Source organism: Lathyrus oleraceus, chromosome 5, assembly GCF_024323335.1.
Source record: "Lathyrus oleraceus cultivar Zhongwan6 chromosome 5, CAAS_Psat_ZW6_1.0, whole genome shotgun sequence".
Taxonomy (NCBI): Eukaryota; Viridiplantae; Streptophyta; class Magnoliopsida; order Fabales; family Fabaceae; genus Lathyrus; species Lathyrus oleraceus.
In genome coordinates this window covers 184,084,569-184,156,657 of record NC_066583.1, presented here as the reverse complement: position 1 = coordinate 184,156,657, position 72,089 = coordinate 184,084,569, and the positions used below count along the sequence as shown (strand labels likewise).

Below are 72,089 nucleotides of genomic sequence, written 5' to 3'. Positions count from 1 at the left end.
CAGAAACCCAGGGAAGACACACTACCAGGGAGCTGTACTCGAGCCTAGTGTTGTCATGCATCATTGCCCTATGTTGAGGTTTCTACCTACTTGCACAACTGCAAGCTAATCCTATCCAGGAAGAAAGCAAGCATACAAGCATACAAGCAAACAGAGCAAACAAATATTCACAAAGCACACACTATAACCAGTCAAGTGAGGCTCAAACAATGGGTTTGACTGCCGAAGCAAGTCATCTGTACATGGGTAGTATTCGCTCTTAACCTTGCCATTGCGGGGCTAAGGTGAAGCAGATGAGAGGTGAGTGAAGATTAGACTTCACAGCTCTTATCCCTGACCAGGGAGAGCTTCAGACAAAGGAGCGTGGGTCCAGAATGGAGGGACCCTTCTACGCTCAAAGACTCTGACTCGATTGTGCAACAGCACAAGATCTTGGGTTTGTGTCCCAATGCATCTACATAGTGGTGTGAGCAGAGGGACGACTCACAGAATAGCGGGGGATAGATTGCATATCCCTAGGATTCCGCCAATTGCCTCATAGAGGTCTTCACCTGCTTGGCACAAATGTAAACAACCACAAACATCGCCTCTTAAGGAGGACTTCAGACAGTTGCCTGGCCAAATAACAGGCCAGGTCTTCCAGACTACATGGAGAATAGAAGTCCTACCTCAAGCGGTTTAAAAACCAAGCAGCAGCAAGCAAGTTCTTAAAGAACTGTAAGCGACTAAATGTACCTGAAATCAATCAAGTATCATCAGTACTCAGACAGACAAACAGTAAACGGCAAATGTTAATCTATACAGACAACACAAGTTAATGCACACAAGTGCAAGCTATAAGCTCAAGCTCAAGCTTCACAACCTACAAAACAAAGTCAAATTAGTTCTCAACATCAAACAATCTCAATTTAATTGACTTGAAGCCATCTCCTTAAGCATTGTGCATTTCATCCTGAAAAGTCAAACCAAATGTGAGAAACAAGACCACTAGGCCAAGCCTAGGGTCCAAAAGTGAGAAAAAATTTAAACAGCAAGGGTACTTCAACCAAAATCGCATCAAGGCAAATCAAAAGCAAATGCAATTGGTCCCATGCTCATATCATTTACCAATATCATTTCATGCACAATTTGGTACAAACTAGGTCAAATACAACACCAAAAGTCCAAACAGAATGACTTCAATAAAAAGCATACCAAAACAACTCCAAAAATCCTCAAATAATTCACACCTAAACAGGATACATTCAAGGTATAGCATGTCAATTTTCAGCTCAATTGGACAAAAGGAACTAGGTCAATGAAAATCAAAAAGTCTAGACACAATTATGTAAGCCAATTCAAGACATCCAAGCAAGCATCCATTTCAATAATTCATAAAACAGTGACAACAATTAAGAAATGAATGGGACCAAAAGCATGATGTCCTACAATGTGTCTACAATCAACATATCAAATTTCATCTTCATCCAGTACCATATGAGAATTTCACAAACAAAATGCCAACATGTGTCACACAAGGTTACCAAATGAGCACACAGAGAAGAAAATTATCAATCAATTTGAAAATGCAACCAAAATTTCCAGCAAAATTCACATGTTATCTTGACATATCAATGATCATTCATGCAAAAAATTGGAGCAATCAAACATTTCTAGGCTAGGAAAATAAAATCAGAAAGTTGACCTAGCTTGGTGTGACACAAATTGTCACACCTTACTTCAAAAAATCACATCTAATCAACCAAGTATCCAAAAATCACAAACTTTACATGGAAATCACCATCAACATGTCCAGAATAAGCACAAAAATTTTCATTCATTTCTTCACAAGTATAAGCATTTCATGTTAAAAATGGAAAAACATACAAAATATGTACACAAGTCAAAGATCAATAGGCAAGGTCAAAATTTCTCCAAGCACAACTTGTGGTACTATGCCTATAAAATTCTAGACAAAATTTGGGATCCAACAAAAAAACTCTCACCATTTTTGGATTAATAATTAATTTTTTATGATTTTTTAAAGTTTTGTTAGTTTTTGAAATAATTATTGAAAGTGTTTTAATTAATTAAATGGATTCAGTGGCACATTCGTAATATTCTCAGTCCAGTCCAAAACGACCGCGTTTCACATTAATGCGTTGTCCTGCGCTGATTGGCTAGGAGCGGAGGGAAACAGAAATTCAAATTGGCACGCGAGAATGAAAGATCAAACACGGCTTGTTCATCACTTTTTTTTCAGAAAATTTCCAGCAATCTCAAGAACACATGAACAATGAATCTCAACAAAAATTAACATGCGTATAGTCATTAGAAAGGTCTAAGCAAGAGGATCATGAATGTGTAACTAATTTTGCCTAACTCTCACTGTACAATCCGGATCGATCCAATTAGGTTTTGTCATCAAATCTTAAAATCGAGATATCTCATTCCACAGTTCATCATAATCCAAACCAAGAGCATCATGCTATTCTATGCTGAACGCACTACACAAGCCCTAGCATAGTTAAGGAAATGGAGAGATTCGAATTTCATGTACCTGGTAACGGCAGTGATGATTCTTGAAGCCTTGGCGCGTATTGATCCAAAACAGATGCAAGAGAAGCTTCAGGATGTTGACTGGAGATGTTAGGTTAGCTCGAGGATGCTTCTATTGAAAGAAATTGCAAATTGCCATTGTTGAGCATAATTGGAACAGTCACGAATTTGATGTTTTTAGCCAATGAATTGATGAAACAGTTGAAGATCCTAGTTCATGGAAGAGGAAGCAAGAAGAATCACTCGAATTGATGAAGAATTGGAGGAGTTTGGATGAATTTTGTTCTTGAATGTTCTTGGTGAATTTGAAGAATTGGAGGGAAAAGTTGTTAGAGTTTCTTGTGATTTGTGTTCTGTAATCAACATTCAGTTATGATTAAGCTCTTATACTTCCACTTAATCATATTCTTAATCATCCATTAACCACAAATGAAAGTGATTAGCTTAATGCAATTTTCTTAAGGCAAGGGCAAAATTGGTATTTCACATAGGGCTCTGTGACAGCTGTATGACAGCTCACACACTCTCCAAATACCAGTTGTGATGTGTTGGCACTTGTCTCATGGCAATTGGCTTTGTAATTTTCATTTTCAACATGCTATGCCAAAATATGCAATTTCAAGTGCAATTCCAAAATGACTTAGTCAAATATTGGACTTTGAAAGTTTATGACAGTTCAAACCATCTCTAATTGGCAAATGTGAGGTGTTGCAAAAACTCCCATGCCAAAATTCCAATTATTTCTCAACTTGGACCATTTTGCCCTTAGATCTTTAACTGTACACTTGAAAATTGACTTTTTGCATTGACCATTTTTGATGAATTCCAATTATGCACCATGAAAGTACATGTTAAATGGAGTTTGCTCATAAAAAGATCACTCAATTTGGACACTCCATGTGGAAGTTATGCCACTCTGATTATGGGTCATTTTTGAAATTGAATGGACCATAACTTTCCAACCACACATGGGATTTTCAAGTTCTTGGACTTTTTGGAAAGGTGAGACCAAGATCTACAACTTTCATGTTGAACAAATTTTCATTTGAAGCTTCCTTGGACATGTAATTTTGAGGTCAAAAACTTTCCATTTTTGGAAACTTCCATTACAAGTCACTTTCTATTTTTGGCAATTTTTGTTCTGACTTTATTTTCTTCATTCTTGAGCTTTGAAATGTCAAACAACACTTGTTCCAACATGAATGAAGTGTATCCAACTCACTTCCACCTCCAAATCCATTAAATCATGCACAGTTGACCACAGTTGACTTTTTCAGCTGATAGATGAATTTGGCAATGCACTGATCAATCTGAGCCCCAATTCTCTGATGAAATGGCTCAAGGATGAAACCCTAGCCTCAATAAGCTCAATACAAACATGAAATGATCCCCATATCCATCATAGACCCCATCTCCTTCATATGCCCTGATTGGCCCAATGCAGATGATTAGGGTTGACTAGTGGTCAAAACCCTAATCTCAAGGAATATGCTCCAACACTTGATGATGACAAACCATGATGATGATGATGTATCACTTCAATCAAGATGAAGACCAATCTCCTTGAGAATCAAAACCCTAACTTGTAGCCCAATCCTCAGATGGCTAATGATCAGTCAATAAAACCCTGGGCTTGCATCTCCACCTCTTATCTTCTGACCAAGACTTGGGGGAATGGCTTGCACAATGTAACCACATGATATGCAATATGCAATGCCTAATGACCTAAAAATGATATGCTAGTCCCAAGAGAGGAGGGCAAATTTTGAGGTGTTACAATATGGATGTAAGACCAGCGATTGGCTGTCCGTATCCTGATTGTGTTTGTTTGGTTCGGAAGCCGATGTAAGTCCAGCGATTGGCGTTCGGGTTCCAGGTTTGCCTGTGTTTGTGTGTGTTTTGTTTGGCGTGCGTGAGCCGAACTATGGCAACTCTGATTCTCGTTCCAGACGAGATACGTAGGCATAGGATGCGATATCCTAGCGAGCCCTCTTCCTCCACCTGTGTTGTCTTTAGTGTGTGTGTGTGATGTTTGTGAGCAGTTTTAGCAACCTTAACCTATTTTTAGAGCGTGGATCTCGTCGAGTACGACGGACGTGAGGGGTGCTAATACCTTCCCCTTGCGTAACCGACTCCCGATCCCATTCTCTTTGGTCGCGAGACCATGCTTTTCCCAGGTTTACTTCGAGCGTTTCCTTTCCCTCTTTTGGGATAAATAACGCACGGTGGCGGCTCTGTGTTGTTTTGTTTTAGCCCGCCGGTTGTTTTTCGCGGATGCAACCGCTGGCGACTCTGCTGGGGACTGTAGATGTTGACCTGTGCTGGTCCATTTTCCCTAAGCGAGTCTCTCCTAGCGTTTTAGGATAGTTTAGGTTGCTTGTGCCGCTTTATTTATTGCATTTATTATTCTGACTGTGTATATATTTGCATAAATATTTGCATGCATCATACTATCATGTTGTCGTCCTCTGTGCAGGTGGTTCCTCTGTTTTGGGGTGGGTGTTCTGAGTGGGGCTAAAACCCAGGCCCGAGTATACACCTAGGATTAGTGTGGTCTCACGTTCCTCATTTGCTTTATCAGCATATTGTTGCAACGTGACATACCACAAGCCGGACGAGGTTCATTTGATAGTGCCCTTCCTTTGTGGAGTATCCACTTTGGTTGTGTCACTTCATCTGAGCTATTGACTTCGGTGACCGATCTTTCCCGGATATTTGGTTTAGACGATCTTAAGAGAGCTACAACGACACAACCGAAAAGGGCAAACCCGTTGAGTATCTTTGCCCGATTGTCGAGACTATTATCCGCCTTAGGATAACCTGATTAGAATTTACCTGTGAGAGGAGGGTTGATTCTTACAGATGCATGTTCAGATGATGACTTTGATGGTGACTGTTGGTTCCGTTGATCAGAGTCCTATTTATAAGTCGGATTTATGGCCATTTATTTCTGAGACGCCGGAGTGTTGTCCGAGTTATTTATCAGTGGGGATCCGTTTATTTCAGGATTCCCCGGGCCGATTCAGAGATGGTTATGGGTATCTGCTCAGAGATTGTCTGGTGATGATGGTGATGTATCTTTCAGTTCCGTTTATTTCGGAATCCTAAGTCAGATTTATGGTTACATATACCTCAGATGGTTGTGATTGGTTCAGAGATCAGGCTTCAGTGCAACAAGATGATCAGATGATTGGGAGGATGGCACAATGCATTGCATTCATACATCTGCATCATTCTCATTTTGCATTCATCTGCATCAAACCTATGCCTAGCCATATGGGGAGTATTACTGATTAAGAATCTGGTTGAGAGGCATCCGGATGTCAGAATGTTATTGATGAAATATTATCCGTCTCGATGAAACCAGGATCAAAAGACAGAAACTTCCTCGTATGGATAGACGTTGCCTGCATGCATAATAACTTATTTTCTGTTTTGCAGGTGGCAGTTTCTAACCTGTTTGATTGACACAAGAATGATGAATTCGCCCAACGTCGACATCCTCGAACTGAAAGAGATGATGGGGGAGTTGTTCAAAGTCGTGCAGGGGCTCGCCTTGGGGCAGAAGGTAATTGCTAAAAGGGTGGAGAAGATTGAGAAATGGCTGCTAGCGGAGAGAGTTCAGGGAAAGGCTCCGTCGTCCGTAATAAAGAAGCCCTCTGGCAATGGTCAGCTTAAGAAGGAAGTTGAAGCAGGTGATGTGCAGGCCAAAAGAGAACGCGGTAAGAATCGTTACCACCCATATGCTGATACGGCAACGATCCCTACTAGTAATCAATCTGCACAACAGCAGCAACCACCACCTCAATTGAGAACACAAAGAGCTGGGGGCCAAGTGAGAAGAAGGACGACAGACCGTCATTTCGATAGGCCGCCCGTGACTTATGCCTCTCTGTTTAAAAGGTTGAAGGATCTTGGGTTGGTGCAGCCAAGGACATTGGTTCCAGGGAAACCGGATCAGAGGGTTGCCAGTTACGATGAGAATGTCAGGTGTGAGTTCCATGCTGGGGCACTTGGACATCACATTGAGGATTGCAAAGCTTTTAAGCATGTGGTCCAAGACTTGGTGGATTCTAAGGCAATTAACTTTGCACCGACAACAGATGATAGTGCTAACCCCGTGACAAGGCATGGTCCTGTAAAAGTGAAAATGATGTCGAAGGACAAGAAAGGGATAGAGGTGACTGAGAAGGATCAGTTAAAAATGCCAATGTCTGTGGTCCCAAAACGTCCGACGAAAAATGGAGCTTCCCCTTGTGTTGATGATTGTTGTGCGGCTGTCGCCACAAAGGGGTGTGTAGTGATGGGGGAATCGGTCCAGAGAATGATGAAAGTAGAAATGGACGATATAAGATGTAAAGCACCCAGTCTGGCAGTTGAAACCGTCAAGGTGGAAAATGCCATTGGGGTTGAGAAAGAGAAAAAGCCGTCCATTTCTTCTTACAAACAGGCCGTGGAAGTGGTGAGAAATGGAGGGATCCCAGGCTGGGGAAATATCATAGGCATTGTGGTAAAGGCGGACATGTTTGGGGTTGGCTATCAGCCAGATCAAGAGTTGTCTAGACAAAACAGAGGACGTCGTCCACCGTTCACATTTGTCAGTGCTAGAGTGCTGGATCCAGGTCACGCCTATACAGTGAGTGAAGAGAGTGACAGCGATCGCGAGCTGGAGTCGTGGATAAAATCGTGCGTACCAGGGAACTGGAAGGCCTAAAAAGATCATCACTGTCACTCATCCGGAAGAGTAATAATTTCTGTTTTTGGTTTTATTTGCATGAAAGCCATACGTGTTGCCCGACACGTAATGGTCCATTGTAAGGGCCACCTCATGTTTCATTTTGCAGCACTTTGCATCATAAATAAACGGATGTTTTTCAAATTAAAAGCGGTGTTCCCTGTTTTTCATTTATTTTTGCAGTTTAAAAATAAAAACAAATAAAAATGGCAATGTTTCTTTTCATTTTTTTTCCTTTTGATTTGTCTCGTTCCGACTTCAAAAAAAATAATTCTCCAGATCTCGTTGATAACGATTTGGTTACACCTCATATGACTTCGACAATCCGATCTATCAAGCCGAAGAAGAATGCGAAGAAGATTGTGATCTGCTGGAAGATTAGCCAGGTTGTTGAAACAAGAGGAGAAGGTGATTCAGCCGCATGAGGAGCGGATTAAGATTGTTATTCCAAGCACCACCGAGGTCAGAAAGAAGTGAAAATTGGGGCCGCTTCAGAGGCAAGTCGAAAGCAGAGTGGTAGCCTTGTTGAAAGAGCATGTGGATACCTTCGCCTGGGTGTGTCAGGATACACCGGGGTCGGATGCCGATGTCGTTGTGCACAAGCTACCATTAAGAGAAGACCGTCCTCTAGAGAAGCAGAACGCCGGTGCTACTTATTTGAGAGCCATGGTGACTTTGTTTCATGATATGATTCATCATGGAATCAAATGCTATGTTGATGACATGATAGCAAAGTCCCCAAACAGAAGAGGGGCATCTGGCAAATCTGGCCAAGCTGGGTGAACTAGTTGAAACGATTCAAACTGAGGTTGAACCAGAGTAAGTGCACTTTCAGAGTGCGGGCCGGTAAGCTGTTGGGGTTCATTGTAAGAGAGGAATCGAGGTTGATCCTGTAAAAAAAAAAAAAAAAAAAAAACAAAACAAGAAGTGCCTGAACCGAGAGCAGAAAAAGAGGTTCGTGGTCTGTTAGGTAGATTGAACTACATGTCATGGTTCACATCTCACCTAACAGCCAGCTGTAGCACCTCAAATTTGCACCTATCATTGTACATACATTCTCATATTAGGTCATAGCATAACATGGTCCACTGCATAGCATTGCATTGTCCCTTTGCCTCAAGTGCAAGCCAGTCAGAAGAATTAGGTCAAACTGGTCAGGAGATCAGTCAGTCAAGCAAGCAAGTACAATTTCCAAGGAGCCAAGGCCCTAGGGTTGGTCCAACATGTTCACATGACTTGGGGATCCATTTGAAGTGTTTTGGTCAAGGATTGGATGCTCAGAAGCCATCAGTCAATGCACAATCAGTCAGGAACCCTAAAAAGTAAAACTTGGTCAACTGGGCTTGATTTTATGGTTTTGATGGATGGATTTGGTTTGAGAGAGCTTATTCATGTCCAAATAGGCCTCATATATCATGGCAAACATCATCATTGAAGAATTTGAAGCCAAATCAGAAATTTCCAAAAATAGAAACTGGACCTGTAATTTTTAACTGCCAAAAATGGAAACTTCTTGATCCCAAACTTACATCATGATACAAGCTTCAAATGAATTTTTTCCCAACATGAAAGTTGAAGATCTTGTTCTCCCATTTCCAAAAAGTCCAAGAACTCTCAATTCCCATGTATGGTTGGCAAGATATGATCAATTCATTTTAAAATTTTCTTGAACTTCAAAAGGCCATATCTCTCAAACCATTTGGCCAAATTTGGTGAGGTTTTTTTCAACAAGTCATATTTAACCTCCTCTTTCCAAAAATGTAACTTTCATGTACCAAAACTCTATGGATCAAAATGGCATTCTTTCACTTACTTGAATTATTTTAAGTGAGGTATAAAAATGAACTTTTGATTTATCCATTTCCAAACACTTTTGCCATTCAAAATAGTTCAGAAATGTCATTTGTGACTTGTGCAAGGCCCAAAATTCGTGCTCCTACCACTACACCCCACCATATGGACAAATTTGGCAACTTAGCAAATTGATTCATTTAAGCTAAGCATGATTAGCATACATGGATTAAACATTAAACAGACATATAAGAGTTCTTTTTCTGCCTTGCCAAAGCCCTAGCAGCCACAAGAAAGCACAGAATTCATTCACTCTCTCAAGATCTCATTTTCTTACCATTTCAAAATCTGCAAAAAACTCCCAAAGAACTCGACCTTGCCTTTGTTGTTTCATCATCCAAACAGCATCTTGAGCTCATTGCAAGTGGAAAAACCCAACTGGAAAACCTATTTCGTGGCTGTTTTTCTTCAAGCATCTTCAATGGCAGAAGTTATTTAGAGCCAAATCAAGTTGTTTCAAGCCAAGCTTTCTTCATCATCCATCATTTGGAGGTCCATAAAGCATCTGTTTCAGGCTTGCATCACCAAACTCCAGCTGTTTCACGAGTTTCTCCAAAATCAAGTAAGCAATCGAATCTCTAGTTTCTTAAAATGATGATATGCCTTGTGTAAATCTCTTCTTGCTGGTCATTCTGAAACTCGAATCACTTGATTTGGTTGATTATTTCTTGAGTTGTGTTGTTTTTAAGTTTGAAGAGGAAATGTATTTCTGTTCGATTCATGAGTTGTATGATGTTTTAGTGAAAATTGATGATGGATTCGTGTTATTCATGCTTTGCTGATCATTTCTATGTATCCAATTTCATTTTCTGGAAAAATTCTTGTTGAGCTCGATTTGGGGATGATGAAACTCATGTTGTTCATGTTAGCATACCCTAGAACATTGCCTTGCCCAGAAAAATGGATTATCACGTTGCATGCTACTGTTTCGCCATGCTGACCAATAGCATCATTTCATTTTCGTGCCCAAAACGGCAGCGTTTGATTAAGTGACCCAGCTATTTACCAAAATGCCATCCGGTCCATTTAAATCCAATTTAATTCATTTATTTTCTCATTTTTATTTCATTTGATATGCTTAACTTGTAAAAATCATAACTCATTCATATTAAATCCAAAATTCATGGGACTTGTTGCATTGTGTTCATATGGATCCCTAGTTTTTTTTTGGATGAGTAGATTTTAAATGGCATTAGGGTTTTGTTCATGTGCCCAATTTTTGTACATCCTGCCAAATCCTTTGTGAAATTGTGATGCATTATCCAATGGCCCTGAAATTTTTTGTGCATAAACTAGACTCATCCATGGTGATTTTGATGTAGAGTTTATGAATTTATCTTATTTGGATTGTGAGTTGTGAATTTTTGAATTAGGGTTTGACAATTTGTGTCACACCATTGATATGCAACTTCATGATTTTTGATACCATGCTTCCTGACCTCCAATTGATGTGAATTTTTGCATGAACCTACTCTTGTATGTCTAGTTCACATGTGAATTTTCTTGGAATTATTTATGGCATTTTCCAATTGTTTGAGATTTTTGTCCCCTGCTTGATCATATGTTGACTTTGTGTGACACTTGTGCCCATTTGTTTTGTGAAATGCTCATACTTTATTAGATGGACATGAAATTTTACATGAGATTACTAGACATCTTAAGCTTTTCCATGGTTTTAGTCCCATTCATTTATCATATGCCATCTCTGATTTATGAATTTTTCAAGTTGATGCATGATTGGTTGACTTCTTTGAGCATGTTCAAAATTGCTTTGACTTTCTGATTTTCATTGACTGCCTTCCACTTGTCCAAATGGGATGAAATTTGATATGCATGTCATGTTATGGATTGTGACTGATCATGAATTATTTGATGATTTTTGGAATTGATTATGATTGGTTTTGAGTTAAGTCTTGCTGTTGACTCCTATGAGCTCTCATTTGCCATGCTTTGACTTCTTTTGCTTATGAAATGATGATGATGCATGATATGAACATGAAACCAATTGGGTTTGCTTCCTAAATGTTTGAATTTGATCTTGATTGGACATTGCTTGCTGTTTTGACTTTCTCATTCATTTTTGACCCTAGGCTTGTCCTAGTGGTCCTGTGGCTTATGTTTGAGTTCATGTTTTCAGGTTAAGCTACAAATGCTTCAAAGAGATCACTACAATTTGATTGGGTTCATTTGATTTATCATGAGCTAACCCCTTTGTCTTGTAGGTTGCTTGGCTCATATGCCTTGGGCTTTGTGCTTTGCTCATTTGTCTGTTTGTTTTGACTGTTGATTCCTACTTCCTGTTGCTTTAACTTTTGAATTGTGTACTGATCTGTTTGACTATTTCAGGTACCATTAGTTGCTTAGTTCTTTGAACTTGCTTTACTTTGCTTTAATAGCAACTTGCTTTGAGGTATAATTCCTTTTTCTCCATGTAGTCTGGAAGACCTGGCCTGTTACTTGGCCAGGCAACTGTCTGAAGTCCTCCTTAAGAGGCAATGTTTGTGTATGTTTAAATCTTGTCCTTGTACATAGTCAAAGACCTCCTAAGTGAAGAGGCAATTGGCAGAACCCAAGGGATATGCAACCTATCCCCTGCTATTCTGTGTGTCATCTGCTTTGCTCACACCACTGTGTTGATGCATTGCAGATACAAACCCAAGATCTTGTACAATTGTACAGTTGAGTCAGTTTCAAATGTGTAGAAGGGTTCCCACTTTCTGAACCCACACATTCTTGTCTTAAGCTCTCCCAGGCCAGGGATAAGAGCTGTGAAGTCTCATCTTCACTCACCTTTCATCTGCTTCACCTTAGCCCCTCAATGGCAAGGTTAAGAGCAACTTTTACCCAGTTCCAGAGGTTTGTTTGTTGAGGTTGATATGACCCCTCGACTAAAACCTAACCTTGATGTTTGAGCCCCTTGTTGGTGTGTTTATTTTATGCTGTATGTGCTTGTGTGTGCTTGTGTGGTGTGATTGTATCCCCTAGGTTTGTTAGACTCCGTGTAGTCTCGTTTGCATGTCAATTAAGGTAGCACGGTTCCTTCGTATAGGACTTCCTTTCTTGCTTGCGCTTTCTTAAAACACAAACAAACATTATCCCCTCTTAAGGATACGTTAACTCCTTCTACTACAGATGAGTAAGTCTCCAAAGGTCGAGCATCAGGTAGATTGCGCAGTGACGTTGTCCACTTAAAAAACACAAACCAACGGGAATAGTTAGCCGAACTACGGCAACTCTGATTCTCATGTCCAGATGAGATACGTAGGCACGAGATGCGATGTCTTGTCGAGTTTGACTAACAACTAACACTAATTCTTTTCTCTCGCCCTCATTGCGATTGAGACCTCCCCTTTCTCTTGCCCTAGTTGCAATCGAGACCCTTGCTTCCTGTGCAAGTTAGGTTAGGTGTGGCTTGCTTCCTGTGCAAGTCATGTTTAGGATAGGCTTGCTTCCTGTGCAAGTTAGCTAGAAACCTTAACTTAGGGACGACTTTGCATGACAACATCTAGGCTCGAGTCGTAGTCTCCCTAGTGTTGTGTCTCCCTCTGTTATCTGGTTAGGCTAGTCCTCTTTCCCTGCGTAGGGGAACTACATCGCCCTGATCTTCATACCAGATGAAGTATGTAGGCAGGAGATTGAGCTGATCTCTCCGGGTGCCCTTTTTCTTTTTCCACCTTTGTGTCTTCAACCCCTCTGTGTGTGTTGTTGTGTGCTTGGAAGCTGATGTAAGTCCCTCGAGTGGCATTCGGGTTCCAGTGTAGGTGTTTTCTGGTTGGAGTCCGACATAAGTCCAGCGATTGGCAGTTGGTTTCCTGTGTGTGTTTTCTGGTTCGGATGCTGATGTAAGTCCAGTGATTGGCATTCGGGCTCCACGTTTGCCTTTGTCTGTGTTTGTTTTGTGTGCGTGTCAGCCGAGCTACGAATGCTCTGATTCTCCTTCGTCCAAGGAGATACGTATGCATAGGATGCGATATCCTAGCGAGCATGTGTCGTTTCCCCAGTCCGAACTACTTCGACTCTGATGTCTATGCCTGATAGACTAAGTAGGCCCAGGATGCGATATCCTGCCGAGTCAGTTTCAGTCTTGTCTGTTTTCTTGTGTCTTTTTCAGCCAGTGTGTGTGTGTTTGAGCAGTGTTTTAGCAACCATTTTCCTTCCTTTTGTGCGTGGATCCCGTCGAGTACGACGGATGCGTAGGGGTGCTAATACCTTCCCTTCGCATAACCGACTCCCGATCCCATTCTCTTTGGTCGCGAGACCATGCTTTCTTCCAGGTTTACTCTGAGCGTTTCCTTTCCCTCTTTTGGGATAAATAACGCACGGTGGCGGCTCTGTTGTTCTTGTTTTCCCGCCGGTTTTTCGCGTAATGCGACAGCTGGCGACTCTGCTGGGGAACATACAGAAGTTGACCTGTGCTGGTCCATCTTCCCTGAGCGAGTCTCTCCTAGCGCTCTCTAGGTTAGGGCTTTGGTTGCTTTTTGCTGTTATTTATTGCATTCATTGTATATATGTGCATTTATTATTTGCATTTATTGTTTGCATCAATGTTTGCATTCATTCATTATCATCTGCTGTGCTGTCTGTATTTCTCTGTTTGGGGGTGGGAGTCACTTGAGGTAAAAGGTCCAATACCCAGACCATGAGTGAAATCTAGGATGCTTAGGAATAGAGTGATTCGTGGGAAGCGGGTGGTATTGCGCCACTCAGCGGAACATTGATATCACGAACAGTTCAGACCCTGGGGGGATATTGTCGTTGCATACTTCAGGTGTGTATATGATGATATTCTGCGAAAGGTTATTTATGTTGTGTTTCTCTCGACCTTACCCTGGCCTAGACTACACCTGTGAGTGGGGAAGGGTTGATCATTATTACAGGTACAGTTGGTGACTCCTGGTACTGATGGTGACTACGAGTTATGGACATTTATTTCTGGGACGCCGGAGTTCTGTCCGTGGTTTATCAGCGGGTTCCGTTTATTTCGGATCCCCGGGTTGAATTTGAGAGTACCTGTTCAGAGGAGCTGGCTGTCATCTGTTCAGTGGATGTTCCTGTGATGATAGTGATGTAATCTCCAGTTTCGTTTATTTCGGAACTCCCCAAGTCGGATTTATGGTGACTTGGTGCCTCAGATTGGTTTCAGATGCCAGTTGATCAGATTGACTTTGGGTTTCAGATGTTTGTGATCAGAGTTCAAGCCGAAGCTTTGACCCTGTGCCTTGAGACGCACAGCCTGACCAGTCATGTTCACATCATTTGCATCATAGCATGTTTATTTTCCAAAAAAATAAATAATAATAGTGCATGAAAAAGAAAAAAGTTAACTCGCACACGCATATCCTTTTCAGGATCATTCATGATAAAATAGCATCCGCATCATGCATATCATGCACATAACATCCTTGCATTGCAGACATGTTTGGGAGAGACTTCTCACTTTGGTTCCCGACTGAGACAGGATAGCTGATCGAAGACCGCATTGGTACTCAACCAGACTCAATCATCAGAGGATTATGGACCAGGTTCAGACAGAGTTGGCTGAGATGGGGGCAAACATGGCCCAGTTTATGACGATGATGCAAGGACTTGTTCAGGGGCAAGAGGAGCTGCGTGCCTTAGCCCAGAGACTGGAAGCCGTGATTCCACCAGTCCGTCGTGCTTCACCAGTGGATGTACCCGTTCATGAGAATGCTGCTGTCACTATTCTCGTCAATGATTATGCCGTGGGTGATGAATTGAAGGGGATCAGAATCAGTGAACAACCTCTTGCTGCAGAGACTGTTAATGTCAGAGCAACCCGCGCTCCGGTTCGCCATCCTGGCTCTTCAAGTTCTTCCGGTTCTAAGAAGACATACTCTGGGGCACCCAAAAGGGGAGAGATTGAAACAAATGTTGTGCACCGTCGGAGGAGTGCAAACAGAGGACCATATCGTCAGGTCGCTGCTGTGGCTATTCCAGCAACTCAACCTCCACAGCAACAGAGAAGACCAACTCAGCAGTATCAGACTCCACAACATCGTCCTCAGCAGCAGGCTTACCAGCCTCCCATTGATAATCAAGCTGGTACGAGTAATGAGAGGAAGAGGGTCATTTTTGATCCGATCCCTATGTCTTACGCAGAGCTGTATCCCTCGTTGATAGAGCGGAACTTGATTACTCCCAGAGACCCGCCGGCTATACCCGACAACCCTCGGTGGTGGTATAGGCCTGAACAGTATTGTGTGTATCACTCGGGTGCTCCTGGTCACGATGTGGAAAGCTGCTTTCAGTTTAAGAGTAAGGTGCAGGACCTTGTCAGATCAGGTATTCTGAGCTTTGAGGACTTGGGTCCCCATGTTAATCAAGCTTGAAGATAACAAGTCCTGGGCTGGCGCCGACTTTTCTTCAGAAGGGTTGTTCAGAAAACAGAAGCTGCTGATGCAAGAGATACTGACAGTTGTCATCCCCGGTGGGATCTATCACAATTGGGTCACTGTGGGCTTTCCTACAGTTGTTCATAAGTCAGAGTAATAATCACTTTGTTTAAAAACCCTTCTCCCATGCCAAAAGGAGAAGTGATGACATTGTTGGCAACATTTTATGCAATGATATTTTCATTCAAATAAATTCATGTTTGAACATTTGTTTTTCCATTTGTTTTCCCTTTTCACTTTTTGCATGAAATTGGTGATCACAAAAAACCCTAAAAACAAGAATAAAAGCAATCTTTTCATCTGCATAACGATTGTCTTGTTTGATTTTCAAAGTGCTTTTATACTCAAAATCTTTATGCAGGTTGTTTCTCAAACCCATTGAACATAATGATCGGACGTCATCTCCCAATTTTGAATTCCCTGTATTCGAAGCGGAAGAAGATGATGTTGAAGGGATTCCTGACACGATTTCCCGACTTCTTGAGCAAGAAAAGAAGATCACTCAGCTGCATCTCGAGAATCAGCAGAACAGCCAACTGGGGCATTAATCAAAAAAAAAAAAAAAAAAAAAAAGAGAGAAAAAAAATCAATCAAAAAAAAAAAGAGAGGAGGGTGCAAAATCAAAAGAAATCCAAATCAAAAGAAAGAAAAAGAAAGAAAGAAACAAAAGAAAAATGGCACCCTCAAAGTCCCAAGTTGGTTGATGCTGAATTCGATCGAAAGGAAGAGATCAACTGCCATGTGTCATGGTCAGTCATATCAGCAGAGAGTGAAAAAGCATTCGACAAGAAGGTCAAGTCTTGAGTTCTGAGAAAATGACCTTGTGCTCAAGAAGGTCTTGTCTTTCGTGCCCGATTCCAGGGGCAAGTGAACCCCCAAGCTATGAATGTCCATATGTTGTCAAGAGAGCCTTTTCAGGCGGTGCCCTGACACTTACAACAATGGATAGAAGTTCACTCGTCCTGTGAATTCCCGATGCAGTCAAGAAATACTTCGCCTAAAAGAAAAAAAAAGCAAACAACTCGCTAAGTTGAACACCCCAAAGGGCGACTTAGGCAAAAAGGAGCGTCTCGATGGATTGAAAACCCGAAAGGGCGATCCAGGCAAAAGTTAGAGACATTGAAAAAAGAATTTGCATCCCGCTAGATTGAGCACCTCACACTGGGGCAATCTAGGCAAAAATTAGGGATTTGGCAAGTAACTGCATCCTGACAAGACTGTGCTCTATATCTGTCATCTGTCAGGGATTCTCGATTCGTCGTCGACTGAAGCTCCGAATACATCGAAAATTTGGAATGGTAGAGGAAAGGTCATTATGTTCAATGTAGCCCTCTCCAATATATATCACCGGTTTCAAACTTGTACAGATCTATGGAGTCTTGCCCTTTGCAGACTACCATTCCATCACATCAATTTGAGCTTTTATCCAATTATTTGCATTCTTATTTGTTTCAACTCAACAAATGTTTTGCATGTTTTTAATTGATAAAGTATCATTGTTTTCAAAATAAACAAATTTTTCAAAAATTGTTCTTAAACAAAGTGAACATTCACAATGATGGAAGGATACTTAGGAGACCCACAATGCTCTCCCAAGGGTGGTATGATTACCAACAGGTAAGACATTTGTTCGTATCTCGAGCATAACTGTATCTTTTTCCTGTCGAACCTCTTTTGGTTTCTCCTCAGCAAGGTTGCTCAGTGCAGTGTTGGTTGAAGTTGTTTATCTTCATGTTCCCGGCAGTACAACATTCTTCCTCCAAGTCCCTGTTAGCCCTATTGTGGGGCATCTCCAGTAAAGGATTGTTTGAGCCCTACCGAGGGGCATTCCCAGCAAGGTTGCTGTTGAAATACTTTTGTGGGGCAGCTCCCCTAGCAGAGTGTTTACTGAAGACTTCAACTTTCGCCTCTCCAACAGAGCAGTCTTCCTCTCCCCCCGGCGTGGGTGCTTGTCTTTGGAAGATTCAGTATTCGGTGGATTGACATCCCAGTCCTCCATCATGTCCTCAGATAGATCCCCAGCGGAGTTGTTAGCATGAGGAGCTTTATCAATGCCTATCTATCTTCATCATAAATCTGGTTGCTTCTGAGTATCTCTGATTTCCAGCATGAGTTGTTGTGGCGCGTCCACCAGTATGTTGAACTCTGTTCTCCGGTTGTGACCGACGATCCCTCCAGAAGCCTTTTGTGGCTCCTCCTCCCCAGCAGGATGGTGTTGCTCCCTGATATCCCAGTCTCCAGTGGATTTTCTTGGCTCTCTGGTGGCTTTGGTTTTCCCTCCAGGAGATTGATGCCGGGTGGTTGATTCCTGGACCTGCGTGTTGAGCATGTCTGTTTGTCAGCATTCATCATATATTTTAGGTAGAATGCATACATGCATAATCATAGCATTTGGATACTCATGTTGCAGCTGTTGCCGTGTATCTGTTGATTGTTGTCTCTTGCTGTTTGGTGATAAGAATCTCTCCAGTAGATTTTCCTCTAGCAGAGTTGGGTGTGTCTGATCTCTCCACGTAGAGCCAACCCCTTAAGCAGAAAGTGTCTATCCTTTCCTGCCATTTCCCCACTGAGATACATCCTCGTGGATGACGGTTGTATCCGTTCCCTCCCAACACACATTGGGATGGGTTTTCCCTATTGAGTTCTTTCCTCATTAGGATGAGTCCTGATTCAGTCTGCCTTTTTGGATCGATCCTAAATTGGCTTCCTGTTGGCTGTTTCTTGTGCTTCCCTGGGGCATAAACGAATAGTCGCTCACTAACCGGCACTCATTCATCTTATCCTCAGCGGAATTTGTTTGGCCTCTACCTACGAACCGGTAGCTGTCAGTCCTTTCTTTACGGTTTTCTACCCTCTACCCGGTAGTTGTAAACCCTTTTTTTTCTCACTCTGTCTCTCAGCAGATCGTTTAGTGGCTTCTACCTACAAACCGGTAGTTGTAAGTCCTATCTTTGTGGTTTTCTACCTACTAGCTGGTAGTTGTAAAATCCCACTTTCATCCCCTTGGTGGAGTTAACCCTGTGTGCTCATCCTATCGATGACTGATTACTTTTCCGTGGTTTTCTACCTACAAACCGGTAGATGTAATCCCCTCCTTGCAGTTATCAGTATCCGGTTTGCGGTGTTGATATTCTTTCCCCTCTGGATACTGGCCTTGATCAAGCAGTATTGTCCCCATTGGGTCTTCCCCTTCTTTTTGGATACTTGCTCCGAGTAAGCAACTTTATCCTCTTTTGATTGGTCATCTTTTGCATACCTAGTCCTGGTACTCTGATGCCTTTCTTTTCGGTCGTTTATCCATCTAACAACCTGCAACCCGGTTATGGATAATCCTCCATGCGAGTGTATTATCTACGTTTTGACGGCTATAGATAATATATCTCATGCACTCTTTGGTCAATCTTTCGACTGTTATCTCCAACAGAGTTCATCCTACCAGTGGGGTGGACAGGTTTCAGTATCAGATCAGGGTGTGCATCCCCAGCTGAGTTGATCCTACCTGTGGATTGCGTGGGTCGTCCCCGGCGGAGTAACAGATATTTCCCAAAGTAGAGCTTATCATATCTAAGGTCTGTATGAGACTTATCCCCAGAGAGTTGCCTGGTTTATCTTCCCCAGCGAAGCAGTTATCTCCCCAGCGAGTTGCCTTGTCGTCCCCTAGCGGAGTTGTATCGATGGTTCCCCGGCAGTTGCCTTGTTTTCCCCCAGCAGAATTGTATTGAAGATTTCTCAGCACAGTCGTCCTGTGTATTCCCAGCGGAGTTTTCATCTTTTTGCATTTTGCATGTAGTAATCATTGCATCCTCAAAACTGCGTAGCATTTCCATTCTATATGGAGCATTACGCCATAGAAAAATTCAAACATATGCATTCATGTGTTCGACCCCCCATCAGGCAGTATCCCCGGCAGAGGCGGATCATCTTTATTCAACATCAGCACAGCACGTCTGCTACAGTTGCTTTGACAGCATTCAGAATTGATATTCCCACAGAGGTTTATTTCCTCACCCGTTGGTGACAGAAAGTTTGTTTCTCCTCAGCGAGACCCCCAGCAAGTGATCAGCCTTGCCTTGACATATCTAAGATGTCGTTCTTGTGATGCCAGTAAGTGTCATGTCAGCACCCGCGTGTGTTCTATCATTTTTTGGTGTCGGTAAACATCGAGTCTCACCCCAGTCATCGGTAAATGTCTGGTCATTTTTGGTGTCGGTAAACACCATTGTTTCGGTGTCGGTAAACATCGAGTCTTTCCCTCAGTCATCGGTAAATGTCTGATAAATCCCCAGCTAGAGATCCCCAGTAGAGTCATCGGTAAATGTCCTATCTGGTTTCCGTTTGCGAATTTTTGTTTGTCTCTCCCCAGTGAAATTTTTCCCCAGTCATCGGTAAATGTCTGGTCGTTTCTGGATGTCGGTCAACATCATCTTTCGATGTCGGTAAACATCGAGTCTCATCCCAGTCATCGGTAAATGTCTGGTCATCCTTTGTTCCCTTGTTGATAAAATCAAGATCCCCAGAAGTCGTCGGTAAACGTCTTGGCTGGTTCTACCACAAAGATTTTTGTTCCTCTCCAAGCAGAGATGCCATCGGTAAATGGCCCAGTTTTCTTCGATATCGATAAATATCGAATTCCCAGTTGCAGCAGCCATCGGTAAATGGTCTTGCTTCCTTTCTACATCAAATTATTTCCCAGCAACCATCGGTAAATGGTCTTGCTGAAGTTGATATCGGTAAATATCAAGTTTTTAACCATCGGTAAATGGTTCTGTTTTTCTCAAGTTGTTTTCCCAGCAGCCATCGGTAAATGGTTTGGCTGAAGTTGATATCGGTAAATATCAAGTTTTAACCATCGGTAAATGGTTTTCGCTTTTCAGAAGTTGTTTTCCTAGCAGCCATCGGTAAATGGTCTTGCTGAAGTTGATATCGGTAAATATCAAGTTTTAACCATCGGTAAATGGTTTTGTTTTTCAGAATTTGTTTTCCCAGCAGCCATCGGTAAATGGTCTTGCTGAAGTTGATATCGGTAAATATCAAGTCTCTAGTTTTCCAACCATCGGTAAATGGTTTTGCTTTTCTGAATTTGTCGTGCAGTTGTCATCGGTAAATGATGTGGTTCTTCTTGTATTATATCCAGTCGGTGCAAATTTCTCCGGTTCTTTGGTATTCAATCCCTGTTTACCCTGAAAGTCTGACAGCCGTTGCTATCATCCGTTCGGGTTCCCAGCTGATTGAATAGGGGCAGCTGTAGCACCTCAAATTTGCACCTATCATTGTACATACATTCTCATATTAGGTCATAGCATAACATGGTCCACTGCATAGCATTGCATTGTCCCTTTGCCTCAAGTGCAAGCCAGTCAGAAGAATTAGGTCAAACTGGTCAGGAGATCAGTCAGTCAAGCAAGCAAGTACAATTTCCAAGGAGCCAAGGCCCTAGGGTTGGTCCAACATGTTCACATGACTTGGGGATCCATTTGAAGTGTTTTGGTCAAGGATTGGATGCTCAGAAGCCATCAGTCAATGCACAATCAGTCAGAAACCCTAAAAAGTCAAACTTGGTCAACTGGGCTTGATTTTATGGTTTTGATGGATGGATTTGGTTTGAGAGAGCTTATTCATGTCCAAATAGGCCTCATATATCATGGCAAACATCATCATTGAAGAATTTGAAGCCAAATCAGAAATTTCCAAAAATAGAAACTGGACCTGTAATTTTTAACTGCCAAAAATGGAAACTTCTTGATCCCAAACTTACATCATGATACAAGCTTCAAATGAATTTTTTCCCAACATGAAAGTTGAAGATCTTGTTCTCCCATTTCCAAAAAGTCCAAGAACTCTCAATTCCCATGTATGGTTGGCAAGATATGATCAATTCATTTTCAAATTTTCTTGAACTTCAAAAGGCCATATCTCTCAAACCATTTGGCCAAATTTGGTGAGGTTTTTTTCAACAAGTCATATTTAACCTCCTCTTTCCAAAAATGTAACTTTCATGTACCAAAACTCTATGGATCAAAATGGCATTCTTTCACTTGAATTATTTTAAGTGAGGTATAAAAATGAACTTTTGATTTATCCATTTCCAAACACTTTTGCCATTCAAAATAGTTCAGAAATGTCATTTGTGACTTGTGCAAGGCCCAAAATTCGTGCTCCTACCACTACACCCCACCATATGGACAAATTTGGCAACTTAGCAAATTGATTCATTTAAGCTAAGCATGATTAGCATACATGGATTAAACATTAAACAGACATATAAGAGTTCTTTTTCTGCCTTGCCAAAGCCCTAGCAGCCACAAGAAAGCACAGAATTCATTCACTCTCTCAAGATCTCATTTTCTTACCATTTCAAAATCTGCAAAAAACTCCCAAAGAACTCGACCTTGCCTTTGTTGTTTCATCATCCAAACAGCATCTTGAGCTCATTGCAAGTGGAAAAACCCAACTGGAAAACCTATTTCGTGGCTATTTTTCTTCAAGCATCTTCAATGGCAGAAGTTATTTAGAGCCAAATCAAGTTGTTTCAAGCCAAGCTTTCTTCATCATCCATCATTTGGAGGTCCATAAAGCATCTGTTTCAGGCTTGCATCACCAAACTCCAGCTGTTTCACGAGTTTCTCCAAAATCAAGTAAGCAATCGAATCTCTAGTTTCTTAAAATGATGATATGCCTTGTGTAAATCTCTTCTTGCTGGTCATTCTGAAACTCGAATCACTTGATTTGGTTGATTATTTCTTGAGTTGTGTTGTTTTTAAGTTTGAAGAGGAAATGTATTTCTGTTCGATTCATGAGTTGTATGATGTTTTAGTGAAAATTGATGATGGATTCGTGTTATTCATGCTTTGCTGATCATTTCTATGTATCCAATTTCATTTTCTGGAAAAATTCTTGTTGAGCTCGATTTGGGGATGATGAAACTCATGCTGTTCATGTTAGCAAACCCTAGAACATTGCCTTGCCCAGAAAAATGGATTATCACGTTGCATGCTACTGTTTCGCCATGCTGACCAATAGCATCATTTCATTTTCGTGCCCAAAACGGCAGCGTTTGATTAAGTGACCCAACTATTTACCAAAATGCCATCCGGTCCATTTAAATCCAATTTAATTCATTTATTTTCTCATTTTTATTTCATTTGATATGCTTAACTTGTAAAAATCATAACTCATTCATATTAAATCCAAAATTCATGGGACTTGTTGCATTGTGTTCATATGGATCCCTAGTTTTTTATCATGATTTTTGTTGATTTTTTGGATGAGTAGATTTTAAATGGCATTAGGGTTTTGTTCATGTGCCCAATTTTTGTACATCCTGCCAAATCCTTTGTGAAATTGTGATGCATTATCCAATGGCCCTGAAATTTTTTGTGCATAAACTAGACTCATCCATGGTGATTTTGATGTAGAGTTTATGAATTTATCTTATCTGGATTGTGAGTTGTGAATTTTTGAATTAGGGTGTGACAATTTGTGTCACACCATTGATATGCAACTTCATGATTTTTGATACCCTGCTTCCTGACCTCCAATTGATGTGAATTTTTGCATGAACCTACTCTTGTATGTCTAGTTCACATGTGAATTTTCTTGGAATTATTTATGGCATTTTCCAATTGTTTGAGATTTTTGTCCCCTGCTTGATCATATGTTGACTTTGTGTGACACTTGTGCCCATTTGTTTTGTGAAATGCTCATACTTTATTAGATGGACATGAAATTTTACATGAGATTACTAGACATCTTAAGCTTTTCCATGGTTTTAGTCCCATTCATTTATCATATGCCATCTCTGATTTATGAATTTTTCAAGTTGATGCATGATTGGTTGACTTCTTTGAGCATGTTCAAAATTGCTTTGACTTTCTGATTTTCATTGACTGCCTTCCACTTGTCCAAATGGGATGAAATTTGATATGCATGTCATGTTATGGATTGTGACTGATCATGAATTATTTGATGATTTTTGGAATTGATTATGATTGGTTTTGAGTTAAGTCTTGCTGTTGACTCCTATGAGCTCTCATTTGCCATGCTTTGACTTCTTTTGCTTATGAAATGATGATGATGCATGATATGAACATGAAACCAATTGGGTTTGCTTCCTAAATGTTTGAATTTGATCTTGATTGGACATTGCTTGCTGTTTTGACTTTCTCATTCATTTTTGACCCTAGGCTTGTCCTAGTGGTCCTGTGGCTTATGTTTGAGTTCATGTTTTCAGGTTAAGCTACAAATGCTTCAAAGAGATCACTACAATTTGATTGAGTTCATTTGATTTATCATGAGCTAACCCCTTTGTCTTGTAGGTTGCTTGGCTCATATGCCTTGGGCTTTGTGCTTTGCTCATTTGTCTGTTTGTTTTGACTGTTGATTCCTACTTCCTGTTGCTTTAACTTTTGAATTGTGTACTGATCTGTTTGACTATTTCAGGTACCATTAGTTGCTTAGTTCTTTGAACTTGCTTTGCTTTGCTTTAATAGCAACTTGCTTTGAGGTATAATTCCTTTTTCTCCATGTAGTCTGGAAGACCTGGCCTGTTACTTGGCCAGGCAACTGTCTGAAGTCCTCCTTAAGAGGCAATGTTTGTGTATGTTTAAATCTTGTCCTTGTACATAGTCAAAGACCTCCTAAGTGAAGAGGCAATTGGCAGAACCCAAGGGATATGCAACCTATCCCCTGCTATTCTGTGTGTCATCTGCTTTGCTCACACCACTGTGTTGATGCATTGCAGATACAAACCCAAGATCTTGTACAATTGTACAGTTGAGTCAGTTTCAAATGTGTAGAAGGGTTCCCACTTTCTGAACCCACACATTCTTGTCTTAAGCTCTCCCAGGCCAGGGATAAGAGCTGTGAAGTCTCATCTTCACTCACCTTTCATCTGCTTCACCTTAGCCCCTCAATGGCAAGGTTAAGAGCAACTTTTACCCAGTTCCAGAGGTTTGTTTGTTGAGGTTGATATGACCCCTCGACTAAAACCTAACCTTGATGTTTGAGCCCCTTGTTGGTGTGTTTATTTTATGCTGTATGTGCTTGTGTGTGCTTGTGTGGTGTGATTGTATCCCCTAGGTTTGTTAGACTCCGCGTAGTCTCGTTTGCATGTCAATTAAGGTAGCACGGTTCCTTCGTATAGGACTTCCTTTCTTGCTTGCGCTTTCTTAAAACACAAACAAACATTATCCCCTCTTAAGGATACGTTAACTCCTTCTACTACAGATGAGTAAGTCTCCAAAGGTCGAGCATCAGGTAGATTGCGCAGTGACGTTGTCCACTTAAAAAACACAAACCAACGGGAATAGTTAGCCGAACTACGGCAACTCTGATTCTCATGTCCAGATGAGATACGTAGGCACGAGATGCGATGTCTTGTCGAGTTTGACTAACAACTAACACTAATTCTTTTCTCTCGCCCTCATTGCGATTGAGACCTCCCCTTTCTCTTGCCCTAGTTGCAATCGAGACCCTTGCTTCCTGTGCAAGTTAGGTTAGGTGTGGCTTGCTTCCTGTGCAAGTCATGTTTAGGATAGGCTTGCTTCCTGTGCAAGTTAGCTAGAAACCTTAACTTAGGGACGACTTTGCATGACAACATCTAGGCTCGAGTCGTAGTCTCCCTAGTGTTGTGTCTCCCTCTGTTATCTGGTTAGGCTAGTCCTCTTTCCCTGCGTAGGGGAACTACATCGCCCTGATCTTCATACCAGATGAAGTATGTAGGCAGGAGATTGAGCTGATCTCTCCGGGCGCCCTTTTTCTTTTTCCACCTTTGTGTCTTCAACCCCTCTGTGTGTGTTGTTGTGTGCTTGGAAGCTGATGTAAGTCCCTCGAGTGGCATTCGGGTTCCAGTGTAGGTGTTTTCTGGTTGGAGTCCGACATAAGTCCAGCGATTGGCAGTTGGTTTCCTGTGTGTGTTTTCTGGTTCGGATGCTGATGTAAGTCCAGTGATTGGCATTCGGACTCCACGTTTGCCTTTGTCTGTGTTTGTTTTGTGTGCGTGTCAGCCGAGCTACGAATGCTCTGATTCTCCTTCGTCCAAGGAGATACGTATGCATAGGATGCGATATCCTAGCGAGCATGTGTCGTTTCCCCAGTCCGAACTACTTCGACTCTGATGTCTATGCCTGATAGACTAAGTAGGCCCAGGATGCGATATCCTGCCGAGTCAGTTTCAGTCTTGTATGTTTTCTTGTGTCTTTTTCAGCCAGTGTGTGTGTGTTTGAGCAGTGTTTTAGCAACCATTTTCCTTCCTTTTGTGCGTGGATCCCGTCGAGTACGACGGATGCGTAGGGGTGCTAATACCTTCCCTTCGCATAACCGACTCCCGATCCCATTCTCTTTGGTCGCGAGACCATGCTTTCTTCCAGGTTTACTCTGAGCGTTTCCTTTCCCTCTTTTGGGATAAATAACGCACGGTGGCGGCTCTGTTGTTCTTGTTTTCCCGCTGGTTTTTCGCGTAATGCGACACCATGAGTGAACCCATATTCAAGATGTTGAAAAGAAAAGATCAAACGGTCAAGTGAAATAATGATTGCCAAGGGGCATTGAAAAAATAAAAGAATAAGTTGCAGGAGCCTCTAATTCTGTTGCCTCCCTATGGAGAGAGACTGTTAATCTGGTACTTGACAGCCCTCGAGGGGTCTATGAGGTGCGTATTGTGTCAGCATGACGAGTCTTGTCGAAAAGAGCATGCAATTTACCTTAGCAAAAAGTTTACCGACTGTGAAACAATACATTCACTGCTCGAGAAAACTTGATGTACTTTGGCATAGGCTGCTCGCCGACTGAGACAGTATATGTTGGTTCATACCACTTTGTGGATGTCCAAGATGGATCCGATCAAGTATGCGTTTGAGAATCTAGCATTGACCGGACGGGTTGTGAGAGTGCAAAAGAAGGATGACTGATTTGTGATACTCTCAGAAGGCAATCAAGGGGTGTATTGTCTGATTACATCGCCCCGCAACCCGTTGAGGATTATCAACCGATGAAGTTTGAGTTCCCTGATGAGGACATCTCGAGGTGCTCTAATCGAAAGATTGAGAGTAACCGATCCCGGAGGAGGGGCCTGACCCTGAATCCGAACGGATTCTGATGTCTGATGGGGAGGTTTAGGTGAATAAGCTTTTGTTGCCCGGATAGCATTTGAATGCACCGACAGTATGACTGAATATGAAGCTTGTATCCTGGGTATTGTACCTCGGTGCGCCTACTGGGGCAAAGTCTTTCTCGTTGGTATATGGAAGTCGTGCTACCGGTTGAGGTTCAGATTCCCTCTTTGAGAGTCCTGAGGGATGTGAAATTGCAAGAGGCTGAATGGGTAAGGACCCGGTACGAAGAGTTGAGCCTGATTGAGGAAAAGAGGTTGGCGGCCATATGTCATGGGTAGTTGTACCAGCAGCGGATGAAGCGTGCTTTTGACCGAAAGGTGCGACCTCGGGTATATCACGTGGGTGATATGGTGCTGAAAAGGATCCTTCCTCCTCAAAACGATCGTAGGGGCAAGTGGACACCCAATCATGAATCCCCAGCATGGTCAAGAAGGTTTTCTCTAACAGAGCCTTGTTGCTAACGGCCATGGATGGCGAGGATTTTCCATCCCCTACAGATGCGGACGCAGTTAAAAAAATACTTCGTATAAAGAGACCCGCTGGACGAAAAGAATAAAATAGTCCAGGAAAAAAAGGGCATCCCGGCGAACCAAAAAACATAAAGAAAGGTTCGGGCAAAAATTAGGGATAAAAAAGAAAAATGTGAATCCGGCAAGTCGAAGACCTGAAAAGGTGACTTGGGAAAAAAGGGTATCCCGGTGGACTGAAAACCCGAAAGGGCGGTCCAGGCAAAAGAGGGATTGAAACGAACAACTGCGTCTGGCATGATCATTTACGCTTTGGTTAAGGCATCATGGATAATACCCGGTAGGGATCAATCAGAAGCGTCTTGTTCAGAAGGCAGAAAGCACGGAGAGTCTGAGGACATATGGGGTATAACCGAGTTGGAACTCGATGAGATCACGGTTTCACATTGCCATTAGGATAGATTTTTCCTTTTGTGCACAATTACCTCTTTTCAGGAATTGCTTCCTCTGTATTTGCTCAATTTGAGCCGCACTTTTTCAATCAATAAAATGCATATTCAGTCAAATAATTTTGTTTTTGTTTTTCATTACCGCTTTGATTGCAAAAACATCCAATTATTGTGATAAAGAATCTTGCATTTTAAAACATAGAGGTCCCTTCCAATGCATGTTTATAAGATTGGAAGCTTGAAATCTTATTCGGAAGGTTGAGCGACCCAAGTGTTGAAATCTTGACACGCCTGGGGCACGGTTTTATCCAACGATCTCTTTTGCAGGCGCTGTTAGGTATTTTCACTCACTTGCAGGTTGTGATGTGGAAGCTTTTGACGAAGCCATTCCCATGGAGTCCAATCAGGGACGAACGAATAGAAGAATGGTGAAAAAGACGGCGAAGACGTACGACGGTCCTGGATTTTAATCAAGAAGACTCTTTAAAGTCTGAAGATTGAAAAGTCTGTATAGATCCCAGGAGTTCGTTCTCCGTCGAGCGCGGAGCAGTCGGGAATACAAGGCGATGAATCAGAAAAGTCCAGACGAGTCTGGGAGTTCTCAAAATTGGAAAACTGACGGTGGATTTGGATGATGAGTACCAATGGTTCGACGAGTCGACGGGTGTTCGGTATCAGATTTTCCTCATCTCCCCAAGCAGAGTCGTGAGGACTATTTCCCCAGCAGATTCAAGGTATGTGGCTTCCCTAGCAGGGTCAGGATGGTTATCCCCAGCAGATTTCAGATCGATGCTTCCCCAGTCGCCAGGCCTGAAGGTTGCAATTTCCCCAGCGGAAGTATCTGTGTGCGGTGGTTCCTCGAGCAGAGTCTGGAGTGTTGTATCCCCAGCAAGTCAAAGACTGTTGATTCCCCACAGAGCGCATTGGTGGTTCTTGTCCCCAGCAATGTCCCCAAGCGGATCGGGGGCAAAGGAGGTTTTTCCCCAGCAAGGGTTGCCTTTTTCCCAGCAGCAGCGCTATTCCCCAGCAGGGTGGAATCAGAGTGTTGTCGAGTTCCTCAGTAGAGTGTCTCGAGCTCCCCAGAAGAGTCCCTTGAGGGGGATACTTTTTATGCATTCATCATGTAGATAAGCATAGCATATTGCATAATAAAATTGCGTAGCATTTCCATAATTATGGAGCATTACGCTGAAAAAAAATCATCATGCATCGTCATTGCAAGCATCAGCTAGTCTCAAGCCGAGGTCGGCATTTGAGATTTATGTTTCGCCAGTGGGTGAAGGTGTTACTCAAGCCGTGGTTACCGTTTGAGAGGTGGTTTCGCTGGTTGGAAGATCAACATCAGCATTGCAAGCATAAGTTAACCCCAAGCCGTGGTTACCATCCAAGAATGGGTTTTCGCCGGTTAGTGAAGATGATACTCTGAGGAGTTTGGCATCGTGACGTTGGGTCATCGGTATTCCCCAGTAGCGCGATACTGGAGGAGATTTCTGTCGTGCGAGATAGAAATTTGGAGGTGTTACTCTGAGGAGTTTAGCGTCATGACGCCAGGTCAGCAATGTTCCCCAGTAGTGCGATACTGGAGGAAACTTTTCCGTCGGACAGAGATGGAAGTGAAGATCGCGATCAGCGCGACGCGAGCCGTGGTTCCCACTCGAGAATGGGTTTCGCCGAATGGTGAAGATGTTACTCTGAGGAGTTTAGCATCATGACGCCAGGTCAGCAATATTCCCTAGTAGTGCGATACTAGAGGAAGCTTTTCCGTCGGACAGAGATGGAAGTGGAGAATGTTACGCGATTAGCGCGATTCAAGCCGTGGTTACCGCTTGAGATTTGGTTTCGCTGGATGGTGAAGGTGTCACTCCGAGGAGTTCAGCCTCGTGATTTTGGAGCAACAGTATTTCCCAGTTAGTCCCCGGCAAGCGTCTGCCTGGTTTTGACATATGTGGATGTCATCCTTGTGATACCAGTAAGTGTCGTGTCGATCCCCGTAAGGTCGAGTATTCTTTGGTGTCAAGTAAACATCATTGTTCGATGTCCAGTAAACGTCGAGTTTCCTCCCGGTCATTGGTTAATGTCTGGTCGAGCTTTCTTTGGTGTCAAGTAAACATCATTGTTCGATGTCCAGTAAACGTCGAGTTTCCTCCCGGTCATTGGTTAATGTCTGGTCGAGCTTTCTTTGGTGTCAAGTAAACATCATTGTTCGATGTCCAGTAAACGTCGAGTTTCCTCCCGGTCATCAGTAAGTGTCTGGTCGAGTTTTCTTTGGTGTCAGTAAACATCATTGTTCGATGTCCAGTAAACGTCGAGTTTCCTCCTAGTTATTGGTTAATGTCTGGTCGAGTTTTCTTTGGTGTCAAGTAAACATCATTGTTCGATGTCCGGTAAACGTCGAGTTTCCTCCCAATCATCAGTAAGTGTCTGGTCGAGCTTTCTTTGGTGTCAGGTAAACATCATTGTTCGATGTCCAGTAAACGTCGAGTTTCTTCCCAGTCATTAGTTAGTGTCTGGTTGAAGGTGTTACTCTGAGGAGTTTAGCATCATGACGTCAGATCAGCAGTGTTCCCCAGTAGTGCGATACTGGAGGAAATTTTTCCGTCGGACGGAGATGGAAATAAAATCAAAGGACGTTACGCGATCAGCGCGACAATCGGGGTTCAAATGGAGAAAGGGAAATGTTGAGGCATTTTCTGGAGAACGGGGTTCAATTGGAGAAAAGGAAATGTTGAGACATTTTCTGGAGAGCGGGGTCCAAATGGAAATTGGAGTTGAAGATTATATCCGAGATGAGGTCCTCAGGATTGTCTTCTGTTCATGTGTCACCTTAGACTTTGGCTGAGGCCAATAGAGGTCGTTATGGGTGTCTTCTGAGGAAGAGATGCACATGTTATTTTCCTTTTGTGAAGGTGTACCCTCTGATATGTCGCCCTCAGAGTGGTGTTTGGTGTTATTTCTGACGTTGCCAGCGGAATTATCACAAGAAAGCGGAGAGCGGGGTTCAAACGGAGAAAAGGAAGTGTTGAGGCATTTTTTGGAGAGCGGGGTTCAGATGGAGAAAGGGAGACACGAGGTGTTTTCTGGAGAATGGGATTCACAATGGCGATCACAAGTTATCGTCAGGCGACTGGGGTTCAAATGGAGAATGGGGTTCATTATTTTGGCAAACAAGATGTCGGGGTTCAAATGCAATGATCCAGGATCATTTGCGCGAAAGAAAATTTCGGGGTTCAAGAAAACGAAAAAAAAGAAAAATTTCGGGGTTCAAGAAAAGCATTAAAAAGAGATGATAATAATCCCCAGCAGATATGTGGTGTTCAGGCCATGGTTATCCCTGCGTTACCATTTATTTTGGTATCCAGGTCGACATTTCTGTTTCGGTGATCAGGCCGACTTTCTCCGTACCAGACGGATTTTTCATCAAGATTGTTTCTTTGCCGATTCTGACAGGCACTGTTAATTATTTTCCCATCGGAGTGCAAATTGTTCGTCTGTTCTTGGTATTCAATCACTCTTCATCCCGATCATCTGAAAGTCGGGGCTATTCATATCGACAGGTTCACAGTGGATTGAATAGGGGCAGCGGTAACACCTCAAAATTTGCCCTCCTCTCTTGGGACTAGCTTAACATATTGCATTGCATTTCTTAAGTCATTAGTCGTTAGCATGTTGCATATCATATGGCTACATTGAGCAAGTCATCCTCCAGGTTTTGATCAGAAGACAAAGAGGTTAAGATGCAAGCTAGGGTTTCATTGAACTGATCACTAATCATCTGAAGGTTGGTGATTCAAATCAGGGTTTCATGGTTCCTCAAGGAGGGTTGAGCATCATCTTGGTTGAAATGGTACATCATCATCATCATGGTTTTGTCATCACCAAGAGATTGATCAGATACCTTGAGATTAGGGTTTTGACCTCTGGTCAACCCTAATCAGTTGTATTAGGCCAGTCAGGGCTTGTCAAGGAGATAAGGTTTTCAATGGATATGGGGATCATCATGTGATTATATTGAGCTTATGGAAGCTAGGGTTTCATCATTGAGCCATTTCATCAAGAGTTTGAGGCTCAAGTTCATCAATCAAGCTGAAATTCATCTATCGGTCAGAAAAGTCAACTGTGGTCAACTGTGCCTAAATTCATGGATTTGGAGGTGGGAGAGAGTTAGAGACACTTCATTCATGTCTAAACAAGTTTCATTTGACATTTCAAACATCAAGAATGAAGAAAATAAAGTCAGATGGAAACTTTCCAAAAATAGAAAGTGACTTGTAATTGTAAATTGCCAAAAATGGAAAGTTTTTTCTCCTCAAAATTACGTGTCCAAAAATGCTTCAAATGAACTTTTGTTCAACATGAAAGTTGTAGATCTTGCTCTCACCTTTCCAAAAAGTCCAAGAACATGAATTTCTCATTTGTGGTTGGCAAGATATGGATTGATCATTGTCCAAAAAAGTTGAATTTCAAAGTGGCATAACTTTTGATTCACAAGGCCAAATTGAGTGAGGTTTCTTTGAGAAAACTCCATTTGACATGAGCTATCATGATCCATCATTACATTTCATGAAAATTCATCACATAAAAAGTGCATTTTTCAAGTGGACTTAATTTAAAAAGTGGAGGGAAAAAGTGATTTTGAGAAATATTCATTATTTTCACTCCATTCCTTTTGCACTAGCTCACATATGCTATTTGTAACTTGCTCAAACCAGAAAATTCCACTGTTACATTGGTTTTACATGAGTGAGGGTGAATTACTAATTGTCCATTTAGCATAAAAATGCATTTTCACTAATCCACTTCATTAACACTAATCTTGATTAGAAACATCATTAACATAACATATAAAAGGATAATTGTAACTGTTTTCATCATAACCATAACAGAATTTCAGATCTAGATCCAAAATTGCACAATTCTCTCAACTTTTCATCTTCATTTTTTTTGCAATTTCTTCAAAAACCTTGCATTGTTCTTCATCAATTCACCATCTACATGCATTATTGAAGCTAATTGAAGCAAGATTTCTTCATTTCCAAGTCAAATTTTGGACTGTTAAAGTGAGGTGCAACAATGGCAATTCAAGATTTCATCAAGATCGTGCGTAATTGAGTAACAAGACTTGTTCCATTCACCTATACAAGAGTCATAGCGCATCTGTTTTGCAATTTCGAGGCCAAAAACACGCAAATTCGCAACTGTCTTCAAATTAAGGTGAGTTTTCGACCTCAATGATTCTTGAAATTGTTTGATGCTTTGGATAGATCTTGTTTAGTAGAGAATTTTGCACTTTGAACCACTAAATTTGGTTGAGAAACAAGGAAGTTATGATGATTTGAAGTTTCATGCATGTTTATGTTTGCTATCTAATCTTTTTAATTAGTAAGAATTAGGACAAAATAATTATGGATCCATGATGTACGTTGAAAGACCTTTCCATTGATATAAAGTTTGTCCAATTTGGTGGAGATTTGTTCTTGGACCTATGAATGTGTGAAGAACATGAAGAACACTTGAAAAATTTCAAAAAAAGCCTTGCTAGATCCATGCTGTCACGTTTTTGCCTGGCTGGTGGTGTTGCTACAGTAGCGCGCGCTACTGTTCAAAGGCGTACCACAATTCGATTCTCGCCGGATGCATTTCTCATTTTGGCTATTAAATTAATTTCCACATGCTACACATGATTCCACATGCTTCATTTCATCATTTTTTATTTTTTCTTCCACATGAAAAATTCATAACTCACAAACCATTAGTCCAAATTGCATGAAATTTTTTTCACCATGATCCTTGTAATCTCTACTATATTTTGGTGATTTTTGTGGAAATTGTGCACGTGTAAATTTTGGAATGGCCTAGGGTTTGTTTGGATGTGTCATTTGTTGCACATTGCTTGGTGTTTTGATCATGAAATGATGATGCTTAACTGGATGGAGCTGATATTTTGCATGCTTATTCTAGAGACCTTAATGGACATTTTGGTATGTGATTTGTGATTTTTGAGTTCCTGGATTGAGAGATATTACATGATCATTAGAGGTGTGACAATTTGTGTCACGCCATTTCTTGCCTAAATTCGTGAATTTTGTTACCATGCCATATGAACTTGGATTGAGCTGAATTTTTGCATGATTATGCTTAGGGATGTTAGGTTCACATGTGAATTTTTCTGGAATTTTTGGATGTGTTTCCAATTTGTTTGAGAATTTCCTTTCTGTTTGACCAAATGTGGACTTTTTGTGAGTCATGTTTTAATTGATTTGTGAAATTCTGGATATGTATTGGATGGACTTGAAATTTTGTGGAGTGTTTGAAGACACATTAAGGTTTGCCATGGTTTTGGTTTGGTACATTTATCATGTTCCTACACTGTTTTATGCTTGCTTGAAATTGATACATGAAATTGTGCTTTGTTTGGACTTGCATGAGCATGCTTTAACTTGATGAATTTAATTGACTTGCTTCCAATTGTCCAATTAACTTGAAATTTGGTGTGATTGACATGTAATGAATGCTGTTTAGCTGTGAATTTTTTGGAGATTTATTGAATTGTTTTGGGTTGAGTTTGAATTGATTCATTCTGTTTGGTCCAATGAGCTTCTAAGTGACATGCTTTGCACTATTTCTTTCATGAAATGATAATGGTTGATGATATGAGCATGAGACCAATTGGACATGATTCTAAATTGATTGAAATTGATTTTGGATAAGTTTCATGTTCTGTTTTGAAATATTTCTCCTCCTTTGACCCTAGGCTTTGTCCTAGGGTTATGCTTCTCATGTTTGGATTGTGTTTTCAGGACAAAAGGCAAATGGCATGGAGGAATTAATGCACTTGGTTTGAGTTGCTCATGTGAATGATGTTGATTAACATTAATTTTGTTTTGTAGGTGCTTTATAATTCATTTGTGTTGAGCATTGGCTTATGCTTTGCTTGATGCATTGCTTGTGTACAGTTAACTGTGTGACTTTTAACTTGTCTGTTTAACTGTTTGAGCTGGGTACTGACTATATTAGATTGATTTCAGGTACCTTAGTTGCTATAGTTCCTTGTGAACTCGCTTGTGCTGCTGCTTGGTTGTGTAAACCAATGGAGGTAGAATCACTAACTCCATGTAGTCTGGAAGACCTGGCCTGTTACTTGGCCAGGCACCTGTCTGAAGTCCTCCTTAAGAGGCGATGTTTGTGCTTGTTTATTTTTGTCCCCAAGCAGGAAAAGACCTTTGTTAAGGCAATTGGCAGACACAAGAGGTGTGTAATCCACCTCCTGCTAATCTGTTGAGTCTTCCCTTGGCTCACATTACATGTTGATGCCTTGCGGATCCTAACCCAAGATCCATGTACAGTTGTACAGTTGAGTCAGTGTCATAAGTGTAGAAGGGTTCCCACTTTCTGGACCCACACTTCATTGTCTGAAGCTCTCCCAGGCCAGGGATAAGAGCTGTGAAGTCCAATCTTCACTCACCTTTCATCTGGCTTCACCCTGACTCTCAATGTCAGGGTTAAGAGCTAACATCACCCTGATACAGTTGACTTGCTTTGGCAGTCTAACCCTTGTTTGAGCCACCTCTGTTTGGATATAGTGTGTGCTATTTGTGATTGTTTGCTTTGATTGTTTTGCCTGTTTAGGATTAGCTTGTTGCCTGTGCAAGTTAGGATAGAAACCATAACATAGAGCAATGATGCATGATAACATCTAGGCTCGAGTCCAGCTCCCTAGTAGTGTGTCTCCCTTTGTATCTGGTTAGAATTTCTTTCCCGTTCAGGGGAACTACGTCGCCCTGATCCTCATACCAGATGAGGTACGTAGGCAGGAGACCGTGCGAGGTCTCTCCGGGCATCCTTTTTCTTTTTTGTGTGTGTTTGCTTGACAGTTGCTAGGCTCGAGTGCCTGACTCCTTAGTAACTTGTTGTTGTTTATTTTTTCTTGTGTGTCGGGATATGGATGTAAGACCAGCGATTGGCTGTCCGTATCCTGATTGTGTTTGTTTGGTTCAGAAGCCGATGTAAGTCCAGTGATTGGCGTTCGGGTTCCAGGTTTGCCTGTGTTTGTGTGTGTTTTGTTTGGCGTGCGTGAGCCGAACTACGGCAGCTCTGATTCTCGTTCCAGACGAGATACGTAGGCATAGGATGCGATATCCTAGAGAGCCCTCTTCCCTCTTCCTCCACCTGTGTTGTCTTTAGTGTGTGTGTGTGTGTGTGATGTTTGTGAGCAGTTTTAGCAACCTTAACCTATTTTTAGAGCGTGGATCCCGTCGAGTACGACGGACGTGAGGGGTGCTAATACCTTCCCCTTGCGTAACCGACTCCCGATCCCATTTTCTTTGGTCGTGAGACCATGCTTTTCCCAGGTTTACTTCGAACGTTTCCTTTCCCTCTTTTGGGATAAATAACGCACGGTGGCGGCTCTGTGTTGTTTTGTTTTAGCCCGCCGGTTGTTTTTCGCGGATGCGACAAATAGTTCAAAAGTTGGTTTATCAATACTTAAAGCACTATACTATAATAACTATCTATCTCCAATGTCAACAACACACTAAAGACTAATTGACACTTCATCAAACACTTTGCATGCAATCAACAAAGTTTGGATATTAGTGTAGTGTTTGTAGTTTTTAACAACCAATCACTAGCAAATGGTAAGGGATTACTACACCAACACAATTTATCAAAGATCTCAAAAGTTATTATCCAAACAATGTCGAAAAATAGATCAAAGTAATTAACAATTTGTGAACCAAAAAATAAACGATATATATATATATATATATATATATATATAGAGAGAGAGAGAGAGAGAGAGAGAGAGAGAGAGAGAGAGAGAGAGAGAGAGAGAGAGAGAAAGTACGTAAGGATTTGTTTAGGTAGTTCCCCAATCGACCTTGCTATGGGTACGTCTGCCCTCAATTAGAATTCTAATTGAGATAGTAGTATAACAAATCTTACTTTGCAAATGTATCAATACAAGAGATGAGAAATCAAATCTCATAATCTCTAAGTTTGTTCTTGACTCTAGCACCTCCAAAAACTTGATCAATCTTGATTAAGTAACTAACCATGCCGCTTCAATTCACATGTTGTTGTTACTTCCTTGCACGACCTCCTTGTCTCAAGGCTTTCACCTGACTGAATTAATCCCAAGTGTATGATCATGTAACTAACCATGCCACTTCAATTCACCTGTTGTTGCTACTTCCTTTCACAACCTCCTTGTCTCAAGGCTTTCACCCGACTGAATTAATCTAAAGCGCACACTTGTTGAACTCAAGATTTGTCAATGTGATCCACCATTTCATGCTACTCCATTACCGACACACCTAGTCTTAAGGCTTTCACTCGATCGAATCCGAATTGAACAATCTTAACAAAAACCTTAAAACCCTAAAGAATTGAAGGAAAACCCAAACCAATTTTCTTATTTGAATCCCTCAAACATCGCAACCCAATATTCTCGGTAAAATAAACCTAATTGGATGTTATCAATCCTAATCTAGATGACACCCAATCAAAAAATGATTATGTGTAGTTTGATTGTGTGTATAAATTTAATTGAAGTTGATGAGATGTTTTGAAATCCTGAATTCATGTAGGTTTTACTCACTCTAGAAACCTTACTAGAGAATGATGCATGTATGAAGTATTTATATGCATGGGTGATTTGGGGCAAAAGGAAATGCAAAGGATTTGACAATAATATGAAAATTTGAAAGTTTTTATCGTATAGGTCGACCTGTTGAAGTCATGTGTCGACTTGTACGGAGCATAAGTCGACATGTACATGTTATGCGCCTCCTATGTGTCGACCTATGAAGTTAACACATAAAATAGAAGTTACAGGCTTTAATACTGCAACATATGTGTCGACCTATAGATCTTATGTGTTGATCTGTAGAAGAATTTTTCTTCTATGTGCCGACCTAAAAATCGTAGGCCGACCTGTAAAGGCCATGTGCCAACCTATGAGTCAACACATAAAACAGGCTTAAAAAATGAGTTGCATAGGTCAACCTGAAACCTGTATAGGCCAACCTATAAATTTATTTTTCACATGAAAACCTGTTTTTAATGTATGAAAACTTTTCTAAATCATTTTTAATGCATGAAACCTTTCCAAAGATGTTTCCAAAGATTTGTATGTTTCCTAATGCTAAGACGCACATAGAGAATATGAGAATATCGTCCAATATACATAAACGCTAAAATATCATAGTTTTAACATCATACAAAACACACCTAACGGAAGATGCACGCACATGTTGGATTATGGACTCTGATTGCTCTTATAACATATATCAAAGAAAATAATACTTTGAGACTTTGAAGTTGGAGCAAAGTGGGCTAGTTCTCCTTAGTGACAATAAGGTTATCAAGGTTTACGATGTTGGTACAGTCTGACTTAAAATGTTCGATGATCGTAAGTTTTTTCTTTACAACGTTAGGTATCTTCCATAACTCATGTGAAATTTGTTATCAATAAACATGTTTGATGATCTATAATATTGCATTAGTGTTAAACATGGGGTGTTGAAGATTTTACATGGTGAAGTGGTCTTAGACAAAGGATCTAAAATATGTGGTTTATATATTTTAGAAGTTTTAATGTTATTGTCCATTCATCATCAACTAGTGAAGACTTTCAAGACAATAAAAATATATGTGACTTGAAGTTAAGGTATGGTGGATGCCTAGAGATTGTTTTAGAGCCTTTGATAAATTTTGCAAAAGACTATGGATAAAGATGAATTTGATCGCTGAGTTGTTATTGATTTTTTGGGGTAAGACTGGTGCCAAAGCAACTTACCTGGTCGACATGTTTTCATTTACAAGAATAAACTTACTCACTTTTTCATTAATCCCCTATAACAAAATTGACATATATTAACTAAATTTTTTAGTGATATAGAAGAAATCATTAATATAAATGACATTTAATATGATCCTTTGGTATATGTCAATTTTCTTAGTGTATTTTTAAGGAAGATATGTTTATCTATTTGATCAGAATTTAAGAAAGGTTAATGTATATTTTAAAAATAGAGGACATTCTTTCAATTGAAATTACTCATTTGGTAAGTTTACATGTTAATTTATTGAGAATTTATTATCCCACCATATAGGATGGAAAAACATCCTCAGAAAAATCTAAAATGTCTCTCAAATTTCGGAGATGCATCTAAACGTTAGTTGATCCGAAGATGTATCTCCAAAATATTTTAAAATATACACCATCCATCTCACTTTGAAGTCATTTTACATGTTTATTGTTCCGGATATACATATTCATTTAGAGTTTGCGAAAATACATCTCCGCATCCTATCAGAACATATGACTCGGGTACCTTTGGCGCATGAATAAATGAAATCTGTCGCATGCGAGAGGATGAAGGGAATGATGCGTCGGTAGGTGAAACCTGTCTTCTACGGGAGGAAGAAGATGGAGAAGCATGAGCCTTAAAAGTAGATGCCTTTGCATGGCTAGGATGACACTACGCCAAATAAGGGAAAAGAGGGCGCTTTTTTTGGCCTATAACAGCGCTTTAAAGCGCCCTCTAATCTGGCGCTGGCATAGGTAAAGACAGCGCTTTTTTTCCTGGTGAAAGCGCTCTCTAAAGTGGCTCTTTAAGCCCTTTAAGGGCCACTTTAGAGGGCGCTTTTTAAAGAAAGCGCCCTCTAAAGTGGAAACTTTTAAGGGTTTAGAGGGCGCTTTTACTGGAAAGCACCCTCTAAAGTGGAAACTTTTAAGGGTTTAGAGGGCACTTTTACTGGAAAGCGCCCTCTAAAGTGGAAATTTAAAGGGTTTAGAGGGCGCTTATTTTGGAAAGCGCTCTCTAAAGTGGGTGGTTATTTAATTTTTTTTTAAAAAGCGCTATATTTTTTTATTTATTTTAGACAACCTGTATATTGAAGCAGTACACCCAAAACTGTATAATTTGAAGCCCTTTTTCACACATTGCATTCAACAAGCCTTATATACAACAATCCATACATATACAATAATCCACTGATATATAATCGTTTAACTTCTAAAGATTCTAAATATACAACCAATTCATAACTTAAAAAGAAATAAAACTTAGTAGCAAAAGCATCTCTGAGATGTATATTTTTTTTGCTAGCCGCAGTCTTCTTAGCAACAACCTCTTTTTGTTCAATATCAATAGCATGAACCTAAAATATCATAAAATTAGTTAGGTGAAGTATAAGATCAAGAATTAACATTTTCTATGCATAAATATCATATAATTGTGTTTATACCTTTTTTTTTGATGCAACTGACTCGATTTGATGCGTAATCCCCTTATATTTTTGGTCCCTTATCTTTTGAAGATAGAATTGATATTTGTTTAGATGGACATGTTCCACTGTCGTAGAGGGATACTTTCAAATATCCAGCATCATCATCTACGCGAATGAGGCTTGACGACAATGGAACATCTCCATCTAAACAAATATCAATTGATACTTTGAAGTATCCCTTACCCCTTGCACGAATGATTGACTTCATAATAGCCATTTTACCTGTAATAAAGAAAACAATTAAAATCAGATGACAAATATAAAAACAATTAAAATCATAAAAGCCATTTTACCTGTAATAAAGAAAACAATTAAAATCATTTGACCTGTACCTTTTTCACTAAGTTCTCTTTCTTTTCTTGGTTGGAATATGTTCTACATGTCTCTTAACAACACGGACGGTTGGATTGATCCAAATACCCTCATTATGATCATTTCTAATATATGAATCATTTGATATAATATTCTCATCTTGATCATTTCTGGTAAACGATTCAATCTCAACATCAATATCACCTTGATCTCCAGTGTTTTCATCAATTACTTTGTTGGAAAAAAGAACTATAGACCATTTCGTACTTTTCGGATCATTGACATAGAACACTTGTCTAGCTTGAGAGGCTAGAATAAAAGACTCATCTTTGTATCCCACCCTATTAAGATCCACTTGCAAAAATCCTGACTTATCCATTCGAATGCCGTTATTATTTTCAACCCACTTGCAACCAAATATAGGAATCTGAAACTTCTCATAATCAAACACCCAAATGCGCTCGATAACACCAAAATACGACAGATTTGCAAATTTGGGGTTTAAGTCCTTCACACTTGATATGTGCATTGCTTCAGCTACCACGGTGACACCACTATTCTGCATAGTACTTTTATCATCTTGTTCTTTGGTATAAAATGTGTATCCATTAATCGCGTATGCGCTATAAGAAAAAACATGGAAACTTGGACCATATGCTAAGCATCTCAACCTTTCTGTTATTGAAGCGGGATCTGAATAATACTTTGAATAAATATGATCCTTAAACCAAGGTATAAAACATCGATTGTGCTCTCGTACTATCCAATTTTCATTTCTATTGGGATTTAAACCTCGGAGAACATCCTTGTGAATTTCAACATACGGCTCAACCTCATTCTCATTGTGCAGAACATACAAATGCACTTGATCCCGTTCGACCCTTGATACTGCCACGATTTTATTTCCAATTAGATTTTTTCCTTCTTTCTTTTCGACAAGCTGAGACTTGGGGAGTCCGATTGACTGAACATTAGACAAATATTCAATACAAAACTCAATCGCTTCTTCAACAATGTATCTTTCAACCATACAACCTTCTGGTCGACTTCGGTTCTTCACGTACCCTTTTAATATTTTTATATAACGTTCAACAGGGTACATCCATCTCATATAAGCTAGTCCACACAATTGTGTCTCTTTCACAAGATGAACAACTAGATGTACCATTATGTCAAAAAATGATGGAGGAAAAAACATTTCAAGCTCACACAAAGTAATAACGATTTCTTTTTGCAACATTGGTAAGATCGCAGGATCGATCACCTTACTACAAATTGACTTGAAGAAAGAACACAACTTAGTTATAGAGCTTCTTACTTTTTCTGGAAGAATAGAACGTATACATATTGGGAGAAAATGTTCCATTATAACATGGCAATCATGGGCCTTTAAACTCTTTAACTTGAGGTCTTTCATAGACACAAGTCTTCTAATATCTGAAGAGTACCCTTCTGGAACTTTAACTTCACTTAGAAACTTACACAATGTTTTTTTCTCCTTTCTAGATAGAGTATAAGCAGCAGGCGGTAGATATGTTCGTTTTCCTTTCTTCAAGGGTCCTAATTCAGTTCTTATTCCCATCGCTATCAAGTCCTTTCTTGCCTTAAGGCCATCCTTAGACTTTCCTTGTATATTGAGTAACGTGCCAATAACACTTTCAAATACATTTTTTTCAATATGCATAACATCAAGAAAATGTCTCACATACAAGGACTTCCAATACGGCAATTCAAAAAAAACTGACCTCTTCTTCCACCCACTTTTGACAAGTGTGTGGGCAAAAGGCTTGCCAAACTGAGTATCCAAATCTTTCACCTTTTCAAAAATTTGATCACCCGTCAATATAGGTGGAGCTCTGCCTTGTTCTGTCTCTCCATTGAACGCCTTTCTCCATCCACGGTAGTGATGATTTGAATTTAAGAATCTCCGATGACCGAGAAAGACATTCTTCTGACCAAACTCCAAGCGCTTCCAATCTGTTTTATCTTCACAAATAGGACACGCACATTGACCTTTTATGCTATACCCTGATAGATTTCCGTATGCTGGAAAATCATTAATTGTGCCAAACAACATCGCCCTCAAGTTGAAACTTTCTTTCCTATATCCATCATAAACCTCCACACCGGTCTCCCACAAAATCTTTAAATCTTCGATTAAGGGCTTCAAGTACACGTCTATGTCATTCCCTGGTTGTTTAGGTCCAGAAATCAACATAGACAACATCATGTACTTACGCTTCATACATAGCCATGGAGGTAGGTTATAAATCATAATAATCACAGGCCATGTACTGTGTGAGATACTCTGGATACCGTGTGGGTTCATTCCATCAGTAGATAATGCCAAGCGAAGGTTTCTTGATTCTTCTCCAAATTCAGGATAATCATTATCAATTTTCAACCACTGTGGTGAATCTGCCGGATGTCGATACTTTCCATCTATAATTCTTTCATCTGCATGCCAGGTCAAGTGTCTTGAATCGGTTTCACTACGAAACATGCGTCTAAATCTCGGAATAACAGGAAAATACCACAAGACTTTTGCTGGAGACAACTTGTTCTTATATCGCGAGACACCGCATTTGGGACACTCATTTAACGATGCATACTCATTTCGAAACAAAACGCAATCGTTTGGACATGCATGTATCTTATCATAGCTCATGCCAATAGAGCACAACATCTTTTTGGTCTCATATGTTCGATTGGGAAGAACATTATCCTCATGAAGCATATCTTTCAAAAGGGCTAATAACTCTGTGAAACTTTTATCCGACCATCCATTTCCCGCCTTTAAGTTGTACAACTTTAATACCGCAGACAATCTTGTGAATTTAGTGCAACCATCATACAAAGGTTTCTCTGCATCACTTACCAACCTCTCAAACATTTCGGGACAATCCTTAAGATCTCCTTCAAGTGCTTCTGCAATCTCTTCAACTCGATCACAATCGTATGTATCTGCACCACTATAGTTTGAGGCATAGGTCGTACTATCCCCCGGTTCAACATTCTCGTTACTTTTCTCACCATGCAAATTCCAACATGTATAACTTCGATCAATTCCATGCCTCATTAGATGCGATGTCAACTGAACTATGTCAACCCGTTTCCCATAACAACAACCCAAGCAAGGACATATCATTCTACTGGGGTCTTCGGCGTGCGCAACGGCAAACTTAACGAATTCTGATACCCCATTCTCGTACTCTCTCGACAATCGATTGGAAGACATCCATGTATTATCCATTACTAATTAGAATAAACAAAAAACAATTTCAGAAGAGAAACCAAAAATGGGATGAGACAAAACAATTTCGCTTTATTGAGTTAGTCTCTGTGCAGGGCATTCATGTCTCCATTTACTCTATCAAATAACATCCATACCTAAACTTCTTAAGTTACTAGCTACGCTATGTATGCTAGAATAAATACACTCATAAGCTGCATAGTGTACCTTTGATTGGTAGAAGGTGTTTTAGATATTGCTGCCTGAATAGTCAAAAATTTGAAACTTTTTTAGGGTTTTACAAAATGTTGTTAAACTACAATCTAAGCCGCGAAATCAAAGGTTTCTAATGTCTCTATAATGCAACCATAACCGAACCCTAACAACAGTCTTTGAATGTGATTCATAGCGATATCAAATTCAGCAATTTAAAAACCAACCGTCAATTGCCTAATAAACCCAAACTATTTAAATGACTATGAATATTGAAACTTTACAGGTCGAAACAAACGTAGCATAGACAACAATAACATAAAACTGAAATGGGGCAAAGCTAAAACAAAGCAATAGTGCAAGTAATAATGTATGCTAGAATAAATACACTCATAAGCTGCATCGTGTACCTTTGATTGGTAGAAGGAGGAAACGTCGTAGATCTAACAGAGGTGGAAGGAGAACGCCTTAGAAGTAGCGAAAATCGTAGCAGTGAGAACCCTAACGTGAAAAAGAACGAAAATAACAGAGAGTGAAATAACAAAATGCGCAGTATGTTATAATTTTAATGTTTACTAAAGGGGACCTTAGAGGGCGCTTGTAGAAAAAAAGCGCCCTCTAAAGGGGGCCTAAGAGGGCGCTTATGAAAGCGCTCTCTAAGGCTTTCCAGAAGCGCTTTATAAACTGGAAATGCACATGGACTTATAACAGCGCTTTTCTAAAAGCGCCATCTAAGGGTAACCTTAGAGGGCGCTTTCTAAAAAGCGCTATGTATTGTTGTCCCTCTATCTCCTCCTTATTTTTTCGCTTCACCTTAGAGGGCGCTTTATTACAAAAGCGCCCTCTAAAGTGCGCTATCTATTGCTCCTTATTTTTTCGCTTCACTTTAGAGAGCGCTTTTGTAATAAAGCGCCCTCTAAGGTGCGTTGTTTATTCCAGTTTTTGGCGTAGTGTGAATAAGAGCCTCCAAAACCTGACTTTTCTCCTGCCGCACTGATGCATGATGTGCAATCCTCTCGTGCCCCAATCTATCGTATCTATCAGCCATAATGCCTGTAAGTAAATCAAATAATTAGTACAATCAACACTACAAGCAAGAAAATAAAAAATAAAAAAACAGACTAAGAATTCCCGGAGATGCATCTTCGGTTATTGGGAAACTAAACATTGAAAAATTTCGGAGATGCATCTCCGGAATTTTCTGCAACTCTTTAGGTCCTTCAATGGCGGTAATGCAGACATACAAATTTCAAAAATAATGATTTGATCGTTATTTTCAACCAACAAACATGTTTTATAGTATGTGTAAACTACCATTCATGCAATTCCTACTCATTTATTACCTAAAAAATTATTTTCTACTCATTTACACAAAAACTCAAAAAACATATCAAAACATCAAAAACTTACAAATTTATACTTTACTTCAGTGTTGGATGATGTCTCTGATGTCCTTAATGTTGATTGAAGATCCTTTGAGCTTGGTTGATGAATTTTTTTGAGAGTTTGAGAAAGTCGAGTTTTTTAAAAATGAGAAAGAAAAAAGATTCTGACGTGATTTAAACTCCAAAACCGTCCGGAGATGCATCTTCGAAATAAGTTTGAAGATGCATCTCCCAAATATTTAACATTAAGTCAGAATTCTATGTACTCAGGGTGCATCCGGAGATGCATATCCGAAATTTATGAACATTTTAATATTTTCACGTGGTGTTTAGATAATATACAGGATATATTAAAAAATTCCCTAATTTATTTTGATGATTTGTCGTAATTAAAATTTTTCATATTTGAATTCCTCACGCAAGCCCTACACTTACACTAGTTTAAAAAATAAGTTTTCATACATAAAATATTATTTTTGACTAAAGTCAATATCTTTGAATGAGTCAAGAACTGCTTGATTCGAATCAAACTTTTTATTCAACATGAAAACAATTTTTGATGAATATTCATAAAAAAATGAATTAGATGCAAAATGAAGATAAATACATTCAACCAATATAAATATAAATATCAATACATCTACTTCTTTTCTTTGTCGATTTAATTTTTGTTGTAGATCTTGTAAATTGGAATGGTAAAATATATAACAATTTAATCTAATTACGTAAAAAAAATTACACGATCATCTAATAAGAATATATTATTTTGCCATGTCATATAAATATTTTATAAATTTTTAATCTGACGAGATGTATGATCGTAATTGATTGACCGTATAAAATAAATTTATGAAGTGCATCACCAATTTTTTTATTTTTTAAAATGACCATATGAGAACTCTAATTTTTAAATTTTCTAAATGAGATAGTCTATTATTGAATCCCCTTGTAATTCTAAATTTGTTTGACATCATATTCGACCAACATCAATTTTCTCGTACATTGTTGAAAGCAAGAAGAGGCATACATTGTTATTATTATGGATAAATCAAGAGATATTTAGAGAGGCAGACGTTGACGCGCGATAAACCCGTGCCAAAACGTTCCTGCGTTCTGTCGCACGCAACTCTCACACGCACGCTTCCTTCAATTTTCTATATTATTATCATCACAATTCTACATGAATCAACACTTGTTCATCCCCTTTCTCATTCTGGTCATTATTTTCTCTCTCTTTCTATCTCTTCAATTTTATTAATTTTTCCATTTTCTTTTTCTCTAACTGATTGCTTTTACTTTTCTGATTCCTCAATTTGGATTTGAATTTCGCCAACTGTTTGCATTTATTTCTCACCTAGTTTCTTCAGTTTTTATGTCTAGCTACTATATATCAAAATGTTATTCATGATCCTGTGTGAATATTTCCTGATAAATACTGTTCTTTTATGTGTCTATCATAGGTTTGATCAATGGCACTGTATATAACTGGGCCATATCCAATTCTGGAAAGTAATAGCCTAGCTTATTCGCATAGGAATTTGTCAACAAAACTTGTTTTACCTGTTCCCCTGCATTTCGCTAGACATAGAAAATCATTTAATGAAGGCAAGAGAAAGCACAAAGGAGTATGCAGTTCATCACTAAATGGAGCTGCATCTGCTTCTTCCATGGAGTCACATGAAGAGGATCTCAGTACCTTTTCCGTTTGCTTGGAGGAAGAAACTGATCATGTTGTAAGGTTCAAAATGTCGGATTTTAAGGTTTTGGATCATGTTAGCATTGGCCTCGGTGGACGGGTACGAAATCTAAATAACTTTACAATGTGACATGACTGGATTAGTTTCTTAATGCTGGTTATTCTCATTGATTAAGTTTTGATATAGGCAGATGAGGTGGTTTTTGAAGGGGAGGTGAAGGATAGTGGTAGGTAAGATAGTTCTTTGTTTGGTTCAGGTTATATGATTGGTTTTTATCACAGTATCTGTATTTATTTGTTTTATGACTTTATCCTCTGCAGCCCTTTGTATAACACAAGAGTTATACTTCGACAGCTTTATAGCACCCAAGCTCAGCGTCGAGGAAAACGAGCAATAGAGGTATGTGTTGACCTTGCAATATCTGAATTTAATTTTGTTCATGTCTTCTCTTCACAGTTTTTTGTTGGCGTCTTTAAGGTATTGAAGAAGCTGGTTCGCCGTAAACTTTTATATCATTCTTACTCAATGCAAGTTCTTGGCTATATCTCTTTGCCTGCAAGTGGCGGTAGTGGTTCATTCATCCTAGTCCATGGGGTAGGTCTTAATCTTAATAACTTTCACTGTTTTAATTCTTTTATATATATTTGATTATATCTTGTTCTGAATGTTTTGTCTACTCGAGTCTTTCTGCCCCTTTGCATGAAAAAACTTCTAATGTTCTTTTTGTTTCAATACTTTTCCCTGTCAGTATCATGGTAGTTTTTCTTTGAGACACTGGCTTCAACAGTCAGATTGGCTTCAAACTTTAGAGGCCACTCTTGCACTCGACGAAGAGTCTGTTAGGAAGGTAGGAGAAGACACAACTGGAGGTCCTGCGATTTCTAGGCAATTGCGGCTTATTCGAATATTAATGAGAGATCTTCTAATTGGAGTACGTTTGTAGAAATTCCAATGTTAATGTTTTTCTTTTATGGAAGTTATTTTTAATCGCAAGTGCTCAAATACTTGTCCAGCAACAAGCGGAATCATATTTTCCATTATGGTTTATTTACTTCAGGTAAATTACCTCCATAGTCATGGTCTTGCCCATACAGAGTTGAGGCTGGAAAATGTGCATATAAGCCCAATTGACAGACATATCAAAGTAAGCACTACCATTCTCTTATCAATATAATCATGTCTTCTCTTCATTCATTTTTCTGTCTTTTATGTAGAGTGTGGTGCAGTCTGGCTGATTCTAAAGAAGGTTTTGTGCATCGCGTGTGCTGTAGTCACAGAAAAACCTAGAAATTTATTTATATAATCAGTTGGAACATTTCTGTTGTTTCACATTATAGGAAACAAATATACTGTGATAGTTCTGGATTTGCTAAAATTGATTACTGATAAGAAATGCAACAGACTGTATGAAGGGAAAGATAACGGATAGGATATATGATAATAGCATATACTTGCATGATAATTTCCACTGCACTGATAATTCTTAGCTCTGAATGTGTAATCTATGCAATCCAAGTTACTGGATATCAATATTTGGTGTTTCTTCATGTATAGTCAGATCAACCTTTCCTCTCATGCTTGGTTTGACCTAAAGTGTTTACTTAACAGGTAGGTATTCTGGGAAATTCTGCTGACTTTTGCGAGGATGGTTCAAATAGTGGCTCTATGGAAAACATGGACAGGCGACAAATGATGATTGCATTTGACATGAGGTATGGCTTAGGAAATTGTCGGTGAAGTTTGCGTGCAGCTATATAATCTTTTTGATACCTGATTTATCTGTGTTGCAAAGATGCATGGGTTTCATAATGGCAAAAATGGTAATGGGAGAACTTATGGATCCTTTGATCTTTGCAAAGTTCAAATCGTTCCTCACAAAGGTATGGCAAGTTAATTTCTTATTTAATTTTAGCCCCTTGTTTGTTTAAAAAGTGCATTTTTTAAGGGAAAAAAAACTACCTGACTCAAATGCTTTGTAGACTATAAAGGAAGTGCCCGAGGATGTTTTTTTTGTCTATATTATGCCTCTCATACAAATTAAGACCAAAATATTTTGTTTCCTTTTCCCCTTTTCTGTAAGCTGTTCATTTACGCGTATTCATTTATAGCATGACATAAACCATTATCATGAAAATTAGAAGATTCTGCTGTTGAAATAAATGGTCTTATGAGAATAATACTAAATTAAAGGTTAAATTAAATGGCCATGATCTGTTGTACTTTACTTGGGAAGCACTATTTCTAGGTCTACTGTAAGTTGACACTCACCTTCAAATTATCTTTTTGATTACATTTCTGGTATTACCATAATAAGATATTAAGTAATAGAACTGATAATTCAAATTAAAAATGGAAACAAGTCATGATATATAAGGATATATTGAAACCAAAAACTATAAAGTCAAAGATAATCACAGTTGCCCTAACAAATATAAATATCATGATATATTCTAACAAATATGTAGACAGATGTGCTTCAAACTTAGTGAAATAGATGATAAATTGGGTCATGCAAAATGCAATGATGTGAATTTTCTAATGATAATTCTGGCTACATCAAACTTCAGGGGAATGATCCTTCATGTTTGCGACAGCTTATGCTGGAAATCCTTGGTAGAAATTCTCCATATGGAAATGCTGGCTTACAAGTAAGTATACGACTACTCTTCTTCAGTGAAAGTGGCATGGTATTTTGAGTTGGCATGGTATTTTGAGTTCCATTCTTGTTTTGAAAACGTTTAATGCCTTTTTAATATTATTTTCTTCTAGATGCTTGATAGGAACTGGGGTGCTGGTTGGCACCTTTTATCTTTATTGCTTGCAACCAAACCTTCTCAGAGGATAAGGTATGCCTTAAGCAGTATCTACCTATTTGATATGTGAATACTTTGCCAATTGATTCTTCTACATTAAGCTGTGATTATCTTACAAATATGTCAAGATTTTAAAAATTAAAAACTGTAGTGTGGAAAAAGAAAATGTAGACACAATAAAATCATAAAGAAAAGTGTTCCAAGTTTTTTTGATATTTCACGAGGGTTGACCTTTTGGCAAACATGTAGCTAGTTTCTCAGACAATTGTGAAAACACAAATAGAATTGGATTAGATATATTAGTTTGATTTGACCCAGATTGAAAAACTACCGGTGTTAACCGTGTGAACTGTTATACAGTTGTTTGGATGCTCTAAGGCACCCATTCCTTTGTGGGCCAAGATGGCGAGTGGTCCCATCAATGGAAATTATCAGATGGGGTCTGGGTTGTACTGCAATGCGTATTAGTGAGGAGTACATTTATCGCCAACCTCAGGTATTCAGTCATCCAGGGATGGCACCATACATGCAATGTGTTTCTTTGTTACATTTTGAGTACCCTGTGCTCGTATAGGACATTTTTATATGTTTGTTGGTGTCTGATGTCCTCAAGTTTTTCCTTACTAAAGTTACATCTGTATATTGAAATTAAATGCGATAGATATGCTAAAGCGTTCACTTATGGGTATTTTATATGTTTTAGCGCAGTAGGCTTGCCCACTTCATTGACTTATTGGAGATGTTGAATCCTAATCCAAAGCCAAAGGTAATTCGTGAGTAAACTTTCTGGTAGATTTTCCTAGTATTGTTGCTTGGATTTCTTTGAATCAGTTACATCTATTCAATCACTAAAATAAAGTACTTAATACCCAAGAGCCTTGGCTATTCTTCTCATGGTTGTCCAACTCTAGAATTAAATTGTAGAATCATATGATTCTATGTATCACAATGGAGTTAACTCATGTCGCATACAAACTTGTTCTTTGTAAACTTGGGTAAACTTGTAATGCTCCATAGTGCACAAAACATTAGTCTCACAGTTGTAGAACAAAGCGACAAAGGCTCCACAGATGCATCTGATGTTTCTATGTGAACCCATCTATAAAAGAGGTAACAATATTGCATAGAGTCTCAAGCCCATGGCTCCCAAGATAAAAGAAGTCACAAACTAATATAATAAACCTAAATGGCCAATGAAAACAATCACAAAAACACGACCACAGGTTTTAATCCTAATGTTATGCCAACTTATATGCCATTATAAATGTGTCCAGAATTGGCTGGAACTGCTTCCTGGCAAATGGCGTCTATTGTACTGCACTGGGAAGCATGTTGGTCTGACTCTTCGACAACCTACAGTCCGTGTACTAGTTGGGGATTTGCATTTAACTGTTAAACGAGAATCGAAGTTGAAGTCGAACCTTTCCTTCATCTCTGACATTGGATTCACAGTCATGATTGGTCAGGACTGGCCTCATGACAAAGCTGGTAAAAGAGGAAGAGTGCAGGTGAACTCTTCATTTACACTAAGAGCTGGGAGACGGTTATATCTGAAGCAAGACAGTACCTCAGAGAAGCTCTCCTTTGGCCCGTCCAGCAATGAGGAGGCTTTAGCTCAGAAATTTACTAGCAAGAAATGGAGAAAAATAACCCCTTTCAAGGAGTTTCCATCCAGTCTCCCTGCAGCCAAGCTGGCATCTGGTGATATTGATGTGACAATGAATCTTGATGATCCTTTAAATCAAAACATTGATACAGCAAAAAATGTTGTTCAAGAACTAAGGACACAAATTCCCCCTGAAATATTTGATCTGTCAAAGGTTGTGTGTGGAACTTATGTGGACTCAAGGCTGCTCGTTCTTCGAGGAGTTAATGGATCAGCTCTCCTATTTACAAGGTCTTTTGTGGATAGCAACAGTTCTAGCTAATTGTTCTTATAGCAATTCACAAATCATCATTTGTATTTATGTCCATCTTATAGCTTGGCCCATTTGTCCATCTTTCCCTATAGTTTAGTTTTATGCAGGTAGTTAAATGTAAAGTTGTAGTACTCTTTTTTCAAGTAGCATTCTTTCAAGTAAATTGTCATAGCATTGTATATAGCAAAACATTGATTAATGATCGGAAACGCTTTTTTCAAGCAGTCTATTCTGTTATGAATTGGAAGCATTATTTTTTAATGGAGTTATAAGCATTTCAGATAATGTATCTACATGATAGGATGTCTTTGTAAAACATTTTTACTTTATTGCTGTATGGTAATTTAATTATTATTTTATACTGGAGTAATTTAAGTTAATTTTATATAACGTATGTGAATAAGTTAGTATCATGTATTTTTGTCTATCATTATAGTTTGAACTTTTCTTTTTAAAAGGCAAAAGAAAATTAAATTAAAGATAAAACTTCTAGCATAAGGCATGCTAGGAATACCAGAGTCGTTACTGTAGAAAACCTGCTACAATCAGATCCCAATTCTAGAAACACAAACATATCCCATTTTCAAATACAAAACATACCTCAATTCTACATAGTCAACCAATCTACCTGGTACACCTAGCTCCCAAAACTAGGGAGCAACCTCTACAACATAACAAATGGAACATACATTCCTACAACAACAACCTGATTTGCCAAAGAATAGGACATATCGGCACCTTCTCCACACCGACATGCAGCAAAACAGTAGTAGCAGAATCTCTACTGCAGTAAGCCGCGCCCTTTTAAATCTGCAAAACAAACAGCGCCAGAAAGAAAGTCCACACCAGACTTTTCAAAAATCAAACTGAAACAGGCTAGTTTGACATCCCCAACCATTTTTTCTACAATAATGTCTTTGTTGTGGTATAACTTATCATTCCTTACGGCAATCACTCCAAATAATCATCATTTTCACACCATTCATTTTGCCTCTACCAATCACTACAATAAGTGCACCTTGCTGATGTTTTGAAACAATGCGCTAATACCCAACCACCAACATATATATCATACCAAATCCTCGAAAACATGACATTCAAAGAAAATACTATTATGTAACTGTCCATAACGGCTTATAAGAAAAAAAATATTTGATTTTCTTATCTAGGGATGTGTTGGAAAGTGATTTCATCAAAGTAGAGAATCAACTTCATGACATGTTATCAGTATGGAATCAATTTGGGGTGACGAGTTTTCCATTCTCCTTTGGTCTGACTGATATCCAGAGCTGAATCTTTGTATACTTCAAGGATTTTGATCGTCAGATCAATGGCTGCTTCAATTTCGAAGATACATGCTTTGTATTCTGCCACTGTTTGTGCAATCGAAACATAATTTTGTTGTGAAAGGAAGATGAAAGCCTTTTGGAGAAGTAATAATTGCTTCAATCCCATGACCTTTTGCATTCGAGGCACCATCGAACACGAGCGTCCATCACGATCCTAGTTTGGGTCCTTCATCTGATCCTGGGATTTCATAATCTCTTATAAACATGATATTTTCATCCGAAAATCAAACTTCATTGGCTGGTAATCTTCCACGGGTTGGTGTGCGAGATTGTCATACTCCAATTTTGCCCCTCATTCTATAAATCAATACATACATCGTGACATTTGCATCATCTACATATCGTAGCATGCATTTCATCTCACATAATGCTTAAAATGTCAACCAGAATAAATTTTTGGATCTACAAGCATACCGGTTGAATTGTTTCTCAAATGTACGTAAAATTAGAGGGCGAAAAATTTCAAGATCGAGCTTGCAGACATCAGTTTTATTAATCTATAATTCGCGTAGTTTAACTTGACGTGCTCATTTTATTTTATTTTACTCCTTTTGCGATCACATTTTGATCAGCATGAGCATTTTCAGCAGTCTTTTTTACTTTAAAATTTTATCAAAACCTGTCTGTTTTTCAAACGTTTATTTCGTACTAATCATTTGCATGCATTCATTTTAATTTTTCGAACATTTTTGCGTCAATTTTTTTTTTCATTTTGAGTCCTTTTATTTTTGTTTTTTTGTCAATACGTTCGAAATAATAAAATAGGATTATTCATGTTTTCATTTCGATTTTATTGTGCTTATTTAAAAAGTTTGAATTTTTTTAGAATTTATTATTTCAAACTTATTTTTTCACTAAATGACACTAAAAAGGATATTGTTGGCATTTTCAAGCTTATCACATGCTTGATGATTCAAAAGACATTTTTTACAATCAACTTGGCACCCTGGGAACACGTCATGTTTCAGTAGTTGTTCCTTGACTACTACCATTAGAGTCTTCATTTTATCCACCTCTTACACCATGTTCTGTCCCGCAGATTCTTCCACGACACTTATAGAAGGACCCGCATGCGTAGGAATGGGATTCTTGTTCACATTTGGGCCATTGGGCGTGAAAGTGATAGCTTTGTAGTCAATTAGCTCTTGTACTTTGTACTTGAGAGCTTTGCGGTTTTCAACTATGTGTTCGGGTTCCCCATAGTGGAATTCACATATGTCATTCACATCATAGTCTATAGGAAGAGGTGTTGGAGGAGGCCTCAGATTCCTTAACTGCACTAATGAGCCTTTGATCAAATGAGGGAGTAGTTGACCGTAAGACATAGGAATTGGATCAAATTTTTCTATGGCCTCCTTTGTCTCTGTTGGCCCTTTTGATAGTAGTTATGTTGTTGTGGGACATACGGTTGCTAGTACTGCACTGGTTGTTATCCGGTAGGGATTGCATAAGCTTGTTATGAGTATTAGTTAGGTGTTACTGCTGCTACCTGATAGTGAGGCACCTGGTAAGCTTCAACATTTCCCTTAACTACCGTGGCAACCTTAGTTTCCCATTCCTTCTTCTTTGGAAATTTGGAATAGGGTTTCTTTGTTCTATTGGAGGTAGTGGTAGCACTTTGAATTTTTCCATTCTTGAGACAGTTCTCAATTCGTTCTCCTGCAACAACTAGATCTGAAAATCCAGAGGAGGCACTCCCAACCATTCTATCTAAATATGGACCTTGGAGGATACCTATAAACATGTCAACAAGTTCTCGTTCTAGTAGGAGTGGTTGAACTCTGGTAGCTAGTTCCATCCATCTTTGGGCATACTCTTTAAATGACTTGTCAGTCTTTTGAGTCAAGCTTTGGAGTTAGGTCCTATTGGGAGAAATATCATTATTATTACGCTAGTGCTTAAGGAAAGCTTATGTCGGTTCTCTCCAGGTTCGGATATAGGTGCGTTAAAGTTGCATATGTCATTCGAGGGATGCCCCACTAAGGCTATCCTAAAATAAATGCATCAATAACTTTTCATCGTTCGAATATGCAACCATTTTTCTTCCGTATGATCTGATGTGAGTCCTTAGACAACTAATTTTCTTGTACTTCTGAAAGTCATAGACTTTGAATTTTGTAGGAATTTTGACGCCTAGAACTAGGTGTCGCATCCTGCGAAAAATCAACCGGCGGGACTCGAAAACAAAACACACACAGAGCCGCCATTGCGCGTTATTTATCCCAAGATAGGGAAAGGAAACGCTCAGAGAAACCCGGAAAGGAAATGGTCTTGCGACCAGAAAGAAAGGGTAAGGGAGTCGGTTACGCAAGGGGAAGGTATTAGCACCCCTCACGTCCGTCGTACTCGACGGGATCCACGTCCTAGAATAAAGAAAAGCTTGCTAAACATCACACACACACACGGGGAACGCAGGTGGGGTTAGGAAGAACGAGCTCGATAAGGTATCGCACCTTATGCCTACATATCTTGTCTGGAACAAGAATCAGAGCCACTGTAGTTCGGCTTACGCACGCCAAACAACACAAAACATACAAACACACAAGGGTGGCAAACATGGAGCCCGACAACCACCGGATGGAATTACGTCGGCATCCGAACCAAAACACACTCAAAAGGGCAAACATGGATCCCGACAGCCAATCCTGGGCTTACGTCGGCATCCGAACCCAAAACACCAAACAGCACAGTCAGATAACAAGTAAACGCACACAAAAAAGAAAAAGGTTGCCCGGAGTGGTCTCGCACGACCACCTGCCTACATACCTCGTCTGGAACGAGGATCAGGGCGATGTAGTTCCCCTGAAAGGGACTGAATTGCTAGCCAGAAACCGGGGAAAGACACACTACTAGGGAGCTGAGACTCGAGCCTAGTGTTGTCATGCATCGTTACCCTAAGTTCAGTTTTCTATCCTACTTGCATAAGCAAACTACTCCTATCCAGGAAAGAAGCCAGCACACAAGCATACAAAATAATTCAAGCATACATCAAATGAGAACAAGCATCTCAAACAGATATCCACACAGCACGCACTATAACCAAACAAGTGGCTCACACAATAGGTTTGACTGCCGAAGCGAGTCGTCTGTACGGGCTGGGTTTGCTCTTAACCTTGCCATTACGAGGCTAAGGTGAAGCAGATGAAAGGATGAAGTGAGGATCAGACCTCACAGCTCTTATCCCTAACCAGGGAGAGCTTCTGACAAATGAGCATGGGTCCAGAATGGGGGAACCCTTCTATACTCGATGACTCTGACACAATGTGCACTGCACGGATCTTGGGCTTATGATCTCAATGCTACAACCATGTAATGGGAGCAAGGAGAAGACTCACAGAATAGTGGGGGATAGATTGCTTATCCCTAACTTCCACCAATTGCCTTATTTAAAGGACTTTCACCTGCTTGGCACGAAAAATAAACAACCACAATCATTGCCTCTTAAGGAGGACTTCAGACAGTTTGCCCGGTCAAATAACAGACCGGGTCTCCAGACTACATGAAGTTAGGAAGTTATACCTCAATGCAAGTTGCTTAAGCAAAGCAAAGCAAAAGTTCACAAGGAACTGAGCAACTAAAAGTACCTGGAAACAGTCAAACACAGTTAGTACTCAGACAAACAAAACTAAACAGCAAGTTCAATCAATCAGTCTATACAACTCAATACACAACACCAGGCAAGCTCAAAGCTTAAGCCTAAGCTTCACCACCTACAAAACAATGTTATGTTAGTGTACAAACATCAAACCACATCATTTAAAATTGATTTGGATCATTCTCCATGTGCATTTTGCTTTTGATCCTGAAAAATCAAGCAAACATTAGCAACTAGACCACTAGGCTAAGCCTAGGGTCCAAAACAAGAAAAAATCCTTAAACAGCAAGGCATTCACAAACCAATCTCAAATTAAAGTCAAACAAGAGCAAACATCATTGGCCTCATGTTTATATCATTCATTATGCTCATGCTATGCTCAAAATAAGGCAAACTAGTTCAAATGAAGCACCAAGCATACAAACAGAACTATTGCATTCAAATCCACATCAAAACAATTCTAAAAATTCTCAAATAATTTACACCTAAACAGGGGGCATTCAAGGTCTACCATGTCAAATTTGAGCTCAATTGGGCAAATGGAACCATGTCAATGAAAATCAACAAAAACAGTCACAATAACATGCTCCAAACCACATCATCAATGCATGAACTCACTTCAAAGATTCATAACTCAATGAAAACAAAAGAGAAATGGATGAGACCAAAACAGGGAGGTCCTAACATGTGTCTACTACAAGCATATCAAATTTCATGAGTATACAGTACCACACGAGCATTTCTCAATCAATCTACCAACATGTATCATATGAGCTTGCATATTTGGCCAACAGAGATGAAAAATCATGATCAAATTGAAAATGCAATGTAAAATTCCACAAAAATTCATACAACATCTCAACATGCCAACCAATCATCATGCAAAATTTCAATCAATTCTAACAAGTATAGGTCATGAAAAAAATTCCAGCAAATTGACATCAAGAGGTGTGACACAAATTGTCACACCTAAGTTCCAAAATTCATAACTCCATGGCCAGGTATCAAAAACTCATGAAATTTACATGGAAATAAACATCATCCAGTTAAGAATCATCACAAAAATTGGCAAGAATTTATTTAACATTATGTGCATTTCATGATCAAATTGGCAAAGTGTAGCAAAATATAGCACATGTGAGAAAACCCTAGGGCAAATGATATTTTTACCATGCACAACTTTGACCAATAGGTCAAAAAAATCCTAAACTCAACAACAAAGTCAAAGAAAAAATTCTCATATTTTTCTGAATTTTCTATAATTTTCTATGAATTTTTAAAGGTGTTATGAATTTTTTAAGAATTAATTAAATTAATGGGAATTTGACAATGGCATTTCTGTAATTAATTGGCGCGGGCGGTAAACGCCGAGTTTGAATTTTCAAACGGAATTGAAGATCAAACAAGCTTCTGCGCAAAGCTTCATCATCTTCTTCCCAGAATTGCTCAAGAACACGAAATTCTCAAATCAACACCAAAATCAACAAATAGATATCCGTTAGAACCGTACGGACACGTAGATCACAAATATGAACTCCAATCAACCTAACAGTCCCTAAATCTCAAGAATCGAACGCGTTAGGGTTTTAGATCTAAACTTCAGGTCACGATTTCTTAGCCTACAGTTGTCCAATTGCAAATCCAAAAGCATCATCGTATTCTACGAGCAAAGGACTACATCACGCACACAACAATTCAACAAAAGCTTGAGATCGAATTCCGATGATACCTGCTATGGCAGTAGTGAAACAGGACGAATTGGCACGTGAAAGCTCCAAACAGATGTAGAATGACCTTCCAGAAGTTGAACGCAATGCTCCAATTCAACCGAAGCTGCTCCTAATGCGCAAAAATCAAATCCACCATTGGAGGAGCTTGAAGGTGCAGTTGAGAAGGGCGCGGTTTTGGATGCTAAAAGGTACAAACAGATCGAGCATAGGCTAGTACAAGATCACTGCAAAAGGAATCTTCCAAAATGATCAAAGATTGATGGAGTTTTTTTGGATTTTGGTTTTTTGAGTTCTTGAATGAATTGAGAGAATGTTGATGATTTTGATCTGAATTTTGGTGAAATGAAATTCAGTTATGATTAGAATGTGTTTAGGTTTATATATGTGAGCTTAATCATCCCTTAATCATGCTTAATCAACCAAATGCATTGTTAGTGTAAATGTCATTTTCAAGTGAGGGGTAAAATTGGAATTTCACCATGCCAGCTCAATGCCACCTATTTGACAGCTCATACACCTTCCAAATGTCATGTGTGAGCTGTAGAAACTTGTCTCACTCTCATTGGTTATGTAATTCTCAAATTCACCTTGTGTTTGCATTTGTCCAATTTTGCAATTTCACTTTTCAAGCCAAATTCCAAACCACAAGCCTTTGCCATGAAATGATGATTCCAACAAATTTTAAATGCCATTCATGAGGTGTAGCAAAAATCCCCACTCAAAAATTCCAATTATTTTGAAAGTTGGACAATTTTGCCCTTGGTCCAATTTAACTGTCCAGTTGAAAATTGACTTTTTGCATTGACCACTTTTGGAAAAATCCAATTATGCACCCTTAAAGTACATGTCAAATGGAGTTTGTGCATATAAAGAACTTGCAATTTGGACAAACCATGTGGAAGTTATGGCCTCCTGATTACGGGTCATTTTTGAAATTCACTGAGCCATAATTTTCCAACCATACATGGGATTTTCAAGTTCTTGGACTTTTTGGAAAGGTGAGAACAAGATCTACAACTTTCATGTTGAACCAATTTTCATTTGAAGCTTCCTTGGACACGTGGTCTTGAGGTCCAAAACTTTCCATTTTTGGAAACTTCAATTACAAGTCACTTTCTATTTTTGGCAGTTTTTATTCTGACTTGATTTTCTCCATTCTTAAGGTTTGCAATGTCAAATAACACTTGTTCCAACATGAATGAAGTGTATCCAACTCATTTCCACCTCCAAATCCATCAGATAATGTACGGTTGACCACAGTTGACTTTTCATCTGATAGATGAATTTGGCAATGCATAGATCAAATTGAACCCCAATCTTCAACTGAAATGGCTCAAGGGTGAAACCCTAGCCTCAATAAGCACAATATAATCACAAAATGAACCCCATAACCATCAGAAACCTCATCTCCTGATCCAGCCCTGATTGGCCCAATACAACTGATTAGGGTTGACCAGTGGTCAAAACCCTAATCTCAAGGAATCTTCTTCAATCTCCTGATGACATCCAACCATGATGATGATGATGTATCATTGCAATCAAGATGAAGACCAACATCCATTGAGAATCATAACACCCTAATTCACAGCCCAATCCTCAGATGGCCCATGATCAGTCAATAAACCCTAGGCTTGCACTTGACTTCCTATCTCCTGATTAAGACTTGGGAAGATGGCTTGCATAATGTAACCACATGATATGCAACATGAAATGCCTAATGTCCTAAAATGAAATGCAAATATGTTAATGCTAGTCCCAAGAGAGGAGGGCAAATTTTGAGGTGTTACATTAGGCACATATCAATAGCATTTAGACCGAAGGCGATGGGACCTTCCATACCTTTCATCCTTTCCTCTAGGATGCATAACTTTTTCTCAGCTTCAGCAGTTGGGAGCGTAAATGCGTCGAGTGCTAGACCAACTTTTGGGATGAAGAAGGAATCATGGTGATTGTCCACTTCAAGCTGATTGACAAGAACCTCGAGTGTGGTCCTGATATTCTGATTCAAGAGATCTTCTTCTGGAGGTGGATTGGTACCAATTGGTGGATTCACATGTGGTTGTATAGGAGGATTAACAGCAGCGAACCTTAGGGAGGCCTGTCTCAACTCTTCTTGACCTCTGGCTATAGCTTGGATAATCTCCATGACCTGAACCATTTGACTCCTCATGGTGATCACGTCATCCCCTATCATAACTTGATTTTGTTCGAGTTGATCCATTAACAGTCTCTGGGTATTGCGAGTACCGTAGTGTTGTTGAGAAGTCAGCTTTGTGATCAATGATTCTGAGCAAAAGGCCATATGATAATGAACTTTTTTGAATCATGGATGCATGATGATGCATGAATGTATGCAAAAATGTTTTTTTTATATTTCCAAGGAAATGGTAAATTGTGAGAAATTTCTTTGAAAATGGTATGCATGTGCTAAATCGGTTTTTTTATGATGATATGATGCAATGGTATGAAATATCATAGGTTCTAAGGTTTGACGTATTCTGGATAAAATGCATATGATTCTAGAGGTATAGGTTCAAAGGTTCGACACATTCTGGACAATTTGAACATGATTTTCAAGGTATAGGTAGAGTTTTAGGTTTCCTTCAAAAATCCATATCCCTTTCACAGTTAGGTTCTAATCTTGGAAAGGGTGATTCCGAAAAAGGCCTCCTAGAGTCATTGATCCAAATGAAAATACCTTATCGTAGCAAATGATTGCAGGACAATGATACTTCCAAGTAGATCTAGTATAGGTGAGACTCTCGTTCCGAACCAACGTGTCAAACGTGGATCAACACGACTATCCACGATTATATCTTGTGTGTATACTCAAACTCGGGTTGGAAGCTTTTTTCTCAAATAGCATCATGAAACCTAACCCATAATTGAGAATCAATAAACATATATATTTAAAATATATTAAATATATAAAGCAGTAAATGCAATAATAGAAACAAGTAAACATTAAAGTGATAAAGATAAACACCTAAACATACAAAAGAAAGCAACCAAAATTAGGTTTTACTTGCTTAGGAATTTTCTCCAGCAGAGAAGCCAGTTGTTGCGTTGCAAAAAATACAGAATCGCCACCGAACTTTATTTATTCCAAAGGAAAGGGGAAATGTCGATAAAATCCTTAAAATAAAAATAAGATGGTCGTCGTAACCAAATTCGGGTTCGAAAGTCGGTTATGCAAGGGGAAGATATTAACACCTCTCACATCAGTTGTACTCAACGGGAACCGTTTTGATTGTTCTACACAGGTGAGTGTTATTATCTAAAGATTACTTGTGATTTGTTTTAATTAAGGGGAAAATAAGTTTTTAATTAATGTGCTCGACAAGATTTTGAAATCCTGTGTCTACGTATTCCCATAGTGCAATGAGAAAATCAGAGCCCCGTAGTTCGTGGGGTAAAAAATAAGTGTTTATTGGTTATTTTTATTGAAAGATGTTAACACTCACGTTCTAGCAGTTAAACGTTGCTTGTATACTCGCGTGTGGGAGGTTTAAGCGTTGTTTGTATTATGGTAGAACGGAAGACAGATATTGAATTTGATTGGTTGTGATTGATTTTAGCATGAAGATGGATATTCATATAGGAAGCTCTACATAAGTGTTTGAACATTCGGGGAGAGAGAATCTACATCCTCCTCCTTTTTCTTTCTTTTAATTATGAAAATTTTCTTGATTTGAATTACACTAAAGTCTATGAATGAAGGTGAATATTTTGAACAACTGGATCATGTATTTTGTATCCAAAGATATTCAGAATAAGGATAGGAATATACCCTCTCATTCTTCTTCATTCCTAAAGACTCATGGCACACAATTCGTATCGTATTTTTAAAGTATTTTTGGTTTATTTGCAAAAAGGAAACTTAATCTTAAATTGGACTAGTAACCAAAATAAGTGGGATTACAGGGCAAGATACATTAAGATACCAGAAGGCTATTAATCCTCATATTTACAGAATCGTCACCGAACGTTATTTATTCTAAAGAAAATGGGAAATATCGATAAAATCCTTAAAATAAAGATAAGATGGTCGTCGTAACCAAATTCGGGTTCGGAAGTCGGTTATGCACTAATGACGTCGTCGTAACCAAAGGAAATGAGAAATATTGATAAAATCCTTAAAATAAAGATAAAATCCTTAATTTTATTTTGAAGGCCGTAGTCAACCTTATGTTGCGAGTCTTTTAGACATTCGAATTTTGAGTTTGAAAATTTAGAATACTTGATTTGCCGACCCTTACAAATATTTGCATAAATAAAATCATGCATATTAATCTCTTATACCATACTTCTTCCGCATTTATGTTTATTCTTATATTTATTATTATTATCACCACTATTATGTTTACTATTACTATTATTATAACTTTTATTAATAAGAAACATCCCTCAATTAAGAATATTAAGTTAGATCCTATTAGAGCTATATATCACTATAATACCCCTTCAAATAAAGAATTAAAAAGAATTACTTTAAATTATTGAAAATAAGTTGGATGAATTTGTTAGGATATTAAAAGTCTTAAACATAGGAACAAAAAGAAAGGGACAAACAAAGCACATATGTGAAAGTAAGTAAAAGGATAGAGAATAGGGGAATACAAACGCACTGAAATTAAATAGTTTGAGCAAAGTGAAATAGATCTCATCTCACTATCTCAAAAAACATGACATAAGATGACCTTGTCAATTGTCATGCTTGGAAAGGGAAGAGGGTGATTATGGGCCATGGCAGCCACCCAAATCAACCAGGTAAATACCCTTGTACTAGTTTTTATTTCTTAGATTTTAAAATATTATTTAGGATTCAATTTTTGAAAACAAATGTTTGCTCGATCTCCCCAAGTAATGATGAAATTAAGGATTATGCTATATGGTTGAGTCGAATTAAATCTTTGACAAAATAAAGATATTTTTATTTCATTTTCAGTCGAATTGGTTTTACGTGGGGCCGTCTCTCGTACACTATCCAAACAATTAGATACTGTAACGCTTTTAACTCTGCAATTCACAGTCTTTTAAACTTATATAAGCAGAAAAAACAAATTCCTTATCATAGATTAACTATTTCAAGTTTTATGCTACACAAATATGACACAAAATAAAAATAAAAGTGGTATGCGTCATACAAGGCCTATCTAACTTATAATTCCGATCATAGAGAATTAAGTTGGCAATTAATCATAATCACAACATCATAAAATTTATCATTTGTGAGAAATTAGAGGATAGACCTATATTTATATTCTTAAAAACAACTAATAAAGTGATGCTATTTTAAATCAAATTTTTAATAATGAAATAGAGAAGAAAAATCATTTTTATTTTTTAATTAATGCAAAAATTGTAACTGATTATTATTGCTTATATCTTAAGAATTTTTCTATGAGTTGATTGTTGATGTAATTTTTATATGAAAATGCACAAAACTGAATCTCTTTTTTATTTGTTAACTTTAAAAACAAACTATTTCCTACCGCGTATAAATCTATGTAGACTATTCTTTTCAAGATATTTTATGCGCCACTAGCTTTTGACTTTTGTACATATTTAAAAAAATTGTTTGGAGGCCTCAAAAGCCACTAGCATTTGTCCAGTATTAAATTTAATACGTACTCAGCTTTCAGTCAAATTCTTTTATTAGAATTTTCCAAAACTTGTAAACTGTTTAAGATTATAAGAACATCTCAAACTATACATTTGGGGAAGAAATTGGTTAACATTAAATTTAGGTAAAATAAAACTAATATCTGGCTGATACATTTACAGAGACGCCAAGAGCCAAATGCTGCTAAATCTTAATAACTTTTATTAGACCTCAATGGATATCCAAAGGGAAAATAAAAACACACAAAATCTATGCTTGTTTTCTTTTGTTTTGTTTGCTGTCCCTAGTTTTGGTTTGATAAAAACTACAGCTTTGGTGTAACTGTGAGATTTTCCCTGTAGAAGGGGATGGGTTAGTGCTTTGCTCCTCAAGGAGAAGAAACAATATCAGTTGTGCTATCATCTTCATTTCATTTTGTATAATCTTTTCCTAATTCATGAATTTCCTGCAACCCGAAGCTTTACACATGCAGGGGACTTTAAATTCATCTGGCTCATCAGGATCAAATAAGTAGTCATAACTGCACATAGCAAAATAACATCATTTACAATATCAAGATGAAACTCCACACAAGCACAAGCACAAAGAGAATGATGTGTATACGTTAGCTCGTCACCAGCAGATACGTTGGTCTTTGCAATAAGTACAATTCGGCTTTCATCATCTCCCACACTCATGATCCTTGCATAGCAATTTGGCATACACTGTATTAACATGAACCAAACAGCAGGTAAGAGTAAGACCACTATAGAGTTTTGTGGATTTACAAAAATCTATTCGAGTTTTAGGTTTGACTCACAGAATGGTTGATTAGTCGTGCTATATTCCCTTTATCAGTGGCATCAACCACCACTTCTTCGCTTATCTTAAACAGCTGCAAAAATAAGAGGGTAAAGCATTTTAGTGTGTCATAACATGTGATTATGAATAAAGAAATGACTGTGATACTTTCATATATGTAAAGATAGAGAAATTAACTCACGTAGCAGTCTTTCCCTTCTGCTCTATAGTGTGCCTCCCTCAAATCAGCAATGCTGCGTCTTACTTGTTCCCCGCGATATTCAAGAACCTGCTCATAATTAAATCAATTTCATTATTGTTGTATAAAAAGGTGGTGATATCATTCACTGGGAAATCTAGAAATACAACCAATACAGAACATCGTTTTCATGAGTCGTAATGTTGCACTGATGATGATTGATCGACAATTCAGTACACAGGAGTCTGTCGTGTGTCTTTGTAATGTTAAATGTATTTCTGCATGAAATCCATACCATTTCTCCTTCTTGAATATTCCTACGTGCAAAGAGGCCCCATCCATGTATGCCAGATCTACCAAAGCAAACCCGTTCATTTTCGGTTCTCTGAAATCATACCAGTGTACCAACAAAAAAGTCAGAAAAATAAACCACCGAAACCAATAATCTAACCAAGATATAGCACCTGTAAGTGGTAAAGTCGTTCTCTGAAAGAAGAAAAAGCTTGAGGCTCCTTTACTGGCTGTTTGAGGGAAAATGGTATGAAAAAGTAAGCGGGAAAAATATAAGAGAAAGGGGAAGTTTATATATTAAAATCAATCTAAAAGAATTGGTAATGTCTTATATAATTTCAAGATAAAATGTTTACTCTGTGGGCATTTAAACTCTGTATTGCATCCAAAGGATGGTGGCAGTGACCCCTCGCTTGATGAAAAACTGCTTCATCAGATGCTCTCTAAGAAGTAGAAGAAATAAAAGTGAGAGAAAGTAGAACATTTAAAAAGAAATGAAGAAAATTTAGAGGAACCAATGGATAACTAGCTACAGGATGAACACAGAAACAAAGGAACCAGTGCAAGCAGCAGCAGACACATTATAGTGAGGTAGCATTACCAGTTAGCAAATACATCAGATTTGTTTCTTACAGACTAAAAAATAAAAACGACATTTAAGAATTTAGAGTTTTTTAAAAAAAACAATGCTATTTTGTATTTATCTACTGGACTAAAAATCATTTTTAAAAAAAGACATCCATTAAAAATGATTTTCAAGAGAAGCTACTTAAAAAACTTCTCATTTGAAAAAAAAATTAGATTGTTATTCTCATTTTTTAGAAAGCTGTAACAAACAGATAAAAACTTTCAAAAGTAATTTTTTAAGTGTTTATTTAAGAAAAAAGGTGTTACAAACACACGCTTAATATCTCTTTTACAAATACAATCGATCCTGCATTATTTATGTTTTATTTTACAAACATTCATCACCATGAGCAATTTTCTCCAATGTACCTTTCTGGTATGATTTGTTCTTTTAAGGATACGACACCGAGCAGCAGAGAATGGGTCATGCTCAGTGATATTAATAGGAGTCTCTTCTTGCTTTATTCTATTAGATGAGATTAATCTTGATCCAATTTTTTTCTTTTGAAGAAGGCTTTTGGTTGAAATGACCCCAAAAGGGGTTTGCAAAATCAAAACATTGTCTGGATTTGGAGCTCTGCAGGAAATAACAGATATTACTAAAGATGAAAGGATGATAATAAGATTGAGCTTAAAGTGACTTGCATATAAACTTATAAATGTGCAAGTACTGAGCAAAAAAGCAAACACTGCGTAGAGGCAATGGTAGAAACGAACAAAGGATGAAAAATCATCTCTTTTTTTTTGTTATAATTGTTGATTAGATACCTGTGGTAAGCACAATATGAAACCATTTTTGTTATTGTCTTCCCATTTTTCTTCGAACAATGCAACTGCATTTAGAAAGGAGAAAGTTTAGTTAAATATTGGCTTTCGAACAATGCAACTGCATTTAGAAAGGAGAAAGTTTGGTTAAATATTGGCGATTTGACAAAGATGAAACATTCAATAACACAACAACCGAGACTCATTCCCCTGGCGGAGTTGTTAATTTTTTATAGAATGAAAATGGTGTTTTTCCAAATATTCTTAAAGCCCCAGTGGGGAATGCGTGTACTAATGATGACTGGTGAGTATTCATAATCAGTAATCAAACTGTTTTGTTATTGAAAACAATGCTTAAAAATAGGAAATAAATTGAAAATCATCATTAAACTTTAGTAGTAATAAAGAAAAAGTCCAAATTAGAAGATACCGAGCAAGCCAACTCAATTCAATAGAAACCTTACCTCCATTCGGTAACCAGCCCTTGATGCACACATGGCATGGAAATAAGTGGAGCATTTGCAGCACTGTGTGCAGGAACCATGAATTTGCTTGCAAATAACACAAATCTGAAATTCAAATAGGACAGACCTTAGAGTGCATTTATTAGATTGAACCAAGAGTCATCTAATGATTAAGATATCAAGAAAATCGGGAGTTTAGCTCATTTTCTTTATCCCACACTCAACGGACAGAATAATAAAATCTGATAGATACTTTTCATCTTTATGATATGTAGTGTGAACAATTCTAACAGTGAAGAAATATGCAAAGAATGAAATCACTTCTGCCATTGACCAAAATTACTTTCAAGGAGGATTTTGTAGTAGTCAATAGCTTTACCTTCACAAAAGAATTTGATGGAATACTAAGAATTCCCAAAGCAGGTTCCATTTTCTCATCACTAGCAAACGAGACTTCAGGTCGAAACCAAGCACAGGTGACATGAACCCATAATGTGTCAATATCGGTTGGCTTTAGAGCACCACCTGGGAGTTCAAAAATATTTTTAAAAAGGTGGATAACAATGCGAGAAAGATTACACTTATAGCAGATCAAACTAATTTCATTGTAAAAAAGGGTCAAAAAGTTCTCATCCAAGAATATTAAAAACTGATTTAGAGTATGTTTGTTTAAGACTATTTTATGAAAAAAAAAATTGTAAAATAATAATCATTTGAGTTTCTAGCTGCTTGTTTCAGCTTTTGGAAAATATTGGAACCTGAAATTTTCTGACTAATGAAAATATATTTTTTAATTTTGATGAGTGGTAGATGAAAGAACAAAGAGTTATTTTCATGATTAAAAAAAACTTTGGCTTTACATGAAATTCTCTATAAAATAATCACTACCGTATTATTTATTTTTAAAAAATCTTCTTAAATAACAATTGTACAAGATTTAAGGAACAAGACAGTTTCAAAAAGTAGAATTCACAAAGAAAAGGTGAGTCTATATCAATCCAAACAAATAAAAAGATGATGACACTATATACCATGTGTTTGAAATATTGTGCAAGACAAACCTTTTACAGGACAAAGACAACACTCCCGCTTGATTTTAGGTGTCTCGCAGGTTTTACAGACCCAAGATGTAAAGTCTCTAACATTTAATACTCCATAGCATTCTTGGTGAACAGCTATTTGACATCTATAAAATATGTAATGCATTTTTGTATTAATTGAAATGAAACTCATCATACATATTAGTTCTTCATAGCTCAAGCTAGCATATGAAGAAAAAAATGGAGGGTGTTATCTAGAAATGATGGAGATGTACCTGTTGCAAATGATAATTTTATTGTAGTCCCAGTCTTCAACCCATCTACAAACAGCACAGCGCTCTGTAGTCCACTTAGCATAAACAGGTTCATACCTCTCTGTCAGAGAAAAAAAATTGTAGTTACATTATCACTATGAGAACATGTAGCAAATATAGCATATAGCAATGTTGTAGAAAAGGAAGGGGAAAAAGGTTACCTTTCAAGAAGGTAAGCAACTTCTGCTTCCTTTCTTTTAAAGAAGGTTTTTTAGGTTTGACGGAAACTAGAGCATTAGCATGAACTTCGGCAACCTGCAGCATCTGAGTATCCAAAAAGCATCATATTAGCACTATTATTGAGTTTGAAAAGGTCAGTATCATTAGCATTTTGTTAAGAATACAAAATTAAAAAATATATATTGATACTGATGGGAAAAAACTACAATGAAATCTAAGGTCTAATACTTAAGATGAAGAATTTTTTTTATTAATAATTATAATTATAATTAAAATAATATGCAGCATACAATATTCCACTTATACTCCTTCCGGACTCAGCTATAAGCAACAAATATCTATATTAGTTGGACTCAAATAATATAAGCAAATGTTGACTAATTTATCCACAGTTAATGTTATTACTATTCCAAATACAACCTTAAATTAAGTGATTAATATTGTGAATAGACAATCATTATAAATAGGGGCAGGTTAGTAAATGTATTTCCTTTTTTACATTAAAAAACTCCCTTGACTACCATCTTTAAAAAGTGAAATTACCGAAAGAAAAAAAAAAGTGTAAAAATAAGTATTTTCACTTATAAATGAGACCAGAGTAGTAGGCCCATAAATAAGCACATTAAATACATACTGAAGAATAGAATTCTTTTTTTTTTGGTACAACTGAATAATACAATTCTAATGAATTTGGTTCGTGAACAATTTTAATAAAATAAAATAATGAACACATTAGTGTATTTTCAACACAAAATAGATAGGGAATATTATGCATCGAAATTAAATAAGAGCCATATATACAAACCCATTGTTCCAAAGGTAGCCTAGAGTCTTTCACAGTAATACTTGTTTTCCAATTTCTTAATTTGGAACCCGTGTGCCTTTCCCATTCGCTAAGAGCTTGTTTTTCTGTCCCACAAAAACCACACTTGCACACAACTCTGGAGAAGAAGAATATGTATCAGCCCACGATAAAAACTTAAAGAAAGAGATAAATTCCCAATATATAAGTAATAAAAAAACAATGGTAGTTGTGCAAGGACATCCGAGAAAGTAATTTGAATGATAAGCCACATCAGGAAATTATGTCCAAGCCTTTTGAAGGAGTTTGTAGTACTTACAAGTGTAGGCTTGGAAAATATATGCCTTGCACACCATTGCAGAGAACATTGACCTTATTTGAAAGCACTAGCTGCCCACTGTTTCGGTTCGATCTGCACAAAAGCTCTCCAACATTATTGGAAACATACAAATTATATACACATGAAAATGACACCTTTTATGTAATACCAGGGTTAGGGAAGACAGAGAAAGAAAAATAATAGACTCACCTGACTTTTGTCTTTGATTTTTCTGAATCAGATAACTCAAAGTCAAACTTGCCTCTACATGTAGGGCAGTAATAATCGGTGCTTTCAAGATCCTTCAAAGAAACAAAGTATTCAAAGCAATAAAACGCTAAATGTCACTTTATGAACTTTTAATAAAGAGAAGCTACAAAACTGTGATATTAAGTAATGGATAAAACCTTGAAATGGTTTCTCGAAATTTGGTCACATTCGGCATGCACCCACACTTTACATCCATCACAGCGCACCTGATTCCAAGGAAACACCCCAAAAGGTCAAAAAAAAAAATTAATGCTACAATGCAACAGTCTAGCAGAAAAAAATTGCCTTAATTAGTTAATGGAATTTAGCTAACTCACCCAGCTTCCACTATCTGAATGATTCCAAACTTTCTTGCATATGCCACAATAATGTTTTGATTTCGTTAACTGCCAAAACTAAATGACTTCAGATACTACAAAATATGCAATTTTCAAAACAAATAGAAAAATTTCTTAACTGCAAAGAACAAATGACTTCAAAGGCTACAAAATACAGAGTTTCAACACAGACACAGAGCTTCAATCATAATGTTTTCATCGCAGACTTAAATATAAGTATTTAGAAGAAAAAGGCAAAGCATACTAACCCTTGCACATGTTTTACATAGGAGTTGACCATTCGGAGTCAAACCATTAGTTTTCTTTGACATCTTGTAAGAAAGAGTCAATCCACACGCTTCACATGATCGTGAGTCTTTTTTATCAAATAAATCCTGCATATAAAATTACAAATTCCAATTAATGAAGCATCAAAGAAGACTAGACTTCAACAACATTCAAAACTCTGTGGAGCAATAGTTACATAACAAATAAAAACTATAAATAAATATGAAGCAGATTACCTGGTTCAGAAAATGTTTTCCTGCTCTTCCATACTGGTTTGAACCACAGACCTCTCGGAAGGAGGATTTCAGAATAGTATCATCATAAACAGTAGCACAAGCTGCTGCATTTATATCATCCATCAACTTCTCTGTAAAGCCTTGGTCGGCCAAAAATGCCTCCTCTATTGCCATTTGGTAGTCAGAGGGACTATAGTTACTCAATTCAGGCTGCTCTTGAAACCTAAATCAAAGACCACCGTCCAGCCTAGTAAACAAAATTTCTTCCGGAAAATTAAATCAATGAAAACAAGAGAGACAATAACCAACAACTTCTCACCTGTCAACAAAATCCATAAATGGAAAGATCATGCCATGCTTCACCCATGCATAGTCCTGTTCAAATAACCAAACCACAATAAATTTCCTAAATAGCAAAGAAGCTCTATATAGTAAATTAGTGAACATTCCATATTCAAATATCTTATATCATACATTCCAATTCCATACCCTTTGATTTTCATTCCCAGCATTGCCAAGAAACATGACACATGCAGCAGCAGCTATACAAGATCTTAGGACCAACTCAGGTGCATGTTTGACAGGATCAATCACAACAGCTGGCCAAAAAGGTTCCTTCCTCCCAGCTTTGGCCCACACTATATCAGAGGCATAAAAATCTTCTGGCCCATATAACCCATCTTTCTTCTCTCCATTATTCTCCTTCCATTCAACTATATCATCACTACCCATAGCCAAATCAACTTCATCCTCATACAAAGCTGAACCGTTCCTTCTACCAAAACTCTTATGCCGCCCACTCACGGTAACATCATCCTCCCCACACAATGCCAAATACTTGCGTTGCTTATAACCAACTTTCCCATTGTTACGCCCTTTTCTGACATTGTTATTGTAAGTTTTGGGTACTACTACCCTGTCCTTGTTGCATTCAAATTCAACTTCACAATCACGCAAACTGGTTTTTCCATCCTTCTTCCAATCATCAATAACAGAGTCGTTAAAACGAGAAGGAAGAACCTGAACTCTCCCTCTCGAAGTTCTAACCAATGGCGGTCGCTGAACCTGATTTGTCTTCACCGGAACCATCTCCTCTTTCGACTTCGACTCAACTTCACCGGGGGAGCACGGAACTTGCGTGCACCAAGACGCAGAGAATCCCCTCTCCGATACACCAGCACTCAACAAACTGTGAAAACTGACCGGAATCAAACCGGCAGCAACATCCCCCAAAAGGTTCAAAGGATAATAATAACCACTCGTTTTCCTCTTCTTAGAAGCATAAGAACAGTCGTCCTCTTCTCCAAGCGAGTCACCGAGCCTACACCGTTTCAAAGGCGGCATTTGAGATTTCAAGTTCCGCTTGATAATCATTCTTCTCTCTCTTCAATCTTCAAAACAGAAAATTGAAGCAACAAGTCGGTTAAAATTAAAGCTTAATAAACACGAGAAATGAAAATTGAAGTCCGAA

General features: G+C 38.6%; 2 protein-coding genes across 5 annotated transcripts in view; one reads left to right on the top strand and one right to left on the bottom strand.

Annotated features, from left to right (window-relative positions):
* Positions 1 to 45,990: 45,990 nt before the first annotated feature.
* LOC127082086 (probable plastid-lipid-associated protein 14, chloroplastic) lies at positions 45,991 to 51,650 on the top strand. 2 transcript variants are annotated; one of them, XM_051022314.1, is made up of 14 exons: positions 45,992 to 46,213; positions 46,458 to 46,793; positions 46,881 to 46,924; positions 47,015 to 47,093; positions 47,172 to 47,288; positions 47,443 to 47,625; positions 47,752 to 47,838; positions 48,303 to 48,406; positions 48,487 to 48,574; positions 49,262 to 49,342; positions 49,464 to 49,540; positions 49,868 to 50,003; positions 50,211 to 50,273; positions 50,782 to 51,650. In XM_051022314.1, the coding sequence occupies exons 2-14, from the start codon at positions 46,467 to 46,469 to the stop codon at positions 51,433 to 51,435; spliced, it is 2,040 nt and encodes a 679-aa protein (XP_050878271.1). In that variant the 5' UTR covers positions 45,992 to 46,213; positions 46,458 to 46,466; the 3' UTR covers positions 51,436 to 51,650. The 2 variants fall into 2 exon arrangements, with proteins under 2 accessions (XP_050878272.1, XP_050878271.1); XM_051022315.1 differs by lacking the exon at positions 49,868 to 50,003 and having other exon boundaries at positions 45,991 to 46,213; positions 50,216 to 50,273.
* Positions 51,651 to 63,817: 12,167 nt separating this feature from the next.
* LOC127082085 (histone-lysine N-methyltransferase ATX5) overlaps positions 63,818 to 72,089 on the bottom strand; it is an 8,681-nt gene continuing 409 nt past the window's right edge. Inside the window, exons 1-23 of one of the 3 annotated variants that reach the window (XM_051022312.1) lie at positions 71,108 to 72,089; positions 70,938 to 70,993; positions 70,619 to 70,841; positions 70,364 to 70,489; positions 70,095 to 70,163; positions 69,915 to 69,983; positions 69,718 to 69,809; positions 69,508 to 69,600; positions 69,192 to 69,327; positions 68,368 to 68,470; positions 68,168 to 68,267; positions 67,914 to 68,038; positions 67,232 to 67,377; positions 66,853 to 66,957; positions 66,392 to 66,456; positions 65,993 to 66,200; positions 65,353 to 65,439; positions 65,170 to 65,226; positions 65,001 to 65,090; positions 64,709 to 64,795; positions 64,526 to 64,600; positions 64,330 to 64,430; positions 63,818 to 64,246 (exon numbers count right to left, since the gene is read on the bottom strand). The exon at positions 71,108 to 72,089 is cut by the window's right edge and continues 403 nt beyond it. In XM_051022312.1, the coding sequence (XP_050878269.1) occupies positions 64,156 to 64,246; positions 64,330 to 64,430; positions 64,526 to 64,600; positions 64,709 to 64,795; positions 65,001 to 65,090; positions 65,170 to 65,226; positions 65,353 to 65,439; positions 65,993 to 66,200; positions 66,392 to 66,456; positions 66,853 to 66,957; positions 67,232 to 67,377; positions 67,914 to 68,038; positions 68,168 to 68,267; positions 68,368 to 68,470; positions 69,192 to 69,327; positions 69,508 to 69,600; positions 69,718 to 69,809; positions 69,915 to 69,983; positions 70,095 to 70,163; positions 70,364 to 70,489; positions 70,619 to 70,841; positions 70,938 to 70,993; positions 71,108 to 71,992 (3,189 nt within the window). In that variant the 5' untranslated portion in view covers positions 71,993 to 72,089 and the 3' untranslated portion in view covers positions 63,818 to 64,155. Of the gene's footprint in view, positions 64,247 to 64,329; positions 64,431 to 64,525; positions 64,601 to 64,708; positions 64,796 to 64,876; positions 65,091 to 65,169; positions 65,227 to 65,352; positions 65,440 to 65,992; positions 66,201 to 66,391; positions 66,457 to 66,852; positions 66,958 to 67,231; positions 67,378 to 67,913; positions 68,039 to 68,167; positions 68,268 to 68,367; positions 68,471 to 69,191; positions 69,328 to 69,507; positions 69,601 to 69,717; positions 69,810 to 69,914; positions 69,984 to 70,094; positions 70,164 to 70,363; positions 70,490 to 70,618; positions 70,842 to 70,937; positions 70,994 to 71,107 lie in introns of those variants that run through there. The other 2 variants (XM_051022313.1, XR_007788150.1) reach the window with 2 other exon arrangements.

Bases quoted from the DNA above. Each gene is read 5' to 3' on its own strand.
- LOC127082086 (XM_051022314.1), top strand. From the start codon at position 46,467: ATGGCACTGTATATAACTGGGCCATATCCAATTCTGGAAAGTAATAGC. The intron at 47,626-47,751 runs GTACGTTTGTAG...TATTTACTTCAG, and splicing joins TGAGAGATCTTCTAATTGGA to GTAAATTACCTCCATAGTCA. The intron at 50,274-50,781 runs GTAATTCGTGAG...AAATGTGTCCAG, and splicing joins ATCCTAATCCAAAGCCAAAG to AATTGGCTGGAACTGCTTCC.